The 72089-nt window shown below is 31.5% G+C and overlaps 4 protein-coding genes across 9 annotated transcripts in view; all 4 read left to right on the top strand.

The window, feature by feature from the left end:
• The first annotated feature begins 1913 nt into the window (after nt 1–1913).
• Nucleotides 1914–6720, top strand: LOC107946426 (alpha-xylosidase 1). The gene is made up of 3 exons (XM_016880747.2): nt 1914–2219; nt 2319–3001; nt 4650–6720. The coding sequence occupies exons 1-3, from the start codon at nt 1993–1995 to the stop codon at nt 6527–6529; spliced, it is 2790 nt and encodes a 929-aa protein (XP_016736236.2). The 5' UTR covers nt 1914–1992; the 3' UTR covers nt 6530–6720.
• Nucleotides 6721–29090: 22370 nt separating this feature from the next.
• LOC107946425 (ethylene-responsive transcription factor ERF119) lies at nt 29091–31641 on the top strand. 2 transcript variants are annotated; one of them, XM_041107024.1, is made up of 3 exons: nt 29091–29237; nt 29639–29912; nt 30030–31641. In XM_041107024.1, the coding sequence occupies exon 3, from the start codon at nt 30251–30253 to the stop codon at nt 31265–31267; it is 1017 nt and encodes a 338-aa protein (XP_040962958.1). In that variant the 5' UTR covers nt 29091–29237; nt 29639–29912; nt 30030–30250; the 3' UTR covers nt 31268–31641. The 2 variants fall into 2 exon arrangements, with proteins under 2 accessions (XP_040962958.1, XP_040962956.1); XM_041107022.1 differs by having other exon boundaries at nt 29106–29237; nt 29582–29912.
• Nucleotides 31642–39726: 8085 nt separating this feature from the next.
• LOC121224198 (serine/threonine-protein kinase STN7, chloroplastic) lies at nt 39727–51969 on the top strand. Of its 5 annotated transcripts, none has more exons than XM_041107017.1 (11): nt 39727–39801; nt 47465–47892; nt 47983–48072; nt 48392–48514; nt 48630–48728; nt 48996–49164; nt 49255–49348; nt 50248–50341; nt 50426–50482; nt 51150–51563; nt 51659–51969. In XM_041107017.1, the coding sequence occupies exons 1-11, from the start codon at nt 39756–39758 to the stop codon at nt 51818–51820; spliced, it is 1776 nt and encodes a 591-aa protein (XP_040962951.1). In that variant the 5' UTR covers nt 39727–39755; the 3' UTR covers nt 51821–51969. The 5 variants fall into 5 exon arrangements, with proteins under 5 accessions (XP_040962951.1, XP_040962955.1, XP_040962953.1 ...); XM_041107019.1 differs by lacking the exon at nt 39727–39801 and adding an exon at nt 42716–42822 and having other exon boundaries at nt 47396–47892; XM_041107018.1 differs by lacking the exon at nt 39727–39801 and adding an exon at nt 42718–42822.
• Nucleotides 51970–71675: 19706 nt separating this feature from the next.
• The window catches only part of LOC107946422 (protein NRT1/ PTR FAMILY 4.6), a 4231-nt gene continuing 3817 nt past the window's right edge, over nt 71676–72089 (top strand). Inside the window, exons 1-2 of the mRNA XM_016880740.2 lie at nt 71676–71881; nt 72062–72089. The exon at nt 72062–72089 is cut by the window's right edge and continues 84 nt beyond it. Coding sequence (XP_016736229.1) covers nt 71879–71881; nt 72062–72089 — 31 coding nt within the window. The 5' untranslated portion in view covers nt 71676–71878. The remainder of the gene's footprint in view (nt 71882–72061) is intronic.

Below are 72089 nucleotides of genomic sequence, written 5' to 3'. Positions count from 1 at the left end.
ATTGTGTTTATTTTTATTATTATTTCAATTTAAATTGTCTCTATTATTTGTACTTTTATCATATTTAAATTCCCCTTTATCTTAATAGGATCGACCTTACTTCTTATATTGTTATTTATTTACTATTTAGACATAAGAATTTATTGTTGGTGGATTTGACGAATATCAAGCATGTTTGTATTTGTAACCTTTATTAAAATCAGAAAATGTAACTTAAAAAATAAATAGAAATAAAATAAAAATAATAATTTCGTAACCTCAACAAAAAAGAAGAGCCGGAAAATAGAGCTTAAAAAACAAAAAAATGAAAATACAATAAATTAATTTACTTGTAACTCTATGAAAAATGAAAGTGAAATATAAATAGTTAGATTAATGGGGCAGTGCTGGGGCGGTAGCCCAGTTTAGGCCACAACTGACGTAATGTTGGGCTTCATTTTCACTGAAATCTAGGCCTTCCAAGATACGCCGCTTCAATCGCCTCACATATCCTTTGCTTCTTTTCAGTGCTTAGAGTTCCGAGGTGTGAGTCGAAAACGCCAGAGAACAAACTTAAGGAGATGAAGCAATGACAGTATCATAATCCAATTGGAAAGGGGCAGTGAAGTTAAAATTAAAGTTGGGGGTTATATTACAAATATTTTAATCATATATTAATTTCTCCATGTAATGACAGTGCCGTATATCTAATTTACGAGGCAAACAAGAGTGGGATCCCAAGATACTGGATTTAACTTCATTTTCCAGTGCTTTTCCCCCTACAATCTCTTAATCTTCTTACAAGATTCACCATGTTGTTCCCAATTCTCGATTATCATAAAATTAAAATGCTTGTTATCTTTATTCTAACGGATTATATAGTTAAGTATAGATGCAAAATGTCTAATATTTGAAAGACATACTAAATAATTAGAAAGAGAAAAAGCGTCCATTCATCCTTCATAAACCCATGCCCATGCCCTTGAAAAGACAAAATAGAATCAGATTACAGTGATAATGTGGACATACTTGGGGTACGTAATGACATGATTTAAGGGTCACGAGCCCTTATCGGTTACTACAATACCAATTTTTCTTCTTGCATCCTTACTCATTTGTCATCAAAGTACAATAACAAGAACAATATCAATGAATTTGTTGATTCAAGAAATTGGGACCACCTCCTTATAATTTAATCTTCCCAATATTTTTCTTGAGGATAACTTCTTCTAGGACTGAAATGATGCCTATTTTTCAATGGACATTTTAATATATAAATGCTTGAATTGTTTGACCCTTATGCTTAAGAAAACACTGCCACCGACTTCATAATCTTTATTAAAATAAAATTTAAGTTTAGCATATTAGCTATGGATAACTAATATACAAGCAAGAAAGCAGGGGTTTTTAACCCTCCTAACTTGTGGTTGTTTTAATTGTAAATTAGATGAAGATGTTTCTTCATCCTCATTTAATATTAGTAAATAGGTTTCAACAGCAAGATTCCTATCTATGAATACCTGATTTATGAGCGTAGAAGAAAAGGTGTTTCCTTTCCCCCTTCTTTTTATAAAATATATTTGATCTCTCAGGAACTGAACAAACTTGAAAGCCCATCTATGACCATGGATTGCATTGGATTCTAGCTACTCCAACTCTATCACCATTTCTCTACTAATTGTAACATATCATGATTTTGCTTGGGGGTGTTACTGAGACCAGTAAAGCAGAATATAACAAAGATATCTCCATGTCTTCATTTGATGAATCTACGACATTATCAACCAAAGTCGTTGATAGAAATGGGACCACTCTTGGTTGAAAAAAGATTTTATGATCAAAACAGGGAGAGGCATCTGGTCCACAGACCATCATCATCACGTGTCTAAGACCACCCTATTCATGCATCAAACGACTGCCACTTCTTTCATTCAGTGACTCCTATTCCTATGTAGTCCTTTTTAACACTCTTTGCTCCTCACTCTTCTCTTTGCTCTCTGCTTTGTTTGAGTAATGTTCTCTCCAACTTACCTACTTTCTTCGAGTTCCCTCTACGTTCTTCTGGTTTTATTATCATGTTTCTATGGAGGGTTTTCATCTGCCCCCACTAAGATTGGAAAAGGGTACCGTTTGATCTCAGCTGAAGAGACCCCTGATGGTGGCTTTCTGGGTCACCTTCAGGTCAAGCAAAAGAACAACATATATGGTCCTGATATTCCTCTCTTGCAACTCTATGTCAAGTAAGTTACCAGTCTAGTTTTACTCTTAATCTTTGCCTCTTTTGCATTTACATTCCTCTTAATAAAAAATTTCTTCCTTTTTTTTCCCTTCTTCTAAAGGCATGAGACGGAAGATCGTTTGAGGGTACACATAACAGATGCTGAGAAGCAGAGATGGGAAGTTCCGTACAATCTTTTACCAAGGGAACAACCACCCGCATTGAAGCAAACGATTGGGAGATCAAGAAAGAACCCTTTAACAGTGTCGGAGCTTGCAGGGTCTGAGCTCATATTCAGCTTCATAGCCGACCCTTTTAGCTTTGCGGTGAAAAGGAAATCAAATGGGCAGACCCTTTTCAATTCCAGCTCTGGAGGGTCGGACTCATTCGGAGAAATGGTGTTTAAGGATCAGTACTTGGAGATATCCACACAGTTGCCTAAAGATGCTTCACTGTATGGACTTGGAGAGAACACTCAACCGCATGGCATCAAGCTGTATCCCAATGACCCTTACACATTGTACACAACCGATGTGTCAGCTATTAACCTCAACACTGATTTGTACGGATCCCACCCTGTTTACATGGACTTGAGGAATGTGGGTGGTCAGCCATTTGCACATGCTGTTCTCTTGTTGAACAGCAATGGCATGGATGTGTTTTACAGAGGGAATTCATTGACGTATAAGATAATAGGTGGTGTTTTTGACTTTTACTTCTTTTCCGGGCCCACTCCCCTTGGCTTTGTTGATCAGTACACCTCTTTTATCGGCAGGCCCGCTCCCATGCCTTACTGGTCTCTAGGTATGCTTTCGTTTTCTCACTTGCATTGCATTACGTTTAACGTTTTCATATTTTGTTCAAGTATTTGTTTATGTTCTTCACTGTGGATATTATGTTGGGTTTAACACAAAAAGGTCTCAAGCTAAATCTAATGGCATTGACTCAAAAACAATCTTTTATGATATGACCAATATTTCCTTTTTTATATGGGAAAGGTTAGATTTTGATGATAAATGTAGCATTAAATAAATCCATAATTTTGAATCATAATACGGCAATATGTGGGTGTAAGACAACACGACAGATTTTAAACGTAATGAGGAGGGACGATTAAGAGATGTAGGGAAACTTGGGCCACTTGATTCATCTGTTGGCTAATGTAGATTAATCAGGTTGGGCGAAGGTAGAAAATATTGTTAAAGGTTTTGAAATTAAATTGTAATTTTTAATAATTTATATTTTTATAAATTTTAAAAGATTAAATTAAATTTTTATTATTTTTAGAGAGTAAAAATATAATATTATTTTTATTATTTTAAAATTTTTAAAATACCTAGCTACCCCTGCTTGGGCGTGGCAATGCATTAAGATGAATGATATTTTGTTCCCATTTTAATATGGTTAGGTGGATTGGTCCCATATCTAATTTTACTTTATTGTCTTTGTTTAAAGTCCCCATCAATATGTGTCTTGGTCTAATAATTCTCCAGAACCAACTTTCTAGATCTAAGAGATCTTTTTTCTTTAATCAATGATGATATGACTTTAGGCATTTTAGGTCTTTTAACTGTTAGATAAATAATTTAGTAAAAGCCCCCATGAGGCACTGTGTTTTTTTATCATATTTTACCAGTTTTCTCCTCTCGCTCTCTCTATATATTTCATCTTGACTACGTGAGTTAGAAATCAAATGGGCACTATGACATCTTATCATAACGCTTTGGCATTAATATGCCCTGACTTGATGCTAACCTTAGGTGCACCCTCAAGCATTGTTGTCTGGTGTCCACACATTGTCAGTTTATAGTCCTTTAACCTATGGGGTATCTAAAGTGAACTTTTGTGTGCTTCCTTCATGTTATAGCACCTTTTGTGTCGGTAGATGCATAATCAAAGTTAAAAACTAGTACTTTTCCCTCGACAAAGGTACCCTTTAACGTATAATGATGAACAGGTACGACTCACATGTGAGGCTTATGCTTTTTACAATGCCTGGGAAAACAGATCATACATGTGATATATTATATATCCCCATGATCTTGACTGATGTGTTTGTATTATGGCAATAGCATGTGGAGTTGTCACTGCTTGTCATGGATTATAGGTAGAATACTAATATATTTACTTAGAGTTATGGAGGAATCCTTGCATTTATGTCATGTCATTTCGATGCCATCGTGAACTCTTGCTGCACTGTTTCACCCCAATACTTGATACGGACTTGTTTCCTCAGTCTTGTTAAAATGGAACCAAGTTAAAGGAGAAGTGAACAACATATATACTATTGGTCATTAGATTTTGTTTTCGTGTTACGTTAAGCTTCCTCTCTCTGGTTTAGAGATACTCCTAATAGGACGATTCTTGAAGATTATCTTAGCATCTTACCATGACGTTGAGATGAATAAAATATATTCATTTTTCTCTTTGTTTCTATAAATTTGATTTACAGGGTTTCACCAATGCCGGTGGGGTTACCATAACCTCTCTGTAGTTGAAGATGTAGTTGAGAATTACAGGAAGGCCCAAATCCCACTTGATGTGATCTGGAATGATGATGATCATATGGATGGCCATAAGGACTTCACCCTCAACCCCGTAAACTACCCTCGTCCGAAGCTTCTTGCATTCCTGGACAAAATACATAGCAGAGGCATGAAATACATTGTCATCATTGATCCTGGAATTGGTGTTAATTCCAGTTATGGTGTATACCAAAGAGGCATCGCCAACGATGTATTTATCAAGTATGACGGTGAGCCTTACTTGGCCCAAGTGTGGCCCGGGGCTGTTAATTTCCCCGACTTCCTCAACCCTAATACTGTTGCATGGTGGGGTGATGAAGTCAGACGTTTCCATGAACTTGTCCCTGTTGATGGGCTCTGGATCGACATGAATGAAGCTTCGAACTTCTGTTCTGGGAAGTGCACGATACCGAAAGGCAAGCAGTGCCCAAGTGGGACTGGCCCTGGTTGGATTTGTTGCTTGGACTGCAAGAACATAACAAAGACAAGATGGGACGATCCACCATACAAGATCAATGCTTCTGGCTTGCAGATACCTATTGGGTTCAAAACTATTGCCACTAGCGCAGTTCACTACAACGGTGTTCTAGAGTATGATGCTCACAGTCTTTACGGCTTTTCACAAGCCATAGCAACACACAAGGCACTCCAAGGGCTTGAGGGAAAACGGCCGTTTATATTGTCACGATCTACATATGTTGGTTCAGGAAAATATGCTGCTCATTGGACAGGTGACAATAAGGGCACTTGGGAAGATTTGAAGTATTCTATAACTACAGTGTTGAACTTTGGTATGTTTGGGGTTCCAATGGTTGGCGCAGATATATGTGGGTTCTATCCTGCCCCAACTGAAGAGTTGTGTAACCGTTGGATCGAAGTCGGTGCTTTTTACCCTTTCTCTAGGGATCATGCAAATTACTATTCTCCAAGGCAGGAGCTTTATCAATGGAAGACTGTCACCAAATCTGCTCAAAATGCACTAGGCATGAGGTATAAACTTCTTCCTTACCTCTACACACTCAACTATTTGGCTCATACAAGTGGAGCACCAATAGCCAGGCCACTTTTCTTCTCATTTCCTGCTTACAAGGAGTGCTATGGGCTGAGCACCCAATTCTTGCTCGGAAGCAGTCTCATGGTATCTCCAGTGCTTGAGAAGGGGAAAACATCAGTCAAAGCACTCTTCCCACCGGGTTCTTGGTACAGTCTCTTTGATATGACACAAACCATAGTGTCGAAGGGACAGTACTTCACGCTCGATGCACCTTTGCATGTGATCAATGTACATTTGTATCAGAACACCATACTACCAATGCAGCAAGGAGGAATGATCTCCAAGGAAGCTAGAATGACACCATTTACTCTTATAGTAACCTTCCCTGCCGGGGCTAGCGAAGCACAAGCCAAAGGCAATCTTTATCTCGACAATGACGAGCTTCCAGAAATGAAACTCGGAAACGGGTATTCAACACATGTCGACTTATACGCCACATTGAAGCAGGGATTGGTGAAGATCTGGTCAGAAGTTCAGGAGGGTAAGTTTGCTTTAGACAAAGGTTGGAAAATTGAGAAAATAACAGTGTTGGGATTGAGTGGAAGTGTAGACACATCTGGCCTTGAGATTAATGGAAGTCCGGTAGCCAATGGTGCTTCCAACATAGAATTGACCTCAGTGGAACAGATGCATTTGCAGGATGTTGAAGATGGGGTTGGCAAGAAGAAGTCTTTGACAGTGTCACTTTCAGGCTTGAACTTATATGTTGGGCAGAAGTTTGACATGTCCATGAAAATGGGGATACAAGGTTGATGATTATGGTGTTTTTGTACTCTTTTTTTTTTTTCCATTTTCATTATTGATGATTTCCTCTTTCTCTTAATTGGGGGGTTCATGATCGTGAAGCGATGAGCTTTAAACTGCTGCAGTAATGCAAATTTGATGTTTATAATTTCAGTTGTTTGTAGTTAAGGAAATTGAAATCCAACTTTCCCTTGTTTTAATTTTGGACCGATCTTGGGTCTATTGGCTAAACAGCCCAATCCGCTGAACACAAATAAATCCCGTTATCATGAGTAATGAGCAAATATAATGCGCCTTTACAAAATATTAGGTTAAAATTTTAATTAGAATAATCTCAATTTCGTTTGAGAAAAGAATTACTATTCTTAATATTTTCAAAAGAATGTGGACTCGTAACTTTTTTGTAATGGGCAGAAAGCAATCTATCTACTAAGATTACCCAATTGGGCAGCATCAGGAGAGTGAAGAACATGAAGACCCAGATTTGTTTGTTTCGCAGTGGAAGCCATTATATCGGCTGCTGCTCTTTTTCTGTCTTTTGTATTTGTGTGCTGAATGAGCACCTCCCAATCCCAACCACCTATTTCCTCTGTTTCTTTACTAATCATATTCACAGCTTCTAAGTTCTCCGTCTCATCAACTTCTTATAATTTATGTTTGTGTACATTGCAATATGTTGAACGATTAAATTTTATATTTTTATTTTAATATATGATAGTAATTACTTTTTTTTTTCAAAAGTTATAGTTAATTTGTTTACCATACATTTTTTTAATATTTTATTATTAATTATTAAAAGTTTATATTAGACTTGACCATGGGTCGTGTCACCCGGTTCGGCCCAAAGACTTGTCCAAAAAGTGATAGGATTTTTGTAAAAATATAGACCAAAAAATAAAATCTGTTTAAAAAATGGGTTGAACATCAGGTAAGTTCTTTTGCCCGACTCAAATTTGAAAAAAAATATTGTTTTGCTACTGTTTTCACATTGTTTTGTTACTATTTTATTGTTATTATTTAGATATTGTATAACTTTTGTTTTATTATTAATTCTGCTACTATTTTAGAGGTATTTGTTTGCTAAGTTACACCTATTTGAGTGTTATTTTATGTATAAATTTTTTTAATTTATTTTTAATTTGTTGGGAAACATTTATTTTAATATTTTTAGTGTATTTGATGTATTATATATTTTTTAAATTTATTTTTATATAAAAATAATAATATAAAAAAATTAAAATGGACAAGCCGGGTTTAGGTTTTAGTATTTTTATCTGGGTCAAGCTTAGACAAAATTTTAGACTTATTTTTAAAATCAAACATAAAAAATAGACCTAAATTTTTATCTCGACCCAACTCATGGTCAAGCTCTAATTTTTATACATAAAAGATAAATTATAATTCGATAAATTTTAAAATAGCAAAAATTAAATCTCAATTCTTCTCTGTCGAAAGTGTCATCAACTTATTCCATTTGCTATTTATTTGAATTTTGTTTTAAATAGATTTTTTCTTAATTTTCACTATCTTTTTAGGTAAATATGATAAAATATTATGAATATAAATGTATATAAAAAAACTAAAAAATATATAATTAATTTATTAGTAATATTAATTAAAAACAACATATTAAAATTTACTATAATATGACTTTGTCAAAGCAAACATATGATTCAACACTTGCAACATTATATAAATATAATATTTTAAATATTTTTTAAGAACAATTATTTACATTTTTATATAAAAATAAAATTAGTTAAAAACATATATATATGTGTGTTCATTTTTAGTAATTTAAATATTAAACATAAAAAACTGAAGAAAGAAATGAAAATGTTATTTAAAAAGATGAGCATAAAAGTAGATTGATTTAATAAACTGTTAGCAGTTGAGAAAAAAATTCCAAAGTTTCAGAACTTGTTTTCTCCTATGGTTGAGTCAAGATCTTATGAGTATTATTTTTGCTTATAAAGGGTATCAACTCCTGCACGAACGTTAACTATCTAGTTTATGCACTTAATTAATAAAAGAGGGGGGAGGTCTGGCACGTGATCATTTGGCATCGAAATCTGCAGCAGTGAATGCCTACCCACACCCCCACTTATAAAATAACGCAAACAGCACTGGGATCTTGTCCCCAACTGCAACGCGCGTACTGTCCATTGCTAATTGTCATCGCAAGTCACGTGACCATGTTTATGATGCTGATCATCACATACATACATACATACATACATCTATGTTGACTAAAAGTAAAAGGTAAAAGGGCGGGCGGAGTGAGGTAGAGGACAAGTCGGGCACGCAAGTGGAGATGAGGAGAGAGGAGGTAGCTTCGTTTTCCCGCCAAGGGAGCCCACCGCCTCTCCATTCCCGCCAAAGAGAACAACTATGTTTTCGGTCTTATACAAGTCTAACATGGGTAGGACACGTGTGAAGAAAAAGGCAACAAGCGTCGATCATCTGTAGGGGTTGGTATTTGGTCGATGATGAGCAGGATGATTACCTATTTAATATATGACGTGGCTTTTCAGACCTATGTAACCACTGTTTATGTGGAAGGCGCTGTTTCGGATCCCCATTTTCTTGAATTTTATATCATAGAGACTATTTATTACAAATTCCATCCATATAAAAAATATAAATTACAATAAAACGCATTTGAAAGATAGATTTGCATCCAATAATCAAATTTATGTTTCCAATTTAACAATAATAGCAGAATGTAATATGTAATAAATATATCATAATATTATAATAAATACATTCTAATGGCTTATTAATGTATCCTCATTTTTCTACAACACATAAAAATGTTATTATATTGGTAAAAGAAAATTTTAATTATTGAATTGACTTATAACATCAACTTAATCATTAACATTATCTATATTAAATTATGTCACACCCGAGATGTGAGTGAAAAAACATCTCATATAAAAAAATTTATTTTATTTTGTTTTATTTTTATTTAATAATTATCATCAATAGATTAGTAAATAATGTGTTTAAATTTTATTATTAACACGAGTTTAATCCTTGAATATATATATATAAGTTTTAGTTGTTATATTTAAAGATGGTATAAAAACATGAAATACAAAAGTATCGTTATGGTGAGACTAATATTAATTGTCATTTAAAAAATATGATAAATAATTTTTTTCTGAACTAAATTTATATATAATAAATTCATAATATCAACTAAATCAAAAGATTTATAATAATAAATATAGATATATTAAATTTTATAAAAATTTTAACAATCTAGTCATAATTATTTAAATTTTATCGATTAAGTATCAAAAAATTAATTTAAATTTTTATTAAAGAATATAAATTTTATATTTATGACGATTTTTTATTTATAGTTTATGTAATATAAATTTTAAAATTTATTTACATTTTTGAAAAATTTGGTGTAGATTTTTATATTCATAAATGTTAAAATTAATGGTAAACTATTAGATAGTCGCCTAATTAAAAAAAATTCATTTTAAGCATCCAAACTAAAAAAATTGCAATTTAATAACCTACATTACATAGCTCGGTTATTTTATTCACTTTCGTTAAAATCACAAATGGGAATCTGCGTGGCAGTTAAAAATGATATAATAACAAATTTAGCCCTCAACTTTTACATATTATATCAATTTAGTCATATTTTTAAAAAGTGAACTCTTAAAATTTATAAATATTCTCAATTTGGTCCTAATTCTCAATTTAGAAATATTATATAAATTTAAATTTTATATTAAAATTAAATAAATATAAATATATTAATGTTAAATAAAATAAAAATCCATCACCTCCTCCCCATCCAAGACCAGCCCCACCACCTCCCCCCCGCCCCCCAAAAAAAAAACTGGTCATTTTTTACATGCTATGCTGCAAATAAAACGAAATTCAATCACCATATTTATAGCTTTTTCAAAACTATAATCCAACAATAGCCATGCCACCTTCCTCCTATAGATACCCTTCAATTTGTTACAATGCTTAACAGGACAATGATACCATTTAGCCAAACATAATTGGATTAGAGGAGAAAATATAGGACAAAGAGTAAGAAAAGATCTCGATTGCAATCTCTATTGGAGTAAGATCTGATACATCTCTATAACCTAGTTTGCTTGCAATTTCTGAATTTTTTGAAACACTAGTTTAAAGAAAAATCATCTAGAGATGAACATAAAGATCGTAGCAGGAAGTCAAGATACAAGGAGAATATGGCGGAAAAAAAAGTAAAACAGGAAAGACAATGACATCACATAATATCTCATATATTTGAAGAATGTAAACAAGTTGAAGGTAAACGAGCATTGATGCATTTACAAGCAACCAGCTAACAAAGGCTTCACGACAATCTCGTCTGAACATGACATAGAGCATAAAAAATATGAGACAGGTTTAACTACGCATACCTTTCAATGAAACCTCCGCATTTGCTTTTGCATAATTTTTATCCCTCTGTTCCAAAAGCGGAGGGGGTGAGGGATTTTTATTTTATTTAATATTAATATATTTTAAAAAAATATTTATGTATTTTTATATATAAGTTTAATTTCTTAGAATTGGGATAAAATTGAGAATATTTATAATTTTGAGGGTTAATTTTTTTTTTAATTTATGACTAAATCGTTATAATATGTAAGAGTTGATGGCTAAATTTGTTATTATATTCATTTACTTAATTGTCACGTCAAATTCTCGTTTGTGATTTTAATGGGAGTCATCAAAATTATTGAACTATGTAACGTAGGTGCTTAAATTGTAAACTTTTTATTTTGAATGCCAAAAATAATTTTTTTTATAATTGAGTGATTATTTGCATAATTTACCTTAAAAATAATAAATATAATATAATTGTTAGTATTTTATTCTTTCATTTGATTGAATTCTTCACATAATTAGTAGTAAGATATTCCTCTTGGCATAATGATTAAAAAAAATTCAATGTTTATATCTTTTGCAATTTTATTCATTTTTTTAGAGCATTTTAACTCTCAATCTTTAACTGTGAGTTAAAATGTTGTTTTTATAACGAAAAAGGTTGAATGGACTAATTAAATTTAACGGTAATAATGTGGAATGAAAATATGAAAAATTTTAAAATTAGGTAGATGAAACCAGTAGTTTCTGTTTGATTGAAGAAATTGATTTTCCGGAAAATCATTTCTAACTTTTCCAGCGTTTGATTGGCGGAAAACATTTTCCATTTGGAAAATGAACTCTAAAACAATGGAAAATGGGTTACATTTTAGGGAAAATGTCTTACCCTTTCAATTTCCGTAAGACATTTTCCGTGCTCTCCTCTCTATCGCCTCCTTCATTCCTTCCTTCATTTCCGGTAGAAAATTGCTTATCTTTAGCGATTTTCCAGTAACTTGTTTTTTTAATTATTCAATACTTTTTTTAACACAATTATAAATAATTTATTTGATATTAATTTTTTTCAATTTATAACGATTAATATTGTAGCTTAATAATTGAGTATTATTATAAATAAATCATTGCAATATATGTAAGAATAATTTAAAATATAAAAATTTATTAATACATATCATTGCAATATATGTAAAAATAATTTAAAATATAAAAATTTATTAATACATATCAATATATGTAAAAACAATTTTTTTGAAAAATATTTCCAGAAAATCTACCAAACAGCCGAAAATATTTTACACAGATTCAATCAAACACCAGAAAATATTTTTCAGTAAATCATTTTACAGAAAAGTAAAACATTTTCCCGAAATCATTTTACGGAAAATATTTTACTTGCAATCAAACAGACCCTTAAACAAAAAAGCAAAAACAAAACATTTAAATATCTTACATAAAATTATTTTAAAAAGTAATTTAATAAACAAAACACTAGGTTAAGACTAGCTCTAGTTCTTTTCCATTAATTAATATTCAATATAATGATCATCATAAGATACATGTAAAATCCACGTATTAAATATAAAAATCAACTAATAAGTGAGGATTAAATTCTGTATTAAATATAAATAATGAAAAAGTCAAGAGAAGAAAAGTCAACAAATCTTCAATTTGTTTATAGATTATCGCACCACCCATTTAAAACTTGAATTTTTACTTACACCACGTTTGGTTAGGGTGAATGGAATAGGGTTGGAATGGTCTGAATTTGCTTTGGATGGTTTGGAATTTTGCTCAACACACGATAGCGCTCATCCTTAGATAATCCTTCGATTTCACATGAGGCTAGATATAATTTTTTAGCACTTTCTTGAATGACCATTTCTGACTTCCCTTGAATTAACATGTTGGAGGCAATGCTCCTACTTAATTCAAGGCCAACCGTCCATATATTTTCCCCCAATTATGTGGCAACATCAGTAAGTGATGTAGAAATTTGTTCACTTCCATCAAAAATCTTTTTTTTCTTCTTTGAAAATGTGGAATCATCTTGGTTTGGCTTTGACGGTTGTGATTGTGTAGCAGAGAAATCAATCTCATATAAGGAAACATCATCTTTACATGTAACACTCATAACCCCTACTCGTCGCCAGATTAGGGTTACAGAGTATTATCATACAATTCAGAACAAACAATAACAGATAGCATCAAGTTTAACAAATTTAATTAACAAATTCATAAATCATCAAATTGGAGTAAAACATATAGTTATGGACCTTAAATCGAGTCTACGAGGCCTTAAAAATAGTTTAGAAACAATCATGGACCAATTCGAAGAAAATCAGAACATTTAGGGAAAATTTGAAAATTTTCAAAACAAGGGTCACACGACCGCGTGTCCAGGCAGTGTGACAAATCCCAAACCATGTAGCTCCAAAAAGGGCCATGTGGTTATCCTACATGCCCGTGTGGCTACTCCAAATGCTCGTGTGCTTACCCGTATGTCCAATCATGTAACTCACTGACTTGGGTCACACGACCATGTGCTAGTCCCTGTGAACCCTGCCTCTAACACGCTTGGGGCACTCGTCCGTGTGTGACATATAATCGTGTGATAGCCTGTAACACCCCTAACCTGTATCTGTCGCCGAAACAAGGTTTAAGAGCATTATCGGAGTTTACAAATCATATTTAGATATTTTATGTTATTTCACAATCGTACCAAAAATTAATTATAATTTAACCATATCGTCCCTTCTATGGGCCCTCGAGGCCCAAATATTACATTAGAAACGAGTCGGGACTGAACCGAGAACCTAGAGAATTTTTCACAAAATTTCAAAAATTTTCCTAGGTTCAGAGGTCACATGCCCGTGTGGTCAAGTTGTGTGGCTCACACGGCCAAGTAACATGCCCATGTCTCAGGCCGTGTGACATATAAGGTAGGGACGTATGCCCGTGTCCCTAACCCATGTAACTATCTGAATTGCAACGTAATTAAGTGCAGGGGTCACACGGCCAAGTCACACGCCCGTATGTCAGGCCGTGTGATCAATTCCAAGTACTCTGTTTTGAAATTTTAAGATGCAGGGGACACACGGCCAAAATACACGCCCATGTGCTAAGCCGTGTGTCACACACAACTGAGACACGCGTCCATGTCTCTGCCCGTGTGGACAAAATAAGGCTATTTCCAAGCCTTATTCCTCACCCAATTTCACATTTCACCTACATAAACACTTAAACATGTTCACCAACCAATTCAAGACTTTTAAATCAAGCCAAAACTAAGTCTTATACATGACAATTCATCGCAAGTATTCATGTATTTAATCTTACCTAATTAACCAAATTCACATATCCAACACATTAAAGCCATATTTTTATATATACATACATTTCAAAATATACCAAGTTCAAGCCATTTCAATGGCTAATTACAACCAAGATTTAGGTGCCAACAATGACCAAAATAGTCTATACATGTCATTATACCAAAGTCAAATTAATATTTATACCAAAAGGAAGCGGTTGATAGTTTAATGTAGCTCCGACCAGCTTCCAACCTTTACGAGCCTCCGAGTACTAAAAAAATAGAGAAAATAAAATATAGTAAACATTTAGTGCTTAGTAAGTTCGTATAACGGGAAATAAACTTACCATTTATTTGTACGTTAAGTAAACATTCACATACATTCCAAATAACTTGGTCATAGCCTAAGCACACAATCTCAACAAATACATTAGTTATTCATTTCATGTAAATATTAATAACAAAGATGAGCTCATCAAATACAAAATTCCATGTATGTCATATATTTTCAGATATTGATTTCATTTTGATTTTCACTTGTTTTCATGGAAAATTCTCACTCGTTGATTTATTTGAAATCTGGATGGATAGGAGGGTAGTACACATAAGTGTGCAAATTAAAAATCCGTCAATTCATGTATGGAGTACTCATTAGAGTGCTCAATCAGAAAGCACACTCTAAAGCCATATAACAAAATGCTCATATGAGCATGTAACGAGAAGCTCACAAAGAGCCTTTAACGGGTAGCTCCGAAGAGAACTTAACGGGAAGCTCCAAAAAGCCTTTAATGGGAGGTTCACAAAGAACCTATAAACAGAACGCTCATAAGAGCGTGGGTGTGTCTACAACATATGCAGATCACAACCATTCGGGATGCTCCGAAGAGCATATGACGGGAAGCTCGTAAGAACACTATAACAGGAAGCTTGAGAGGGCTTATAACGGGACGCTTTTTCGAGCTACGGTATGTCCGCAACATATGCATGAACATTACCATTTCGGGAAACAGAACTCTGTATCCAATCGAGTTTCATTCATTTTATCGAAACTTATTCATTTATCAAGAATTGTCGGATACGAGGTAAATTATATACACATACATGACATTTATACAATTTACATATTCAACATTCAATTTTAACATATAAATATACACAATTTAGTTACACGAACTTACGTCGACAATTGTTCGTAAGTTGAAATCTACTAATCCGATACTTTTTCTTTATCATGATCTAACTCCGTTTTTTATCTATCCGGATCTATACGAGTAAATTTAACTCAATTTAATTACAATTCATATTATATTCATCTCAATTCACACCTTACTTATTTACGATTTGATATCTAGGCTCGGAAAATGAAATTCATGCAACTTAAACCTTATTCCAAACCTAGTCGAATTTTATATGTAACTATAATAGCACATATTTTTCACAAAAATCAGAATTTTCCATGAATTTTGCATTTTCACAAATTAACCCCTAATTCATGATTTCATCCAAAATTCCTTAATAAAATACCTTTAAATATCCACCAAGATCTCAATTTCATTATCTAATAACTAAAATAATATGAATTCATCTATTGTAACTTCCAAAACTTTCAACAAAATCCAAAAACTAATGAAATAGTAAGTTGGACCTAATTGCAAAAGCCCCAAATTATAGAAATTTTAAGGAGAAAGCAAGAATTAAACTTACATGAAGCTAAAGTATGAAAAACCAGCTTAAACCCTCTTCAATGGCTATTTTTTAGCGGTAAAATTTACAATTTTTCCCTTATTTCACATAAAATCTCTAAGTTTTCTAAGCTTATGCCGCCTCAGCCATTTCATGTGGTCTATTTGCCCTTTTAGTCTTCTTTTATTTACTATTTAGGCTATTTAATCACTTTAGCAAGTTTTGCACCTTTTTCAATTTAGTCATTTTTAATTAACTGACTACCAAAACGTTAAAATTTCCTAACGAAACTTTAATACTACCTTATGAACACCCCGTAAATATTTATAAATATATTTACAGCTCGGTTTATAACAATAAGGTCTTGATACCTCTTTTTTCTCAATTTCTTGACCTAATAAATCTTTATAAAACACAAATTACTAATTCAAAAATCTCTTAAAAGTTACATTTGACTTTTAAATATTAAATAATGAAATCTATGAGATTTCTTGCCGGACTTAGTAGTCTCGAACCATTGTTTTCGACACCACTAAAAATAAGGCTATTACACAGCCCATGTCAAAAGTTGTGTGTGCCAAAAAATGTCCCAAAATGTGCTCATTTCATGTCCAAATGCTTAAATACCTAAACCAATTCTTAACACATGATTATATGACTTCAAAATTCAATTCAATAATATACAGCGCATGCCAAACAATCAACCTAAGGCCAAACCAATGTGTCATCAATAACACCACATTTCAAAAACTTAACATTTCACCTACTTAGAATTACATTACACAAGTCTCAACTCATTCAAAATAACTTGCATTCAATTCTAACATGCCTTGCTTAATTCATATCAAACTTAACTTTCCATACTTGACCACACATACTTAAACTTGGAACTTAACATGCATACCATATTAGTTACTTGTTCTAGAATATCAAAAGTACAACACATACACATTATAAAATACTTATGAACCAATACAACCATGACCAAATGGTCCTATTACATACCATATAAGTCAAGTTAAATTCAAAATCTACCAAAGAGGTCATCTGATAGTGTGATTTTTCAAGTTGATTTGATCACTCCATTTCTACAAAACGCAATCTAAAATGGAAAGACAAAGACACAAGTAAGCTTACATAAAGCTTAGTAAGTTTGTCGATCAAACGATAAAGCTTATCGAATTAAACATAATAATTTAAATACAAAATTATTAACAGAATTCCTGTCAGTCACAAGTCACAACAGGTGAGTAATGCTCAAACAATCATACAAATCAATTGTCTACATTTCGATAACATTCAATAATTCATAAACAATGTATGATGAACGATAAATGAATATGAGTACACAATTAACCTTCCAGAACACACACCAAACGCTTATATGAGTCGATCCAACCAACAACATACCTCGACACTAAGTGCCTATCCCGAAGGCTAACATTCACCTTCGTAACACATCAAAAAACACTATAATATAACACGATAGTCCGCAACAAATGCAGGACCTCATCATATTTAGTGAAAAGAGGATATACAAAAATCAACATCATATCTAATACAAATCCCATACCGCGCTCAAAATAACCTATTGGCATACCAATCGTATTCTATCCTATGTTCATCCGGCTCAAGACATTTCATCAGTGATCAATGTGATAATAACTCGTTAATTCAATCTCCATGTATAAACATTAATTCATTAACCAATATCTAATAACTAAGTTCATATAACAACCATTTAAATTGTACTGAAATTAAACCGGACGAACTTACTAGATTAAACAACAACGACTGAAAAAGTATAGGAACTATTCTGTAATTTTCTCTTTTCCTTGATTTTTCACTTTTTCTTGATCTAAAATAGTAATTTCATTCAATTAAATAATTCAAACAAAGAAATCAACTCATTTTATGTAATTAAGTCTTTTTTGACATTTTTACAAAATTACCTTCAATATTTTATTTTTATGCAAATTAGTCCCTAAGCCCAAAACATGCAATTTAACCATTTTTATTCAAATCCAAGCTTAGCCGAATATTCAAGGGCCTCACTATAGTCCATAATTGTAATTATTTCATATCAAGCCTTTTTAATTTTATCACTTTAACAATTTAGTCCTTAAACATTAAAATCATCAAAAGTACTTTACAAAAATAGTCATATCTAACAACCACACTCAATAATCTTCCATAAAGCTTCAAGAATAACTCAAAATCAACAATTAAACAATCTAAAACATTTTAAAATTTTACAAATTCGTCTCTGGGTTAGCTAGATTAAGCTAGTACGAGCTCAAAAACATAAAAATTATTAAAAACGAGTAAGATTTCACCTACCTATTGAGAGACCCAAGCTTGACCGAATGTTCTCCAAGCTTCCCTTAAGATTTCGGTTTTAATGTTGAAAGGAAGAAGATGATATGAATTTTTAACATGTTTCTTTTGTTTATATTACTTTTTTACATATTTGCCCTTTTAATAAACATTTATCATTCATAATTTTAGGTCTATTGTCGTCCACTATAAGTAGAGATGGCTTAATTACTAATAAATTCCTTTAATTAACCTTTCTCATGCTATTTTACAACCTCAATTAATAAAAGCTAACTTTTACAGCTTTTACGATTTAGTCCTTTTATTTAATTAACTATCTAAACGATAAAATTTCCTAACCAAATTTTAATACAACACTATTGAACTTGTAAATATTAATTAATTAATATTTACAGACTGACACATCAGAGTTATGGTTTTGGAACCACTATTTTCAACATTATTAAAAAAATGGGATGTTAGAGTATAGTGATGAATTTGTAATTGGATTGAAAATCAAAGCTTGAATTTGAAATGTATAATAGTTTCAAATTTAGGAACTAAATTGAATAAAATGAAAAACTTTAGAGAAATTATGCAAAATTAATAAAAATATTATATTCTTAACTTTAGATGGTTCAAGATGTTAAAAGTTTAGACCTATTTGATACTTAGTAAGTTGATGATGTTGGCTAAGATTTGAATAGCATTATATATATGTTTTGGTAATGGCATGACTTGGTAATGAATGTTGGTTATGATGGTAAATGTTTATGTTTGATGTGATTGACTTGAATTGTATGAAATGGGTAAAGGCATTGGTAAATAAGGTATGATTTGCTTGTTAAAATAGGTCACTTGTTGAACTTTGCTTATGATACCTTAGTTAAAGAAATAATGGTTGTATATATATGTTTGGGTTGAGTGTCTTGACATGAATGGTGATGAATGTTTATTATTTAATGTTTGAATTGTGGTGCCAAATGTGAAATTCAGTTAGGCACTTAGGTTGAATGAATTATGTTAGTTTTGGTATATTTTGGTGTATTGAAACAGGTTGATCAAGGGTTTATTCTATTGACTTAAGGCTTAATGGATTTTGGGTCTTTTTTTTGTAAAAGGCATTATAGGTACACACGGCCTACCACACAGTCGTGTTCCATACACGAGTGCAAGACACAACTGTGTGGTCTATTTAATTTAGGTAAAGGACAATTCACATGGCCACAGTTTGTTATAAGGCCTAGCGACACGGCTATGTAACCTTGGCTTACATGCCAAACAAGTTGTTCATGGTTTGGAGATACAGTTGTGTTATACCACCACACAGCCTCAGCCTGCTCACACAGTCTGGCCAGACGACCGTGTAACCTTTATTTTGTATTTTTATCATGTTTTTTTCTACAATATTTCAAATTAGTCTCTTATTTGTTCTGAATTATTCTTGAAATTCCGTAAGTTTGATTTAACCCCGATAATGTATGAATATTATGTTTTTGATTACATGTTTGCCTACCTGACTTGCTATCTGAACCAAACTAATTTTTTATTTTGTCCTCGCTCAACAGATGACATTTCACATCGTTGAACGAGAGATTATCTCTGTCATAAATTAATGTCTCCTTGAAAAACTTATATGAATGGGGTAAAGAGCATAATAACAGCTTAGCCTGAGATTCATCGTCATCCTGAACCTTAACATTCCTTCATTCAGAAGATTAATAAATTGGCTGACGTGACCTCTAAGGTGCTCACATTCGTTAATGCAAAACGTATGGAATCGCTATTTCAACACCAATCGGTTAGCCAGAGGCTTTGTCACGTAAAGGGTTTCTAACCATTTCCACAAAATGAATTTCGTTTTCTCCATAAAAACTTCATGCAACATATTATTTGTTAAATATAATTGAATTGTGGATAAAGCCTTTTTATCTAACTTATCTCATTGCGATTGATCAATGTCTGCAGGCTTCTTGTAACACCCCTAACCTCTGTCCGTCGCCGGATTTAGGGTTATTAGGTATTACCGGACATAACATAACTCATTAAACAAAAAATTTTAATTAAATTTATGTACCATAGCTGAACACATATTAAAACCAAACAAATAAATTTAATCTATTTATTATCTAAAATTCTTAGTAGAATTATTCCTTAACATAGTAAGATTTTTTTATTTAATATTTAAATCTTTGTGCACATAATATGCCATAACCAAAATATTATAATTCTAACATAATGAGCACATGATTAAATTTAATATTACATACAACTTCTATACACATGTACAATTACTCATAAATATTAACCTCAAATGGACCTATGCATATACCATCATAACATAGCTAATTGATTTTTCATATATAAGTCATATCTATCAGTTCCAACTTATACATAATCAACTTAACCTCATTCAATACTCTCACATATAGCATGTGATTTATTTTATAATTAAGTCAAATATCCCTATATCACATATTATATCCTAAATCCAAATGATTAAGTCAAACATACAATTTACTTAATCATCTCAATCCAATATGCCAAAAACAATAAATCAAAATATAACCTTTTAAATATCATACCATAGCCGATTATATGTCATACCAAAATCCAACAAACCATGCACAAAATAATATGAACATATACTACATCTTAGTCCATAAAAGCTAATGCATTAATAAAATTTCAAAACAAAAGAGATAAGCCATTTTCGCATGGCTAATAATCTCATCTATATACATTGATTCCAAATCAACATTTCAACTATGCTATACATGCCATAAGATCGGATTCAAACTTAACAAAATACCAAAAGGCGAGTCGATAGTGTGATAGACTATGCTGACGATCCTTGAGCTCGTAACGCGTCTCCAAAATCTATAAAACATAAAAACAAATTGAACACACCCAAAGTAATCGATTAAAACTTAGTAGGTCATAAGCAAAAATTTATAGATATATTTATATCGATACTTATTTAATCATTAAGTTAAATAAACAAATCATATGACCAAATATACATAAATATTTAGCAAAGTCAAATATTCAATAAATCATTATGCCGAAAGATGGGTATACTCAAATAGATAACTCATACTTTATATTACATTTGAAATTATTAACAATTTAATACAATCAACTTACCTTATCACTAATTAAACAAATGGTTAATACATACCTAAATCATTTAACTCTCTTAGCACATTTATTTTCTTTTACCATTTCTCACGTAAAACTTGTTAAACATAGAGCCTTATATAAAACACCGGCATAAAGCCTTCTAGACACAAAGCCCGATACATTTCACCGGCACAGAGCTTGCTAGGCATAAAGCCTGATACATTTCACCGACACAGAGCCTGCTAGGCATAAAGCCCAATACATTTCACCGGCACAGAGCCTGCTAGGCATAAAGCCCGAACTTACAAAATGGTTCTTCACCTAATTCACATCTAAATAAATCGTTCTCTGAATATAAACAATTCACTATATTACATTCGGCCATAGCTTATGTAACTTCAAATAATTTATTTCAATGCATAACAAATATATATATACATTCGGCCATAGTTTAATTCATTTCTCTGCATAACAATTACATATACATTTAGCTATAGATTAACTCATTTTCATGCATAACAAATATATTTATATATATACATTCGTAGTTAATTTAACATTTAAACGCTTATTGACTTACCTCAGATGTCGTCGACTGTTAATTCGGCTATTGGACCACTTTTGTCTTTCCTGGATCCAAATTCGACTTCTTTAATTCTTGATCTAAATAAATTCAAATTAAACTTATTTAAACATTATTCCATCAAATTTAGCCTAAATTCACATAAATGGGAAAATTACAATTTTGCCCCTAACATTTTACATTTTTTCACAATTTAGTCCATTTTTGCACAAAACACAAAATATTCCAAATAAATTTTACTATAGTATGGCCGAATACTCATAATCTCATATAGGTCCTTGCATGTCATTTATTTCACATTCTAGTCCCTCAATTTAATATTTTCTTAATTTAGTCCTTAACACACATTTTTATCAAAAATTACTAATTATAACATGAAAATCTAACAACACATATTTATTTTCCACCTATTAACATCATAAAACTCAAGCATTCATCAATGGCACATTTCAAAATTATCCACGATTTACAAAATTAAGACATGGGTTTTAAAGCATACAAAGCAACGATCTCAAAAACGTAAAAATTATCAAAAGCCAAGCAAAATACATACCAAATTTTAGCTTCCAAACTGCCGAATGTTTAAAACATCAAAGGTGTTCTTTGTTCTTCAATTTTCGGCAAAACAAAGCCAAATGCATGGCCACTTTCATGTTTTATTTTATTTAATATATATAAATACCTAATTTACTATTTTAACCTTTATTTATTCATTTAAAATCCACTAACATTTGTCTATAATAGTCCACTCATAATTTATTTGGTACAATATCAACATAATAACCCCACAATATAAAAACCATAGCAATAAAGTACTTTAACAATTAACTAGCCACTTTTGCATTTTTCGCGATTAAGTTCTTTTATCAAATTAAAAAAACAAATGGTCAAATTAATTTACGAAAATTTCACACAATCAAATTCAAATATCACAGACACAGAAAATAATACTAAAATATTTTTTCAGACTCGAATTTGTGGTCCCGAAACCACTATTCCGATTAGGGTCAAAATCGGGTTGTTACACTTCTTCTCTATAAGGACCTTCTCAAGATCGCTCTGAATCAGAATTGCCACAGATTGAAATTTATGATGTCATCGAACCTATAAATATCAAACCTTGTTTGTTTCTATATGTGAATGGGTCAAATGCAAAAATTGAACTAGCTCTGATAGTTGTTTATTGGGGACAAACCCGATTAAGCAATGAAAAATTAAAATAAATAAGAAATTAAAAAGACCGAACACAAATATTTTATGAGGAAAACCTCATCCGAAGAGGATAAAAACCACGGGTAAAGATAATTTCACTAAAATGGAAAAAACTGTAACATTCCGTTTTCAGTTACATGGGAACAGTGGTTTTGAGACCACAAATCTGAGTCCGAAAGAAAATTTGTTTTAATATTATTTTATGATTTGCATTATGATTGAAATATTTCATGAAAATTTTGTAAAGAAATCTTACTGATTTTATGTCTAATCTGATAAAAAGGACCAAATTGCATAAAATACAAAAGTTGAGCTCTAGTAGCTAAAAGTATCAAATAGCTATGGAATTCAAAATTTGAGGTCCTTATATGACAATTAGACCATTAAGTGGAGTTAGTAGATAAGTATGATGATTCATACATGGAAATTTAATTAAAGAAAATGATGAAATTGGAAAATAAAATATGAAAAGATGATAAATTAATAAAATAAGAAAATATCATCATTTTCATCATCTTTCCCAAAATTAAATCCATGGAAACCTTAGCTAAGAGAAAAGAGCTCAAGCAAGCTTATTTAGCTTAAGTGGGTAAGTATTCTTATCCCGTTTTTAGTAATTTTCATATTTTTGAGATCGTAATAGCTTAATCTAGCTATCTTAGGATTAATTTGTAAAGTTATCAAAGTATTAGGGTTTTTACATGGATGAGTATGCATGAATTATGAAATTTTGATGAAATTGTGATTTAGGGACTAAATGAAAAAGCTATAAAATTCATGGAAAAATTCTAATTTTTATGAAATACATGTGCTGTAAATGTTATATGTAAAAATTGTCTAAGCTTGAAATCATGATTAAATTACATGAATATCATTTTTCGAGCATAGGGATGAAATCATAATTCATCAAAAGTATAAGGGCAAAATGTTAATTTTGCCTAAGATGTGAATTGGATGGAATTGAATGTGAATTTTATTAAATTGAGTTAAATTTACTCGTATAGATTTGAATAGACCTAGTTCAAAATTGGATCGGAGAAAACAAAAAGCATCGAAATAATAGTCTACGAACACGAACATTGTTGAGGTAAGTTCGTGTAACTAAATTGAGAATTTATATGTGTTAATTGAACTGTATGTATGTGTTTGTATTGTTGTCATGTATATGAAATTAACTACATATCTCACAAAGCCCGATAAAAGTCAAGTCTCGTTTGAATAAATAAAATTCGATAGATACAAGGTTCCCGAATTGGTTGTGGTCCTGCATGTGTTACAAACACACCACAGCTTGAAAGAGCATCCCGTTATTAGCTCTTATGAGCATCCCGATATTTCGCCCTCTCAAGCTTCTCGTTATATGGTTCTTGCAAGCTTCCCGTTAATAGCTCTTCAGACCATTCCGATCGGTTGTGATCCTGTATGTGTTGTGGGCACACCGCAGCTCTTATGAGCGTCCTGATATATGGCTCTTCGTGAGCTTCCCGATTAAATACTCTTTGTGAGCTTCCCTATATTGGCTCGCATGAATTTCCTGATATATAGCTATCTAGAGCTCCTAATTATTGGCTCTTCGAAGCTACTCGTTATAGGCTCTCATGAGCTTCCCGATTATGACTATTATAAGCTTCCCGTTACATGGCTCACATGAGCTTCCCGTTAAATGACTCAAGAGAGGACTTCCTGATTATATGCTCTAAAGAGCATTCCTGAATATGAATTAACGGATTACAGATTTGTACACTTCGAGTGTACTACCCGTGTATCCATCGATATTTAATGATTCAACGGGCAAAATCCTGACATGAGAAAACATGAGTTTTAAATGAATTGTTTTCCGTATATCATTGAAATACATGGAATTGATATATGTGATTTTAAGATATGGAAAGCTTATGAATATGGAAATTTTGTTACATGATGAGCTCATCCTTGTTTCTTAGAATTCATGTGAATTACATGACTAACAAGTTTGATGAGAATATGTGTTTAGGCTATTGGCTAAATTGTTTTGGATGTATTATGTATGCGTACCTTAAATGCAATTGAATGGTAAGTTAATTTCTTATTGTACAAACTTACTAAGCTTTAAAAGCTTACTCTGTTTTATTTTCTTCTACTCTATAGTAATTCGGAGGCTCGTTGGGTTGGAAGCTTGGCGGAGATATCATTATACTATCCATCAACTCATTTCGGTATATTTAGTAAATTAACTTTGGTTATAATGGCATGTATAGGATAATTTGGCCAAAGTTGGCATACACATGTTTTGGTTTTAACTAGCTATTGGAATGGCTTGTAATGGTCGTGTTTTGATATATATGGTATTATCATGTTTGAGGTATGAATTTGATTATGCATATATGCATTTGGTATCTAGGTAAGTATAAGTTTTGGAATGACATAAAAATAAATTGTCTATTGGGGTGCCTAAGAGCACATTGGTTGTATGTGTAATGTGTTAAATTTAAGACTTGGTTTTGACATAGTTTAAATGTCTTGAATTGGTTCGTAAATGTGTTAAAATGTTGGTGTAGGTGGAAGACAAGTTTGGGTGAGAAATAAGGCTTGGAAATGGCCTTATTTTATCAACACAAGTAGAGACACGAGAGTGTGCCTTAGCCGTGTGTGACACACGACCTAGCACATGGTCGCGTGTTTCGGTCGTGTATCCCCTGCATTTTTAAAATTTCAAAACAGAATGCTCATGTATTTTCACACGGGCAGAGACACGGGCGTATGTCTCAGCCGTGTGTGGCACACGGCCTGGCACACAGGCGTGTAACTTGGCCGTGTGAACTATGTACCTTAATTATGCAGGTCAGTATGCTCACACGGCCTAGCACACAGACGTGTGTCTTGGCTGTGTGACCCAAGTCAGTAACCACCCTAATTTGGACACGAGCTGGGATACTACCATGTATCCCTACTTCAAATACCCACATGGCCTGAGACACGGGCGTGTCTTTCAACCGTGTGAGACACACGGCCTAGCCACACGGGCGTGTGTCCCATACACCTTAGAAAATTTTTAAAATTTTGTGAAAAATTCTCTGAGTTTTCGATTTAGTCCCGACTCGATTCTAATATGCATTTTGGGCCTCGAAGGCTCTTATAAGGGACTTTATGATTAAATTCTGATATGAACACTATATGTTGTGAAATGTCTGTTATCTGTTCTGTAATCTTTGGTAATGCTCTGTAACCTAGTTTCGGCAACGAAATCGGGTTAGAGGTGTTACAAAAACGAAGAGTACAAAAGATAGAGGTAAAACTAAATCGTGAAACCCGAAATAAGAACCCTTAAAACTTAAACACAAAATTCCTTGAAAGCTTATAAAAAGCTAATACCTAAATGTGTAATATGAATTATCTTTTTAGGGTGGAAAATGACCTATTTATAATCTAAATTCGTAGGTCAAATAATATTAAAATAACCTACACTAATTAGACTTCGACTGAGACAAATAATCAGAATTTGACTATAAGAAGAAAAACCAAGAAAATTGCATAAGACATCACCTTATCGTAACATGGCTACTACCTCTTCGGGACACCCTTCATCGCGTAGTAGGGACAAGATGTCTCTTCTCATTGGGATGTCAACTCTATTTCGACAAAAAAATGCGAGGAATACTCCACACAGGACCATTAGTCCAAAAGTCTAAAGGTATAAAGCCAGCGGGGTATAGATGAGTAAGTTTTGTGAAAACGAAATAAGAAAACTGAAGTTTTACACTGAGTCCTAGCATTGGTTATGAAAATATATAATATTTTTTTAGTAGATGCAATAACATTTAGATATATTATTAAGTGTCAGTTTGTGAAAGATTTGGCATGTGTCTTATGATTATTATTACAATTTTTAGATGAATCACTATATAGTGGAAATTTATATTAAAATCCTTAAAAAATTTAAAATGCTAAAAGCATATAGAAATTGCATGAAAATTGTTTAATATATGAATTGATTTGATTTAAACATATACATCTTTATAGAATGGTAATGATAAAAGTTTATTGTGATTATTGTTAGAACTCTTGAAGAGATTAAAATATATTTCCCCAAAATTCTTCCTATTTCCAAAAGAATGATAATATAAATGTTTATCAAAATTTTTTAAGTTATTGTATGAAAAGTTAGTATTAAAAAATGGAATATGTAGAATATGAGATATCATGTGATGTTGTCGTGAAGAGGGTAAATACGCGCTGTACTCTTTTTCCTTTAACCGAGCTTTTGTCCCATCAAGTTTTCCTAATAAGATTTTTAATGATGTAATATGTTATGCGTATTATAGACATGTGTACTATATTTTGTTCACTAGGAATTTTTCCTCCATAAGGTTGTTTTATCTCAGTAAAGTTTTATTAAGACACATAATCTACCAATAGATGTCAAAGGAGAAGTGTTATAAATATTTTATTATTAAGTGGATGTGCATTAAGATCAATATAAATTTGATGCAATTTAGAACTCGAATATTAATCATAAATAAAGTTTTATTTCATCTATACTTGTATCTATAAATATAGAGTTTAAAGAAGCATAGTGCACACTATGTTAATCAATAAAATACGTTTTATTTGGCTCTCCTAATTTTTTGTTCTTTTACTCTTTATTTCATAACAAGTTAATAACTATTAACTATACATCCGAAAAGAAAAAGATATAAGCAAAAATATAATAATATATATATGAGAAGGGATTGTTTGAAACTGTGATTTTTCTTAAGGGATAGGGATGATGTGGAATCACAGTTTCATACAATATCTCTTTGTATATATACACTAGAATTTAAGCACAAAATGAATATAAATATCATATTTATAAAAAAAATTATGCACAATATACAGTAAATACCACATTTATGTTGATTTTAAAATTTTAGAGTCGGAAATTTTACAATTACATAAAGGCATGATGATTAGTTGGATATGTAATTGAATGGTTTTCTATATAGTGGTTATGATGAGTTATGGTGTTTTAAATCGCATCCAATCAAAATCATTTTAATTGTGTAAATAAATGAAGAATATTTTATTGAATTTACGGTGTTTGTAATTGCTGCAGTTAAATGTTTATATAAAAATAAATGCATTGTTAAATGGTGTTGGATTTTTTGCACTTTACGTTATATGGTTGCATTGCCATGTCTGGGTAGCTGTCGTTTAATTTCACTTAACTATACAAAACGTGTTGTCTTAATCCTTGTAACTTTTAACGTGTTTCATTTTGTCCAAACATAAAATCGAGTTTAAATATTTTATTTTTTATGTGAGCCAAAATATAATTATGCATGAGAATAAATTGGAGGTACTATGATTGGTCAAATTCATAATTTACATATTGATGAGGTTATTTAAGATCACGCTTTGCACCTATGGGCTGTTTATTATTTTCAAACAGAATCATTTAAGAATAAAAATAAAATAGCAGAAAAATACGGAGATTTCCCCTAAAAATCTTCTCAAGTGATAATAAGGGGAATCCTAGACCGTAGAAGAAATGAAACCCCGTCACTTCCTCAGTGGTTATATCGTAATTTGGTAGAGTCCTAGACCCAAATGTTACGCGAATCCTGTTGTAAACGCCAAAAAAACTCCTTCACCAATACGTTGCCGAATCGCGGCGCTTCGTCCATACCAAAATACAGATGCGGACATCAGAAGCTCTATCCCCACTCTCTCACTTAAGGCGTGTGTTCAACTCGCCGTCAACTGGACCAATCCGTGATGGTCGATGCGAGCGTGGATACACAATAACGAGTGCCAAGTGTTAGTTAAAAACCCCGTGCCAGGTGAAACATGATACGCATGAGATGGTAAGATTGGTCATGCATGATGATACGATATGCATGACAGCTCATATTGATTTTTTATTTCCATAAATAAATTCAATTTAACTTTTTCTTTTAATTAATTTAATAATATATTTATTCACATATATAGTTCGCTTTAATGCCGGTGGTAAAAGGTGAATGGCCTTAGGGAAAGAAGAAGAAAAACAGAGCAGAAGAAAAAGAGAAAGCGACGTCAAGATTTGAATAAAAATAGTAGAAAATCCAGAGTCAGTCCATACCCACTAGAGAGAGAAGGTAATGGTAACTAATAAATATTAATTTTCCTGAATTTTTAGGGAAATGGAATTGGTTTTTTGGGTTTTTTATTATTTTATTTAATTGTTGATATTTTTAAATAATTTTTTTATGATGTTTTTGCTTCCATTGAGATTTGTGTCTCTCTGTTAACCTCGTTGGTCGGTCTTATTTTTTACACTGTTTTTCACGGTGGTGGTGTGGTCTATATTACTGTTCGAAACAAAGCGATAAGAGGCTATTTTTGCTGGGTTTTTGTTAGGGGTATAGTGTTTGAGAGAGAAAAATCAGAGCCATAGATTTCTAATCCTTTCTCTCTTTTCCTCTTTTCTTTTTTCCGCTAGATCTAGCAGTATCTAAGTCGATTTTCTTTTCTTCTCGTTTTGGGTTCTCTGGAAAAGGCAAAACGGCAGAGAGGAGGCTTTGTTGAGCGTTGTTTTCGGTTGCGCTTTGGAAGAGCTAAGGGAGGTTGATTAGTGAATTTATGTCGGCTGAGTTTGATTTGGCTTTGATTGGGGCTCAGTTGCAGCTCTGTTTTTCATCTTCTACAACAACTGTCTGTGCTCGCTTGTTCATCACCGCTTTGTTGGCTGTTTCTTGCATGATTCTCTGCTTCTATAGGCAGAGACTGAATATCGTGTTCTCGACTGTTTCGATGCGTTTGAGACCCAAAAAGTATGGCAACAGATAAACCCCCTGTTTTAGTTTTTTATATGAATCTGTCTTTTGTTGTGCTTTCTTTTGGGTATTTTCAGTGTTTTGATGTCGGATTGCTTTGTTTTTGGTTTGCAGGAGTTGTTCTGGAGTTGAGTCCTTTGGAGGTTTTCACATAAAACAACGATTTTTCTATCTTTTCTTGTTTTTAAGAGGGGCTCATACTTGATACAGCTTTCATAGTTTTCGACTTTGTCACCCTTTTTTGTCATTCGATTTTGTTTAAATAGTTGTCTACAGTTTTTCCGGGTATTTTGAGGGGGGGTTTAGTTGAGTTTTACCCAGTTTTGCTTCCAAAAATGTTAGAGTATCGAAAACAAACCATGAATCTGAGTAAGTCCTGCAAAAAGCCTAAAAAACCCCAATCAACGATGAGTGAAGAAGAAACCCAAATGACTAGGAAAGTTCGAGTCATCTTCCATGATCCATATGCAACCGATTCATCTTCAAGTGAAGATGAATCCGAGGGAAGTGCTGCTAGAAAGGCCCCAAGGGGAAGGCGTTTTGTTCGTGAAATGAGAGTTCCTGTTTTAGGGTTGGCTCCTCAGGTAAAGCCTCTTGAGTCCGAGACATCTTCGCAAGACAGTAACTCTAAAACCCCTACTAGCAGGAAAAGGGTTTTGAGTAGAACCCTTGAAGACAAACCTCTGGTGGCTAAAACCAAAAAACCTGTTGGGGTTCGTCAAAGGAAGTGGGGCAAATGGGCTGCTGAGATCAGGCATCCACTCAAGAAAACCAGGATTTGGCTGGGAACTTACGATACCCTTGAAGAAGCAGCCAAGGCTTATGAAGCTAAGAAGCTCGAGTTTGAGGCTCTCACTGTTGCTGCCTCCGCCTCTGCTTCATCTGATAAAACCAATGACCTTTCATGTTCTGCAGCTGCTTCTCACAACAACACTGTTCCCTCTGCTTCAGAAGAGTCTGAGAGCCTTGTATCGCATACTTCACCATCCTCGGTGCATGAATTGGATACTTCCGCATCTGTATCAGTCTCTAATAACAATGATGATTGCAGTGATGCCAACAAAGAGGTGTTCGATGCGAACTTTGCTGATATACCGATACCTGACCTCTGTTTCATTGATGATCCATTGCTATCTGGCTCAGTTGGACAAGAGCTGAACATAGATGCTGAAGCTGCTGACTACCTGTTTGTCAACGATTTTGGTATGATGTTGGAAGATTATTGCAGCATTGAGGACCTGAGTATTTGCGGGATCGGAGCCGATGAGCCAAGCGATCTACCAGATTGTGATTTCAGCACTGATGATTTTGTTTTCGATGAAGTAGCCCCCCTCAACATTGCGTGCCCATAAATTTTGCAGTTAGGAGAAGTTAATATTATAAAGCGTTATTAGCTAAGTTTTGGGTCAAATCATGAAAGTAGAAAGTGATCACAGGGACTCTCCAAGACGAGTTGTTAGTGATGTGCTTTATTTTTGTGAGTGCAAAGTCTAGTATGTGTTTTGCTGGTGAATTGAAAAGGAGAAATGAGCGGTCTTGATTCCCTTGGGTTTTCTTGTGCTATAGAGCCGTCCCAAGGGACTCATCTATCTGGAAAGTGTTTTGATGTTTGGAGCACCATTGATACTGGTTTTTTTTTTGGCTCATTCTCACATGCGTAAGATACTCTTATGTTTTTTGTCGTTGGAATGAAGTTTTTATTTAATTAAATTACAACATTGATTCATGGTCATGGTTGCTACAAATTGATATGATAAGGGTAGTTGGATGAATCAGCGTGCTTTAATGAAACGAGGTTGAGTAGCGGTATATATTCTGAGCTCCATTCATTGTTGTTAAAAGGGGGAAAAGAAGGGGTTTGGGATCTTCTAGTTGAGGTTTGAAAACAACATCTACCTAATGCTTTGATTCTAAGGGAACGGCTGCTTTTCATTATGTCTTTTCTGCGCTATGCCTCCAGTTGGAATGCAAAGTTGGACTTTTTTTCAACTCTTTCATAGTAACACATTTTTAATTGGTCGAATAAAATAAAAACTATTTTTGCATTTTTAGAAGTTAATTTTTAATAATTTCGAGTTCCATATTATATTAATAACTAAATAAATAGTTAAAATTTTTAAATATTTATATTGTACTTGACATTTGATGAGCTTGATGTGTTAAATATTCAATGATGGTTGTGAGTTTGGTAGACGTCTCTTTAATGTTCTTGGCTATTAGCTATTCGTATAATGTTTTATCTTGAAAACGCTTTTTACTTGGGGATTGAATAGCTTTTTATTTTCTTCTGATAATATCCCTACAATTTTCATTATTTAAACACCAATCAATAATAAAAATAGAAAAACAAGAGAGGAAATATCTCTCAAACTAAAAACTTTATATTGGAACAGTACAAGTTGTAGTTAAAAAAACATGCTTTCATTTAAATAGGAGATTGATTAGGACGTGAACATATATGATTTGATTATTTTCTGAGATGGCACAAAACCAATGGTTGGATAGGTGGTGCGCAATTTGCTCCACTCTTACCATCTTTCTAAGTCAATGCCTCCCATTTCCTTCTCTTATTTTTACTTGATTAATATATTTGTATTCATATATACATTTTTAATACAAAATTAAGCAAAAAAAATTATCCATTTTTAAACATAACACCTAATAATATCTAATCATATTAGGGTGTAGATGGGTACACCTAGAGGCTAGAATGAAAAAATATGCCAACTTTTGGCTTCAAATACTTGGTAAGCTAATGGGGGTATGGCATCATTAAGATTAATTAACGACTTTGGCTGACTTCAACTTTTAATGGTTCATTGTATGTGTATATATAATGTATTGGTTTTCAATATTTAATAATCAACTTTCTTCGTTGGTTTTTTCACTTTCCCACAATAATTTTTTCTCTAAATTATTTTATCCCTTCATATTTTTAATTTTTAATTTTTAAATTGTATTTTTTTGTCCTTTTATCTTAAAATAATTGAAAAAGTTAAAAACTTTTTTAACTTTGTTGACATGACATACAAGTGGATAACCATGTGGATAGTACATCAACATTTAATTAATTTTCAAAAATATATAAAAACATTTTTAAAATTAAAAAGCATTAAAATTATAAAAAAAATTAACATTTTTAAATATTTTACTCATATTCATCCAAGTGGTAATCCACATATATGCTACATCAATAAAATTAAAAAGAAAGTTAACTTTATGGTTACCCATTCTAATAATGTCATTTTCATGGTTTGAACTTAAATTTTATTCTTCAGAACACAATATGCCTTACTATTACGCTAAACATTTATTGCTAATTTGTTATTTTCTTATATCATTCTTTTATTTAGGGACAAAGTCAAAAATTTATTTTAAATTATATTTTTAAAGAGTCAAAATATAATTTTATCATTGTATTAAAATATTATTTAATAATTTTTAATGAGACTAAACTAAAATCTTACCATCTCGAGGGTCGAACTACATTTTAACCATTATATCAATTTTAAAGGGATTACAAATAAAGTTTAGCATTTTAGGGGGCTAAGGCCTTGCCAACCCTCTTGTGTGTCCTTGCCTTGGTCATCCTTTAATCATTGTTTTTGGAACCGAATTGGTTGATTGGATCAATTGAATCGAAGATATTGGTCTGGAATAAGGGATTTGACTGGTTGATCGGTAAATCGGTTGAACTGACTGGTCAAACGAGTTCAACCGACCAATTGATTAGATTGATTGAACCGATTTTCTCTATTTTTAATTTTTTTAAAAATATTTTTTAATAATTTATTCAATTAAATTAAACCACCATTTTAAGTGAAATTGATGATATAACCGGTGCTTTTTTACCTCCTCACTTTCACTGTATTTTCTCACCTTTCAAACATCATTTATATTCTCAAATCATGGATTTTGCACAGATAATATAATTTGATATGAAATTGAAGGTGGTTTATATTTATATAATTAAATAGGATGGGCATTGACCAAATTTACGTGAAAAAAGAAAAGTCAATTCTTGCCTTGAGAAAAAAGAAAAATCTATGTCGTGTTTAAACAGGGCTACGAACACTTGGAATTTGGAAACCAATGTCTTCATTGACTATTCCTTCTCCACTTGAAAAGTTTGGTTAGTGGGATTAAAGTACTACTCTCTTAATTAACTCAAAACCATTTCTATCAAGGGAAATAAAATGTTGAGTACCTTGTAAGCAACGGCACACAAGGAGAATTAGCTTTTAACCTAGTTCCCTATCCTTTATTTAAAATTTAATTGTTTATTTTTTAAAATAAGAGTAGAGTTGTTGATGGCCGGGCTGGGTCAAGTAAAAAATTTAAGCTCAAGTTTAAAATTTTTCCCAAGCCTGGTCCGAATAATATTTTTATATAAAAATAAATTTAAAAAATATAATACATCAAATACACTAAAAATATTAAAATAAATGTTTCCCAACAAATGGAAAAAATATACTTAAATAACATTAAGATAAGTGCAATTTAGCAATTAAATACCTCTAAAATTAGTAGCAAACTTAATAATAAAACAATAATTATATAATATCCAAATAATAACAACAAATAATAGCGATATAATAACGAAATGATAGCAAAATAATGAAATACAATAAAAAAGCAGCAACAATATTTCTTTTCTACAAATTCGGGTCGGGCCAAAAAAAGTTTACTCGAGACCTGACTTATTTAGAAAACGGATATTATTTTTTGCCCTAACCCATTTTTTGAGCCTATATTTTTGTCTAAACCCTTTATTTTTTGAACGGATCTTCGAGTTGGCCACAAGTCTAAATAAAATGTCAATTTTAAATAAGAGATTGTAAACTAAAAATATATAAATTAAATGATATTTAATTACATTTAAGGTTTAGAGTTTTAAATGATATACATTTAAATTTGTTACAATAAATTTTGATTACGTTTCCATAAACATGAATTTAATACTTAAGAAAGTATAATATTAAAATTAAAAAGAAATATGCAATAGATTTTGATCATATTTAAGTAGTTTTTGAATCTACAAATAATATTTAGTTAAAAACCTTTAAAAATATAATAAATGAGTTATTTTCGTTAGCAATAAAAACATAATTTATAAATGGTAATCATATTATTTGTTATGTTAAACTATTGTTTAAGTCCTTATACTCTTTTTATATTTAAAAATTAGCCTCTCTACTTTAATTTAACAGATTTTAGTTCATTTACTTTTCAGATTTGAAAATTCGTATCCAATTATTAACACTATTTATTTTTTTATTAACTTCTGATGTATGATATTTGAAAAAAAAAACATTCTCCCTTGTAGGCTTAACATCATAATGGACTTGTATTTAATGGAAGTTTCTTAACGAGATTAACAATTGAAGTTGCATTGTAAATCTTTAAAGTAGAGATATTAAATTCTTTAAAAAAGTAAAATAATTGAGTTTCAAATGTACAAAAAGTAACTTTAAACATATTTATCCTACTTGCTCAATCTTATAAATTTAATATCAAAATTTTAAAAACTAAATATAATATTTTTTAATTTATATATATAATCAAATCTGGGAATGACACGGGATAATAAACTAGTATATAAATATAAAATAAAAGTATGAATTGTTTTATTAATCAAGAGATTGACGGTAGCTTAAGAAAGAAGAGAAAAAGACATTGACGGTAGGTTATGGAAATAGTTTTTTTATTATTATTTGGGTTCCTGACTTTGGTATGTTTTCTCATATTAGTCCCTAATTTCTTTTATCATATTGTTCCTATAGTTGTCAACCGTTACACAACTAAGGACTTGCTACAAATAATGCTTGTTTTTATTTTTATAAAACTGCTGGTACAATGGGCTAATAGGATTGTAACATGTGTAAAAATTCTAAGATTATTTAAAGTTAAATTATATTTGTAACTAAAGTAAATAATTATTTGATAAAATGAATTAAATATGTATTTTTAATTGAATAAAAGAAAAAAAAATCTTACTTCCTCCATCATGACCCCCTGTTAACAGCATACTTTAAAATTAAATGCAGCCATTAAAGCCACCGGGAGTGAAAGGATTGCATGCTTTAAATACAACCCTATTCAAGTATATTTAAGCCTAATCCGAAAAGATGAAGAAGGACCTAATAATTTGGGTCTTATGAATGAATGCGTTGAAACCCAAACAACCCCATTTGAAGGTCAGTCAAACACTTAAAAAGACCCAAACTAAAGCCCAAGTCTGGATTTCCCTTTTCATATTTGGTTCACAATTTTCAAAATTGAAGTGTGGGTTAGATGCACCATGTTAACCTATATAGTACAATTGTCCAATGATGAATGTTAAAGGAAATTTGGTGTTGAAAACTAACGTTTGGGGTTCACTAATTTCTAAGTGGTTGGTTCTCTTTAAATTGATGTTGGAATCCCATATGATACGATCTAAAGTTGATTTTGTGTAGTGGGGTAAAGAAAAGTAAGATTCTTTGGGGGAAGAATATCAGAATGACATTGCAATTGTGCAGATGTTATTTGCTTTGTGGTCCTATTTAATCCTTTAAAAGGAAAGCACCACACTTTTGACTTTGCCCTCTTTGGGCATTTAACTTCTCAACTACATAGATTTTATTCATCAACGTCTTCAATGATAATATTTTAGCCCGTTTGTGAATGTTCAAAAACACTAGGCGAAGAAATTGGTAAAAGAAAGGTTCATTTCCAAGGGAAGGACCATTTGAAAAACACACCTTAGAGGCAAAAACCAAAAGAAGATTAATATAGGGAATGCTAATTTCATCTATAGATACTGCTAACCTTCCTTTGATTCACTAGTCTTCTTCCTCCAATAAACCTGAGAATCAAAGCAGTTTCTACCAAATTCTTCTCCTTTTTTTTTTTTTTTGAGTTGAATTAAACCCGAATTAAGCCTTACAATGGGTTCCTTTTGTCATCCATACTAATTGAGGCATTGCTGGTTCATTAGGGTTTTCTATTTTCATGCCATTTACCAATAATATCATCGACTAATATACTTTTTAAACAAACCCTTATATTATTTTTGTAGTTAAAAAGGATTGTTTAAATAAAGTGTAATAATTTAAGGGGTTTTTACCATATTAAGCCAATAACATTCCTAGCTTGATTCTTACTTGTTGCTACCTTTTTCAAAAGAGTTATCAAAATTGACATTTATTAATTAAAAAACTATTTTATTTAATTAATAGTAAATATTTGAAATTAATTTTGTGTTAAGTTTTATTAAATCATAAATATTCATTTAATTTTTTAATGAAAATTAAATTTGCTATAATGATTTTTGCAAGTGAATTAGAGATGATATTTAAACCGACTTGCAGATTAATGTACCAAAAACTTTGTAAATACATAATTTTAAATTAAAAAAATAATTATTTAAATGCTTTTATTTTTAACTTTTTTTTTCTTAATTGGTCAAATTTAATCTTAAATTTATTCATGACTCAACTTTTGGATAAACTAATTTAAATATATCATTCAAAAACAAAATAATTTTCACTAAATTGGATCACCTTAACAGTTTATTTCAGAAAAATAAAGAAAAGATATGAATCGAGTGATGACATAAAAATAACATAAAATAAATTATTAATGTGTAAAAATGATTTTCTCTCCTCTCTTCTTACTTTCTTCACAGCCACCCAACCAGAAACAAATAAATAAGGGACAGTTGTAGGTTGCTGAGCTGCAGTGCTAAGGAATCATCTTATATCAACCTTTAAGAAATTACATTTGGCCCATATCTTAAATCGAATTACAGAAAGATCACTATGAACCAACACTTTCTCTTTCAGGAAGAGCAAGCAAGCATTAAATAGCGGAACTTTGCTCCTACATCTACTTCACATCTTTCAACAACAAATATAGAAGGGCAAAATTGGAAGAGGTAGGGAGTTTAATTGTTGATTGAATAAAAGGTGTTAGTTTGGTGTCTTAACAATTAATTATTTAATTTAGGTTTTTCTTTTTAATTGTACCCCTCAAGTCTCCACAAAATTCTTCTTTGCCCCTGCAAATACCAGTGATGGATCAAGTCAATCATCATTATATGATTTTTAAATAATTTTAAAACCTGTTTAAACAAATCTTCCAAAAATAATATCATGAATGAAATAAAGTAGGAATTCTATTACATTCTTTGTTGGTTGAAAAGATAAATTTACGAATAATGTTTATAGTTATAATTATATTAATGTAAATAAAATACCATTAATATTTTATCCTATCATTCTTCTTTCTATCTAAAAACAAAAAAGAATGGTTGATAAAAATTCTTTCAAAAAAAGGAAAAAGTAATGGATATTTATTTTCAATTTCCATACTAAATCATTTCTCCTCTCGTCTCTTTGTATCACCTTTTCTCTCTCACCAACACCATTCTCTAGAACTCATCTGAAAAATTCTAAATTTTAAAAAAGTTAGAACAATGCTCCCACCCCAAATATCTCTATGAATACCTAATTATAAGAGGGGTTTTTTTTTCTTTAGATGTTATGTTATTGGAGAGAAAGAAAAGATCTCATTTAATTAAACTATGGCCATTTCTTTTGCCAAAATATCTTCTTCCACTATTTTGTCCATATTAAAATTTTATTAGATAAGAAGTAGAATGAAAATTATAATAGAATCATGAGTTATGTTTGTAATCCATGATTAAAAATGGTTACTTCTTTTTTTGCCTAATTAACCCTTAATTATATATACATAACAACCAGATTAGATCGCTAAGCAACACAAAGTAAAACAATGAAAGAATGATAAACAGAAATTCATTCATAACATTGAAATCCCCACATTTGAAAAATCTCAAACTATGCCTAACCTAAGATTGAAAATAAGCCACGTCGCACATCTAAAACTTTTGCTTAATTACTTTCAATATTGAATGTCAGATGATTAAAATTTCAGCATAAAATAATTACACTTTTATCAGCTGTTGTTATACTGTCCACAAGCTTCACGATTGAAATTTTGTTTTTTTTTTTAAATAAAATTTAAAAGTTTTTCTTTCTCATCCCACTTAATATATATATATATTGTGCTTCCCTTGCTAATCAACCCAAGGTTAAAACTACTCATTTGTTAGTCTCTCCTTTTCCAAAAATTCTAGCGTACACTTCCTAATATAAGCTTTTTATAAGTTTTCATATAAACCAAAATTTGTAACCCATTATTCCCATAAGCTTCTAAAATTTCGTTAGATATTTTTATATACCAAACATTTTTAGTTATTGATTAGAAATTTTGATTTACCAAATTCTAGAATAAAACAACTATTGCCAAGAAGGTTGCCGTCCGCCACCATCGGTCGCCTCTCTTTGATGGCTAACTGATACCAAAAATAATCTACCCTAACATTTAAGAAGGTTTTGCCAAAATAAGTATAACAGCCCGATTTTAAGCCTAGTTGGAACCGTGGTTTCGGAACCACAAATCCGATAAAAAAAATTTATTTATTATATTATTTTTATGGTCTACAATTTCACGGAAAGATTTTGTAAAAATTTCGTTCGAAAATTTCGACGTTTGAGCACTCAATTTAGTCAAAAGGGCTAAATTGTAAAAAGTGCAAAAGTTGAGTTCTAGAAGCTAGAGGTGTCAAATTGCTATGAAATTTTAAATTGGAGGTCCTTAAATGGTAATTAGACCATTGGTTTTATGGACAAAAAGAGACATGAAATAGGTGAAATAGGATATTTTTAAGTTAAGGGCATTTTGGTAACTTGATAATTAAAACAAATTAAAAAGAAAATAAGGCCAAAATCATCTTCTTATCATCTTCTTCTCCAGGAGTGCTGGCCGAATATTATGTGGACTCCATGGTTAGGGTTTGTTCATTCTTTCAAGCTTCATGGTAAGTCCGTTTTAGCCCCGTTTTTCTTGTTCTTTATATTTTTAGAATCCCGGTAACTTGCTTAAGCTATTTCTATCATTAATTCGAGCTAGAAATTATGTTTGAAAAATTACCCATAGATGAAAGTGTGAATTTTGATGTTTCATGATAGAATATGAATCTTAGAATTATGTTAAATGATTTTTGCTAAACGATTTTCAGCGAAAACGAGTGAAACGGTATAATTGTTAAAAATTATTATTGTTCATAAGTGCGCTTTAGAGAAAGAATTTGATGTTGCTATAGAAGGAAATATTGTTCAGCATGTCATAAAACATAAGAAAAAGAAATAAAATTTAATTTTCGAGCCTAGGGGAAAATCGTAATTTTGTGAAACTTTAGGGGTAAAAATATAATTTTTTCAGAATGTGATTTTTGGACTGGATTGAATAATGTGAGTGTAAAATAAGTTAAATGTGTTATTATAAGTCAAGAAAGACAAGGAATTGACTTTGATTAGTGAAAAAGAAAAAAATGGGAAAAAGTGAGAAATTTCTCGATTGAATATTCGGAATAAAAAGGGATACGAATGAAGTGACAGAAATGATCACATGTGTGACATGTACTGTGTGTAGGTCACTATGTGAAAGTGAAAGTGATGGTCACGTGTGTAGTACTATGTGTAGGCTACTACGTGTACCGGAATGAAAGGTCACATGTATAGTACTATGTGAAGGCTGCTACGTGTATCGAATGATAATAGTTAAATGAGTGGTACTATGTGCAAACCACCGAATGTTCGCTATTATACTGACATGTTTAACGGGATATGAGAAATTGCAAACCAATAAGAATATGCGATTGAGATGCGATGAGTTGCAAAAAAGTCACTGGAGTGATGAAGTTTTGTACCGTGCTTACAAAATAAATTGTTATAGTGTTATGTGAATGAGTGAATTTGAAACAGAACAGATTTGGACAGTGACAGTGACGTTACTTTGAAAAATCACCAAAAATAATAGGAATTAAGTTAGTGGTTGAGTGAGATATGGAATTAAATCTTAATGAGTCTATTTTTACATAAAAGAAACAAAGCAAGCAAAAGAGTTATACATTTTGAGATATTTGAATTTTAGTGGGGAAGGGTCGGATTGATTTTAGAATCCCCTATTCTGACTTTGGAAAATAATTAAAAATTGTACAAAAATAATTATGAGTTATGATTTATATGCTTAGAATTCTTAATGAGTCTATTTTCAAAAGAAACAAACAAAAATATCATCTGAAATCTGTACAATGAGATAATTTATTTTTAGTGAAGTGAGGTCAGAGATGTTGAGCAGTGAAATAGGGGAATCTTTAAAGAATAAACTGTACAATTGGCCAAGTAAAAAATTCTGAAAATTTTATGGTAAGAAGGAATGTGAGTCTAGTTTCGGGGAAAATTAACAGAACTTAATTTGGAGCTCTTTATCTTCGGATAAAAATGTTTTAGTGACTCTGACTCAAATAGACAGTTTTGAATTTAAAAATAAGTGAATAGTGAAATTATGTATAATGCTAATTAAGCATGTTTTATACATAAAGGATGTGAAATGGAGAGGAGGAGGAGGATAATAAAATGTATGAATGAATTGTGTATAAATGGTCATATGCCCGATTATAATCGGTAAATGTTAAATTGAATGTTTTATATGTATTGATACTAAAGGACTATTGCGGTATTGAAAAGCAATTGATCAAATGTTTAAGAAATTTAGTCATGATATTTATATGTGTGAAAATAATGATATATGGATGATTATATCATTGAGGTTGCATTGATTAATTCGGTTTATGTGATAGAAATGTCAAGAACATTTGTCTTTGATATGTGATGATCATGTAATGCCATGAAAATTTGCTTATTTGTGTGGTTTAAAATATATCTATATTTTGTTATATAACTTATTTTGTAATCTCTTTGACAAATGATAAAAATTAATTCAGTTACTATGTGAGGTGAATTATGATTTGTGAAGCATATATATATTTGGCAATAATGGATAAAATATATTTATGTCATGGGTGAATGGTTAAACACTTGGGTTAGTATAAAGTGTATATTTAGTAAGGTTTGTTGGAAAAGAAATAACAGGTTTTGATTTATATCGAATAGAGAAAATTTGTACTATCTTTGTGGCTAATTTTGTTAGCTTTGTGAGAGATTAATGGATAATGTATATATATGTGACAATTAGCTTACTAGATAGTGAGTAATTGATATATTACATTAGTTAAAAAGGAAAATTTGACGATATTAGAATATGTAATGATACGGATAAGTTCAGGTACTCAGGACGAATTCAACAAGTAAGTGAAAATTTATAAATTCATACGACGATGAAGTGAAAGATTGTGAGTATATTTAGCCAAGAAAACCCTAATTAACGACTCGAGAATAACAACTTGAAAGTTTTAATTTAGATGAAATTTTACAACTTGGTTTACTACGGTTAAAAGTGTATATGTTCTAGTAATACCTTGTACCCTATTCCAGCATCGAATACGGGTAAGGGGTGTTACAAATGTAATAGCCCGATTTTAGGCCTAGTCGGAACAGTGGTTTCGGGACCACAAATTCGATGAAAAAAAATTTATGTTCATTATATTTTTATGGTCTATGATTTCACGAAATGATTTTTTAAAAATTTCGTTTGGAAATTTCGACGTTTGGGCACTCAATTTAGTCAAAAGGACTAAATCATAATAAGTGCAAAACTTGATTTCTAGAAGCTAGAGGTATTAAATAGCTATGAAATTTTTAGTGGGAGTTCTTATGTGACAATTAGTCCATTAATAAGTTAGTGGAAGATATTTGTTTGGTATTTTTGAAATTAGTTTGAAAAGAAAAGGGCAAGTTGGTAATTGAGTTAATAAAGGTATAATAAGACAAAATTTAAAAGCTATCATCTTTTTTTTCTTTCTTCTTCAACCGTTTATGAAGAAAATTGGCAGCCATGGATGAGCAAACATTCGGCCAAGCTTCTATGGTCCATCTAGGTACAATTTTTATCCCGTTTTTAATGTTTTTTTACATTTTTAGAGTCTTGGTAACTTAATTTAGCTAATTTTACCATTAATTCGAGCTAGGATTTATGTTTGGAAAAGTACCAATAGTTGAAAAGTGTGTATTTTGATGTTTCATGATAGAATATAAAGCTTAGAATTATGTTAAACGATCTTTGCTAAGCGATTTTAAGTGAAAACGTATAAAATGATATAATCGGAAAAAAAATTTTATTGTTCATAAATGCACGTTAGAGCAAGAATTTGATGTTGCCATAGAAGGAAAAAATGTTTAGCATGTCATAAAATATAAGAAAAAGGAATAAAATTTGATTTCCGAGCCTAGGAGCAAAAATGAATTTTGTGAAATTTTAGGGGCAAAAATGTGATTTTGCTAAAATATGATTTTTGGACTAGATTGAATAATGTGACTGTTAAATAAGTCAAATGTGTTATTATATGTGTGAAATTGAATTGAATAATGATTGAAAGTGAAAAAGTGAAATTATGAAAAAGTAAAATGTGCAACAAAATAGTTTTGGATAGTAACAATAGTGTGACTTTGAAAAATCACCAAAAATGGTGGAAATTGAATTAGAGAGTGAATAAGATATGAAATGAAAGATTAATGAGTCTAGTTTTACATAAAAGAAACAGAGCAAGCATAAAAGTTATAGGTTTTGAGATATTTGAATTTTAGTGAGGCAGGGTCGGATTGATTTCGGAATCTCCTGTTCTGACTTTGGAAAATAATTAAAAATTTTAAAAAAATAATTACAAGTTATAATTTATATGCTTAGAATCCTTAATGAGTCTATTTTCAAATAAAACAATCAAAAATATCATCCAAATTCTGTACAATGAGATAATTCATTTTTAGTAAAGAGAGATCAGAGATGTTGAGTAGTGAAACAAGGGTGAATTTAAAGAATAAACTGTATTAATTGGACAAGTAAAAAATTTTTAAAATTTTTTGGTAACAATACATGTGAGTCTAGTTTCGAGGAAAATTAACGGATCTTAATTTGGAGCTCTGTAGCTTCGGATAAAAATGATTTAGTGACTCTGACTCAAATAGACAGCTTTGAATTTAAAAATAAGTGAATAGTGAAATTATGTATAATGCTATTTAAGCATGTTTTATACATAAAGGATGTGAAATGGAGAGGAAGAGGAGAAAAATAAAATATATGAATGAATTGTGTATAAATAGATGTGTTAATTTGCTTAGAATGAACTATGTGGTTATGATGGTACTACATTGATGATGAAAACTGAGTTATATATATGTATTTATGAGAATAAGTTAGAGGCTTTACGGCCTCATTATCACTCCCTCATCAGTATTGTTTTATGATGAAAATTATTTTTATGAGACAGATATGTTTTTCAACTGAATTAATTCTGAAAGTATAGAAGTAAACACTTAAATGTTTGAGTGAAAATGTATTGATTATGAGTTGAAACTCATAAAGGTATGAATCAAAGAGTATAACATTTTGTTATTGATAAATGCTATAATTATATGAGCACATGAGTTATGATATTTGGATTATGATGCTATATAGAAATTTCGATTGTGAATTAGTGATTTGAGTTGGCATATGAATTATGTGTTGAGAATAAAAGTGATTAAAAACAAATGTTTATTAAATGCTTTGAGAATGTGAAATTAGTAATGAATTGGCTATTTTGTGATAGTATGTGTCACGTGCATTTATGTGTAGGATAAATTTGAGGTTTACTAGACTCACCCCCCATATCAGTAAAATGTTACAATGAAATTTGTAAAATTTTGGTTGAATAAGCTTATGAGTGCAGTGTTACAGAAGTTTGTGTACGGAAGATTAATAATGTGGTCGGAAAAGTGAATGAATTAGCAAATGAAGACAATATAAAAAGAGAGAGAGATATTGGATAGTTTTGAAAAATACTCAGATTATGTAAAGTTGCTTTCACAAAAGAAGTTAAATCTGATTAAATGATTTATTCAGGTGTGATATTTAAAGAAAGAATTAATCGGAAGTTTGTCTGGATCGATTTCTGTTAGTAAAAAGATAATGTGAAAATTTTGATGACAGAATTAGACAATTGAGTAATGTTTGTATTGTATTAATAGCTGAGTACAGTAGCTATAATGGGCTAATTACTATGATTCCTTTTAGACATTCTGTGTGTACAATTATCCTCAGAAGTATATGTGACCGTTTAGTTTCAAAAAGAATTCTTATCGTATAAGAACATTAGCTAAATATATTAATAGATGAAAGAATTACTGGTTTGTTTGGGTTATGTTTGACATTGCCATGTCTTTTTCTGGTATTTATTCCCTTGTGTGAATATGAAAATCGACTATAAAGTCTGAGTGAGGCTAATATTTTGTTTCTACTAGCTATTGTTCTGTTGAATATACGTGAAGATTATATTGCCTCTTTTACTTTAGATTCCAGTATTTATGTGTCACGTGCATTTATGTGTAGGATAAATTTGAGGTTTACTATACTCACCCCCCATATCATTAAAATGTTACAATGAAATTTGTAAAATTTTGGTTGAATAAGCTTATAAGTGCAGTGTTACAGAAGTTTGTGTACGGAAGATTAATAATGTGGTCGGAAAAGTGAATGAATTAGCAAATGAAGACAATATAAAAAGAGAGAGAGATATTGGATAGTTTTGAAAAATACTCAGATTATGTAAAGTTGCTTTCACAAAAGAAGTTAAATCTGATTAAATGATTTATTCAGGTGTGATATTTAAAGAAAGAATTAATTGGAAGTTTGTCTGGATCGATTTCTGTTAGTAAAAAGATAATGTGAAAATTTTGATGACAGAATTAGACAATTGAGTAATGTTTGTATTGTATTAATAGCTGAGTACAATAGCTATAATGGGCTAATTACTATGATTCCTTTTAGACATTCTGTGTGTACAATTAACCTCAGAAGTATATGTGACTGTTTAGTTTCAAAAAGAATTCTTATCGTATAAGAACATTAGCTAAATATATTAATAGATGAAAGAATTACTGGTTTGTTTGGGTTATGTTCGACATTGCCATGTCTTTTTCTGGTATTTATTCCCTTGTGTGAATATGAAAATCGACTATAAAGTCTGAGTGAGGCTAATATTTTGTTTCTACTAGCTATTGTTCTGTTGAATATACGTGAAGATTATATTGCCTCTTTTACTTTAGATTCCAGTATTTATGTGTCACGTGCATTTATGTGTAGGATAAATTTGAGGTTTACTATACTCACCCCCCATATCATTAAAATGTTACAATGAAATTTGTAAAATTTTGGTTGAATAAGCTTATAAGTGCAGTGTTACAGAAGTTTGTGTACGGAAGATTAATAATGTGGTCGGAAAAGTGAATGAATTAGCAAATGAAGACAATATAAAAAGAGAGAGAGATATTGGATAGTTTTGAAAAATACTCAGATTATGTAAAGTTGCTTTCACAAAAGAAGTTAAATCTGATTAAATGATTTATTCAGGTGTGATATTTAAAGAAAGAATTAATTGGAAGTTTGTCTGGATCGATTTCTGTTAGTAAAAAGATAATGTGAAAATTTTGATGACAGAATTAGACAATTGAGTAATGTTTGTATTGTATTAATAGCTGAGTACAGTAGCTATAATGGGCTAATTACTATGATTCCTTTTAGACATTCTGTGTGTACAATTAACCTCAGAAGTATATGTGACTGTTTAGTTTCAAAAAGAATTCTTATCGTATAAGAACATTAGCTAAATATATTAATAGATGAAAGAATTACTGGTTTGTTTGGGTTATGTTCGACATTGCCATGTCTTTTTCTGGTATTTATTCCCTTGTGTGAATATGAAAATCGACTATAAAGTCTGAGTGAGGCTAATATTTTGTTTCTACTAGCTATTGTTCTGTTGAATATACGTGAAGATTATATTGCCTCTTTTACTTTAGATTCCAGTATTTATGAGTGACATTGATCTTTCTAAACATTTTCTGGGATATTATCAGAATACATATCATTCTACATGGGTTGTAATTTTCTGATTTTTGTATAGCTTCAGATGTTGAAATATCGCTACCCTGGTTTTCTTATGATTCTATGTGATTATCTGTAAGAGATATCTATTTGACGGAAATTACTATATCTATTATAATTATAATTTATGTTCTGAAATTTGGGAGTACTACAGTACCGTTACCAGGGTTATATAAGTTTTGCTTCTACATCGATTGTTGATCAAATTATATTTGATTTACTCCATGTTAAAATACTTTATTAATAGCGGGACACTGATTAGAATCTTAGTTGTGAGTATATTTAGCCACGTAAACCCTAATTAACGACTTAAGAATAACAATTTAAAAGTTTTAATTTAGATAAAATTTTACAACTCGGTTTACTACGGTTAAAATTGTATATGTTCTGGTAATACCTCGTACCCTATTCCGGCATCGAATACGGGTAAAGGGTGTTACAACAAAAATTGAAATCAAATATAAAAAAAATCGTAAACTAAAAGACAAAGCAACTAATGGTCTAAATTTGAAGCCGGTTCATGTAAATTGCAGTGTCTCTTTCTGAGTTTCTGCTCATTCGGTAAGGCTTCCCAAATTAGCCTACTTCTCTCTCTTCTATAGGCATGGCCACAATTGCATCCGGTGGAGCTTCCATCGGCCTTATCAATCCTTGCAACTCCCAGCAACTTATAAAACACCCATCTCCGTTTCTTGGCACCAAGTTCAAACTCAAGCTCTCTTCCAAAGCCAGCCCCTCAATTCCTAAGACGCTTGGAGTTTTGTCCTTGAAAGCTCAACTCATTGATGCAGTTCGTGATCTCTTTGTGGGAGTAGGGGTGGGGTTGCCATGCACCGTCATGGAGTGTGGTGATATCATATATAGAAGCACTTTGCCCAAGCCTGATGGGCTAACCTTAACTGTGCCGGGTGTTATTTTGGCTGTGGGTGCTTTGTCTTATCTCTGGGCCACTCCAGGTGTCGCTCCTGGGTTTTTCGACATGTTTGTTCTTGCTTTCCTTGAGAGGTTATTTAGACCAACTTTCAAGAATGTGAGTTAATTCATATCTAGTTTTTGCGGGTTCATATTTCTCAATGAGGATTTGTTTTATGGTTAAAAAGCTTTGTTTCTGGTTTTGCAGGATGATTTTGTTTTGGGAAAGAAGCTGGGCGAGGGTGCTTTTGGTGTCGTCTATAAAGTTTCATTGGCTAATAAGAAGACTAATTCAAAGGTTAGGCTGCGTGTTTGAGAAATCCACTGTGTAAACAACTGTGTTCCTTTCATAATTCCTTTACCTTTACTTGCATGCGACAATTAATTATCAATCTACTATTTGAATTGGGATGTTAAGCTGTTGAATTTAGTTGCGTTAATTAGAAAGTACTTTCAGATATTTGATTTTGCAAACAAAAGGAATTGGTGTATGTTTACTTAGGCTTTCATGGCCACTACTCAGAGGCAATTGAATAGACTCTTTGCATGTTTAAAATAGTGGAATTGAATATGGGATGTCAATAGTTAACAAATTTAAGGGTTTTATTCATTGTCAGAAAGATAGTGACTTGGTGGTGAAAAAAGCTACGGAATATGGTGCGGTGGAGATCTGGATGAATGAGCGTGTTCGAAGAGCTTGTGCAAACAGTTGTGCTGATTTTCTATACGGCTTTCTTGAGGTCTTAATACTTATGACTACTCTCAATAGATAAAGTTTAGTTTGATTTCTGAGGGTAATATCATTTAAGCCTTTTTCTCTTCATACTGAAGCTGTTACCCTTAAACCTCTTGTAGGGTTCCTCAAAGAAGGGAGAAGAATATTGGCTTGTATGGCGATATGAGGGGGAGGCCACACTTTCAGATTTGATGCTGAGCAAAGAGTTCCCTTACAATGTTCCTACTTTCTCTCATTAGCTTTTTTTCCTTAGGAAACTTGTTTATCAAATAACATGTTAATCCTCAGTGAATTTTGCCCCTTTTCTGCCTTTGTGGTGTAATGCTATAGGTGGATAGTTAGATTATTAGATGCCATTGAATGTTAACTGCTTTTCTTGCTAAGGACTAGCTAAGGGATTTAGTACTTTTGACTTTCATAAATCAGCACTTTATCTTAGTTCAGTTTAAGCTTTTTAATTGCCAACTCCTTTTGTATAATATCAGGTAGAAACAATGATACTTGGGGAGGTTCAGAACTTGCCCAAGGGCTTGGAAAGGGAAAATCAAATCATCCAGACTATCATGAGACAGATCTTATTTGCCTTGGATGGTCTTCATTCAATTGGAATTGTGCACAGAGATATTAAGCCACAAAATATTATTTTCTCTGAAGGTAATAGTAGTAAGCTTGACTTGGTTGATGAAGATTTTTCTAATGCAAGAATTCCTAGATTAATTCTTTGCTGTTTTGGAACTTGAGTAGGGTCTCGTACATTTAAAATCATTGATCTAGGAGCTGCAGCAGATTTGAGAGTGGGTATCAACTACATTCCAAAGGAATTTCTTTTGGATCCAAGGTAAATTCCCTATCTATAAGCTACATAGATATTATCTAGAATGGTTGTCGTTGTAATGCAAGGCAGTTAGGGCTTTAACCTAAGAATAGGATTTGATCCATGTCATGCTGCAAAAGATATTGTGGAATACAAACTTATGAAGTTCATCCTTTATAAGCTTCCCTCCCTATTACACTACTTCAACATTTCATGCTTTAACCCTTGTTTCATTTACTATATATATAGGCGGGTTATTCAACAGTACAGAGAACTCAACAGCTCAAGAACTTCATTCTTTAAAAGTCTACATGTTTTAGGCTCAAAATCTAAAACATTTCAAAGTAACGAAGTAAAAAAAATCAATTATAACCATCACATAATGCACAAACCCTCCATAGTTTCATTTTTTGTTCTTGTTTATCGGTATAACACTATTGTAAAGCATTTGTTTTCATTTGATATTGATTGATTTGCCCTGGCTCCAGTAAACCAACACCCAAATGATATGTGAATACAAATCAAACAATGCGATATTGCACTATTATCAGATCATGGACCTTAAGTTACAGGATTACTCCTCTATTTCGTATTTGCATAGAAAGATTAACAACTCTAATGACAATTTCTCTCGATAGCTCTTTCTCAGTAACAATTAATTATCTGTATTACTTGGTTCTAAAGCAATGGTTGATCAACACTTGAGCAGAAATTAACTGCAGATAGGTGCAATGGGGGTGAAAGGGCAAAGAGTCGTTTATGGTTTTGTGTTTGGAATGAGTGAGCTGAGACCAATTTCTGTTGGAGTATTGCAGTTTTCTACAAGAAACTCTTTAAATTGACATCTGATTGATACTTCAAAACATAGTATCCAATTCCATATAATTTCTTCTTTAGGGATTCAATTTTCTGTGTTTTCTTAGATATGCTGCACCAGAGCAATATATCATGAGTACACAAACTCCTTCTGCACCTTCTGCTCCAGTGGCAACTGCACTTTCCCCTGTTTTATGGCAGGTTTGTCCCAGTAGATTCTTCCATGTCTATTTTCACCTTTTTCTTTCATTGACACAGATTTCTGTTGTTGTTATTTGCTAACAGATGAATCTGCCGGATCGATTTGACATCTACAGTGCTGGTCTCATTTTCCTTCAAATGGTGAGTGGTAGATAATGCTCAAGTAGTCATATTTATTATTATTATTATTTTCTTCTTGAAAACCTTTTTAAGGTTTTTTGCTAAATTGATGCAAAAGATGATGCTGAAAGCAGTTAGAAGTTAATCTTATCTAAATTAACATCACTTTTGATATTAAATTTTTAAGTAACAAATCAAAGAGATAGTTTGCAAAAAGCAGCATTGGTGGATTTGTGCTGGTAAACTTCAAGAAATGAATGGATTTCCCAAGTCAAGTTCTGTACTACGATTGTAGTCTGGTTTTAAGTTGATTTCTGCTGTATCAATGGGAAACATGGTCAAAATTTAAACAAAAAAGGAAATCTCAAAATTTCATTAGTGAATGAAAATCACATACAGAACATGTGAGAAGTGTGAAGATGATATGCTAAAATTATGCTTACTTGAGAAAAAAAATCTTTTATAGGAAGTAGTTATGCACCATCAACAATCTATAGCTTCAAATGTATATGGTTAAACTTTTTAATATCTTTGGTTTAGTAACCTTCTAAAGTAGAAGAATCCATAATGCATGCTACTTCTGGCAAATGTATAATTTCTAGTTGTGACATTTGTAAATAGTAAGACTGTTGTGTTATAAGACACCGAGGTTGCAATCAAAATACATTTAATAGTTTTCTTGAAACAGGCATTTCCATCTTTAAGGACGGACAGCGCATTGATTCAATTCAACCGTCAGCTAAAGAGGTGTGATTACGACTTGGTTGCATGGAGGAACACCGTCGAGCCTCGTGCAAGCCCTGACCTCCGCAAGGGGTTTGAGCTGCTGGATTTAGATAATGGGATAGGATGGGAACTTCTGACATCAATGGTCCGCTATAAAGCAAGACAAAGAATCAGTGCAAAAGCAGCACTGGCTTACCCTTACTTTGACAGGGAAGGGCTATTAGCTTTATCCTTCGTACAAAATCTGAAGTTGCAAGTCTTTAGGGCTACACAGCAAGATTATGGGGAAACTGCCAAGTGGATAATAAATTTAATGGCAAAATCTGGAACAGAGAAAGAGGGTGGTTTCACAGAAGCACAGCTTCAGGATCTCAGAGTCTGTATCAAACTATAGTTAATTAGAAAAGCATTTTTTTTCAAACATCATTAACTAGATAACCTTTTAAACTGATTTTTCTCATCATGGTGTAGGATATAGAGCCTAAGAAGAAGGCGAGTCCACAAAGAAATGCTCTTGCTTCAGCTCTTAAACTTCAAAGGAAGATTATTAGAACATTGAATGAGAGCATGGATGAGCTTAGCAGACGCAGTAAAAGCCTATGGTGGAGCAGGTGGATCCCCAAAGAGGAATAGAGTTTGTATATGTACATAATTTTTTTCCCTTTCTGTTAACTGACCATTCTCATGATAAGAAACGTAGCTGGAATATTATAGGAGTATTTTGTGAATGATATAATTAGTTGAAGTCTATATAGTTCTAAATCAACCGAAATTGCTATGAAGCTTGCTGTGTCCTTTGCATTAAATTCTGAAGATAATAAGCCAATTGCCAAGAGTTTTTCGAAGTAGTCAGTGAAACATCCTACTCTCACACTTATTATTCAAGAAACCTAGATTTGAATGATTTTTCCATGTATATCAAAAAGACCCATTTGCATTGAATCGAAAATGGTCATACGGGAAATTAATTCAGGTGATGTGCTAAAACCTACCATTGTACAATGACCAGCAATAACACCCACGATCATCTAAAACACATCCAAGCCTTGCCCGAATAATATTTTTATATAAAAATAAATTTAAAAAATATAATACATCAAATACACTAAAAACATTAAAATAAATGTTTCCCAACAAATAGAAAAAATATACTTAAATAACATTAAGATAAGAGTAATTTAGCAATTAAATACCTCTAAAATAGTAGCAAACTTAATAATAAAACAAGAATTATATAATATCTAAATAATAACAACAAATAATAGCGATATAATAACGAAATGATAGCAAAACAATTAAATACAATAAAAAAGCTGCAACAATATTTCTTTTCTACAAATTCGGGTCGGGCCAAAAAAAGCTTACTCGAGGCCTGACTTATTTAGAAAACGTACCTTATTTTGTACCCAAACTCATTTTTTGAGCCTATATTTTTGTCTAAACTCTTTCATTTTTTGAACGGATCTTCGAGTTGGCCACAAATCTAAATAATACTATTTATTTTTGCCTATACTTTTTAGATTTGAAAATTCGTATCCAATTATTAATACTATTTATTTTTTTATTAACTTCTATTGTATGATATTTGAAAAAAAAAACATTCTCCCTTGTAGGCTAAACATCATAATGGACTTCTATTTAATGGAAGTTTCTTAGCGAGATTAACGATTGAAGTTGCATTGTAAATCTTTAAAGTAGAGAGATTAAATTCCTTAAAAAAGTAAAATAATTAAGTTTCAAATGTACAAAAAGTAACTTTAAACATATTTATCCTACTTGCTCAATCTTATAAATTTAATATCAAAATTTTAAAAACTAAATATAATATTTTTTAATTTATATATATAATCAAATCTGGGAATGACACGGGATAATAAACTAGTATATAAATATAAAATAAAAGTATGAATTGTTTTATTAATCAAGAGATTGACGGTAGCTTAAGAAAGAAGAGAAAAAGACATTGACGGTAGGTTATGGAAATAGTTTTTTTATTATTATTTGGGTTCCTGACTTTGGTATGTTTTCTCATATTAGTCCCTAATTTCTTTTATCATATTGTTCCTATAGTTGTCAACCGTTACACAACTAAGGACTTGCTACAAATAATGTTTGTTTTTATTTTTTATAAAATTGCTGGCACAATGGGCTAATAGGATTGTAACATGTGTAAAAATTCTAAGATTATTTAAAGTTAAATTATATTTGTAACTAAAGTAAATAATTATTTGATAAAATGAATTAAATATGTATATTTAATTGAATAAAAAAAAAGATCTTACTTCCTCCATCGTGACCCCCTGTTAACAGTATACTTTAAAATTAAATGCAGCCATTAAAGCCCCTGGGAGTGAATGGATTGCATGCTTTAAATACAACCTTATTCAAGTATATTTAAGCCTAATCCGAAAAGATGAAGAAGGACCTAATAATTTGGGTCTTATGAATGAATGTGTTGAAACCCAAACAACCCCATTTGAAGGCCAAACACTTAAAAAGACCCAAACTAAAGCCCAAGTTTGGATTTCCCTTTTCATATTTTGTTCACAATTTTCAAATTTGAAGTGTGGGTTAGATGCATGTAGAAGTAAGGTGACTTGAATTCACCATGTTAACCTATATAGTACAATTGTCCAATGATGAATGTTAAAAGAAATTTGGTGTTGAAATCTAATGTTTTAGGGTTCACTAATTTCTAAGTGGTTGTTTCTCTTTAAATTGATGTTGGAATCCCATATGATATGATCTAAAGTTGATTTTGTGTAGTGGGGTAAAGAAAAGTAAGATTCTTTGGGGGAAGAATATCAGAATGGCATTGCAATTGTGCAGATGTTATTTGCTTTGTGGTCCTATTTCACACTATTACAGGTTATATAATGACATGTATTTCCTGACTTCACATATGCTACGTTTGTTCCGAGAACCGACTAAATCGTAGCTCTGATACCAATAACTGTAACACCCCTAACCCGAATCCGTCGTCGAAATAGGGTTACGGAGCATCACCAAAATTTACAAATTAATTTTCAGACATCTCATTTCATCTAGCATTCATATTTGAAACCAACCAAAATCAAAATATTAATGAACCAACGTTGGCTAAATTAACTTATACATGTCATTATAACTAGAATCAAATCATCCAAAATTACCGATAAAACCAATGTATAGTGTGATATATCTCCAACAAGTTTTCAACTCAATTGAGCTTCCGATAATCTGTAGGGTAAATAAAAAAAACAAATGCGTAAGCAATGAATGCTTAATAAGCTCGTGTAGTCTTTAATCATATTAGTTCCTTTAAAATATGAAATCTATACATATCATGGATAACCCAATGTTGATACCACAATACCCATGAAGTTATATTCATCAACTTACAAGGTAAATAAATCCACAGTATCACTTAACCACATTATTCCAAGCTTAGTAGGATTTTATATAACTTTAACTCTTCATAATTTCTTTATTTTCATTTTCATTTCTTTACTTTCCACGCTTATTCTATATGCGTGACACACAAGTCATAAACATTTCATTCAACCACAGTCACAAGCTAATGCATTTCCAAAGTCTTTTTCGAATTGATCACATGATAAGTTATTTCATAAGAAATAGTATAATCTAAACCTTACCACTTTTTAGTGAGCGCGAGCATATTTTCACTTAAATACTTTCCAATTCAATGCATTATATAAATAATCATAATACCATTCAACCAATAGCTTGAAACTTGCCTAAGCATCAAGCAAGAATATTAGTTAGTGCACTTGCACACATTACATATAAACTCATCATTCATAATTTTCTTATATCAACATATTAAAGTTAATCATACATTTACATGTCATGATACATATCATTCTCTTGTCGTTTCGTCATAGACATATATCATTCATTTCATTATTTCGATATTTCATGTACCATCATTTTTATGAATTTCGTACATACCAGTAATAGTTCATTTCAAATTCATGTTATCTCACTTCAGGATTTTACTCGTTATATCATTTAAATATCAATGGTTATATTTATTTCAGATCAATACCAATAATAATCTATAAATCTTTCAATTCAATCACATAAGTCTTTTACCATTTCTTTCTGAATCGAAGAACGACTTACGGATATGAGGACATCATTCTTTGGTGCCATATTCCAACTATGGTCTTACACATATAAACACTGCCATAGTCTGACCATGGTCTTACATTCATAGTGCCATAACCCAGTTATGGTTTTATCAGTCAATTCATCATTTGCCACAAAACGATTGTACTTAATCCCGCGTTCAATCCAAATTGAGTATTGAATTCGATATTATATTTCCAATAATAATTTAATTTCATGTTTTCATTGCCCTTATTATTTTCCCATATTTATCCCGTTGAATTTCTTGGAAATTCGATGGATTTTCAGATGTACACTTTTAGTGTACAATTTTGGGTCTGTCAATTCATATTCATGTGCGCACATTTCCATTTCAGAGAGCACACTCCCACGAACCTCATCCTTATATAGGGATTACCAGTCCAGGCTAAATCCCCTGCAAGAGAGCACACTCCTGCGAGCCTCATTCCTTACAGTGGGATTACCAGTCCAGGCTAAATCCCCTGTAATATAAACTTATAGAGTATTGTCGGGATTATCAGTCTAGGCTAAATCCCCTGCAACGACAATTACTTTAATGAGCTTGGATCTGAATTACCAGTCCAGGCTAAATTTAGACCCTAATTCAGATTACCCGTCCGGGCTAAATCCATTTTCCACATATTCTTCGGGAGGGCTATATCAAGATCACCCATCCGGGCTAGATATTTTTCACACATATTCTTCGGGAGGGCTATATCAGGATAGGATCACCCGTCCGAGCTAGATCCTTTTTACTGTCAATTCCTTTTCAGAAATCCATCGAATTTTCCATTCATTCAACCGGGATTTCTTCCCCTTTTTATCAAATATATCAATGTTTCATAAATTTTCATACAATGAACATTCAAATCATATTCACATCAATAACAAACATTTCAAGCATTTAAGAATATAATTCAAGTTACATGAACTTACCTCGTTACTTGTTCGTGTTTACAATTTCACTAATCCAATGTCTTTTTCTTTTTCACGTTCAAGTCTTGTATTTGAGTCATTCGGATCTTTCTAAACAAATTTGATCATCATTTTCATTCATTTCATATTCTGATATATTCAATTAATGCTCTAGGCAAGATTACTATTTTGCCCCTAAGCTTTTAATTAATGACGATTTTAATCCTTGGGCTTAGAAAAATAAATTCTTGTAATTTTAATCCTTATTTTAAGCCTAATTATTCCCATACATATTGATAACAGCCCATGAATTCTATAAAATATTAGAATTTTTCATAATTTCAACACTTTTCAATTTAATCCCTAAAACATGTTTTCACCCGATCTTGTTTTAAATTTCATTCAACTTTGTAATTTAAATAAATAAACAATCCATTTCATGCAATTTGGTCATTTTTGATATTTTTTACAAATTACCCATAAAGTTTTACTTTTATTCAATTTAGTCCCTGAGTCTAAAACGTGCAAATTATCCATGCTAACTGAATATTCATATATATATTCCTCGTCCTCATATCCATTCCACATCCTTAATTTATATAACATGCTTATAAGTAAAATTATCTATGATTTCACAATTTACTTGTAAATTTATTCAAAGCTGTCTATTTGAGTCATAGTCACTAAATTATTTTTATCTTGAGATACGGAACTAAAAATTAGGATCCGCTAAATTTCCTTGAAACTAGACTCACATATATTATTACCATAAAATTTTTAGAATTTTTGGTTAAGCCAATAAGTACAGTTTATTCTTTAAAGTCACCTCGTTCTGCTTTTTGACAATTCCGACCCTTCTTCACTAAAAATTAATTGTTGACACCATTTTTTGGATGAAAAACAGAGTCGACTTGGGTTTTGGAAAATGAAAACGAAAATGGGAGTCGCCACCGATCCTTTTTGATGAGGTGTGATCGGATCACCTTGCAAAGCGGTTGTTTTTAATAAACGATTTAATTTTATTAAAACAACGATTTTGGTCCACGAAATTCAGAAAAATGGGTTCGGGAGTCGGTTACGCACGAGGAAGGATTAGCACCCTCGATACACCCAAAATTGGTACCTAGTTGATTACTTAATGTCTTAGTGTCGAAAAACTGAAAACTTTAAAGAAATTTAAAATACGATCCTTAAAAAAAACTCGAATGGCATGGATTAAAATTCAAAAGGATATTTGGTAATTTGGATAAATGAGAAATCGAAACCCAGCACCTTAGGGCACGTTCCTCGAATTTCCAAACGCAAAACATTGCCTTATTTTGAAATTTTTGAAGGGGTATTTAGCTATTTGGTTGAATGAGAAAAATCGACACCCAGCACCTTAGGGCATGTTTTCTCAAATTTCCAAACGCAAAACATTGCCTTATTTTGAAATTTTTAAGAAGGATATTAAGCCATTTGGTTGAACGAGAAAAATCGACACCCAGCACCTTAGGGCACGTTTTCTCGAATTTCCCAAACGCAAAACATTGCCTTATTTTAAAATTTTTAATTTTGAAGTATAGTGTTAATATGCACAATGGGATAATAAATATGATAATATGAACAATGATAACAAAAACGAATAATGGAATAAATCAATCATGCATATACCATAGCAAATAAATAAATAAATAAACTAAAGTATAAGGAAAAAATGGGCATATAAATAAATGCATAAATGATCACACAAAACAATAAAGGAAAACATATGAAAATTATAAAATATGAACATGTATATGTACATTTAAGGGAAATATATATATGTAAATATATACGTAAAATTATAAAAAATATGAAAAAATATATATGAATTATAAGATATAAAAATATAAGTATTTATACATATATATGTATATAGATTATAAAATGCAAAAATATATACAATATAAGTATGTTTGTTATATAAACATGTGTACACACATAAATTTATAAAAATATGAAAAATATATGTATATGTATATTTTAAAATTATTAAAATAAAATAAAATAAATATATGAGTATGTATACATATATAAATAAATAAATTATAAAAAAATATGTACGTATAATATAAAAATGCACGCATGTACATATATGTATAGCAAAATTGGAAATTTGCAAATATATGTATATATATAAATGAGGAAATAAAATAATAATAATAATAATAATGATGATCATAATAGATTTATTAATAAAATAACCAAAATAATGAAAAGAGGACCGAATTGAAATTTTAAAACAAAATTTGGGGTTAAATCATAAATAAATTAAAAGGGAAGGACCGTTCTGAACGCGCATGTAACATGCAGGGACTAAAAAGGAAATTTAACCTTTCCTCAAAAATGACGTCGTTCCAACGGGGACCAAATCGAAATAAAAGAAAAATAATTGGGTCAAAATTGCAAATAAAAATAAACTACATTAGAAAATATAAAATGCGGAAGGACCAAAGCGAAAAATATCCCAAAAGTCGAAAACGCGCGGATCCTGTAGCGGGTCGGGTCTCGCGCACGGGTCTGGGAGTGAAACGACGTCGTTTTGGGTGTTTTGGAGCTGAGCCAAAACGGCGCCGTTTAACAAGGGTATAAAAATCAATGTTTTGAGAAAAAAAATCATTTGAGCATTGAAAAGAAAAAAAAAAGAAGAAAGAAAAAGAATTCTCTCTGGACTAAGTCCAGATTCCGGCCAAGGCCCACCGTTCCGGCGTCTCGCCGGCCACCGTGTGCGGTGGCCGGAAATTTCAGAAAAAGGTATTTTTTATTTTTTTCGCACTTTTCTCTTTATTTTATATATGTATATAAGGAAATAAACAAAAAAAGAAAAAAATATATCTGAGAAGAAATCGAAAATAAGATAGAACACTGGCAATCACCTTTAAACTTTTTTTTGTTTTTTTATTTCTGTAAATGCTACCAAAAAAAAGAAAAGAAAAGCCCCCTGTTACAAGAATGAAGTTCGGCCCCCCCTTTTACCAACACAAAGATCCGTCCCTTTTTCTATTTGAATGGCTTTATATAGAGCCATTTTACAATTTTTTCTATTTTTCTTTGCTTGTTGTTGATGTTTTCTTTATTTGTTTGCAGGTGAGCAGTTGGGCGATGGCAGAGAGCAGGTGCGGCGCTGGTCAGAGGCGGTGGCAGGGGGTAGGTGGACGAAGGCCCTAGGTGCGGCGCACCTAGGGTGGCTGCTGTTTCTTTTTTTTTTCTGCAAATTGGCTAGGGTTAGGTAGATTGGGCTGAATTGGGTTGCTAATTTGGGCTTTGGTTTTGGTGGGTTAGGCTAGTTGGGTATTGAAAGTTTGGGCTAGGGCAAAATGGGTCCGGTATTTGGGCCCGTTATTTGTGTTTGCTGTTTGTTTTTTTGCTTTGCCTCTGCTTGTTGGGCCCTGGCATAAATTGGGCTGTACATTAATTATCTCTTTGTACTGAATTCGGATGATGTCCCTGTTTGTTTCTCTTGAAAATATACTCATTAAGGATTTAAAAAATATAAATTATAACTCATAATTATTTTTTTAAAATTTTTAATGATTTTTCCAAGTCAGAACAGGGGAACCCGAATTCATTCTGACCTTGTCTCACAAATTTTTTTATATCTCATAATTTACAATTCCATTACTTACAACGTTTCTTTTATGAGAAACTAGAGTCAATAAGCTTTAATTCCATATTTTATTCATACTCTAATTAGATTTTCATAATTTATGGTGATTTTTCAAAGTGAGCCTACTGTTGCTGTCCAAAACTGTTTTAGTACAAGATGTTTATTAGCATGTTTGTAACACCCTTATTTTCTTTCTCTACACTATTTCTCATCACTTTCTCTTATTTTCCCTTGACTAACATATCAAGAACATAGGACCATATATACAAAAACTTTACATTAACATCATTTCCATACTTTTTCAATAATATCAAACTTAAAAATATATTAAAATCTTGATGTACTTACCTTGTCATATTGATTTCAATCTTTAACTTGATTTTCTCTCCCCTCCAGCTTTTATTTCTTGAATCTAACTTGATATTCTAGCTCCCCATAGTCTCCTTGTTATCTTTCTCTCTTGATGAATATGGAAATTCTTTTGATTTCTAGATGAAAATGGTGAATTTTTGTGGAAGGACTAAATTGTAAAGAAAGTAAAACTTTCTTTCTTTCTCTCTTTTCCTCACGTTAGTGCATGAAAAAAATGGTGGGTTGTATGATTCTTCATCTTCCTTTTCTTATGTATATACTAAATAAAATAATAATAAAATAATAAAATATCATTTAAAAATCAAATTAAAATACTAATAAACTAATATTTATTTATTTAATCTAAAATATCTACAACATCATCATTATCTTCTAGATTTCTCTCTCTTTTAATTCACCATTTTTCCCTTTATGATCTATTTAAATTCCATCCTTGAGTTATCACTTAATTTGGTTAAATTGTAATTTAGTCCCTCAAAATTCTTCACCTTTTTCAATTTGGTCCTAATCCATCCATTTTCCTTATTTTCTAGATCATTCCACCCTTAAAATATTTACACCATTGGTCCTTCAACTTTTTCATATTTACACTTTAACTCATCAATTTTTGAGTATTTACTCTTGGGCAACAAAACTTTTCTCACTTTTACGATTTAATCCTTTCCTGAACCAATATGTCATAATATACTTCACAATGTTGACATAACTCAAAAATTTCCCCTTTTTATCGCTTTATTTCCTTACTTTATTATATCAAAGATAATATCTTACTGTAAAAAAATTTTGGGGTATTACACAATCGTTCTATGGCAAAGGATGAATTGACGGATGAAACCATAACTGGGTTATGGCACTATGAATGTAAGACCATGGTCGGACTATGGCAGTGTTTATATGTGCAAGACCATAGTTGGAATATGGCACCAAAGAACGATGTACTCATATCCGTAAGTCTTTCTCCGATTCAGAAAGAAATGGTAAAAGACTTATGTGATTGAATTGAAAGATTTATAGATTATTATTGATATTGATCTGAAATAAATATAACCATTGATATTTAAATGATATAACGTGTAAAATCCTGAAGTGAGATAACATGAATTTGAAATGAACTATTACTGGTATGTACGAAATTCATGAAAATGATGGTACATGAAATATCAAAATAATGAAACGAATGATATATGTCTATGAAGAAACGACAAGAGAATGATATGTATCATGACATGTAAATGTATGATTATCTTTAATATGTTGATACAAGAAAATTATGCATGATGAGTTTATATGTAATGTGTGCAAGTACACTAACTAGTATTCTTGCTTGATGCTTAGGCAAGTGTCAAGCTATTGATTGAATGGTATTATGATTATTTATATAATGCATTGAATTGGAAAGTATTTAAGTGAAAATATGCTAGCGCTCACTAAGAAGTGGTAAGGTTTAGATTATACAATTTCTTATGAAATAACTTATCATGTGATCAATTCGAAAAAGACTTTGGAAATGCATTAGCTTGTGACTGTGGTTGGAATAAGCGTGGAAAGTAAAGAAATGAAAATGAAAATAAAGAAATTATGAAGAGTTAAAGTTATATAAAATCCTACTAAGCTTGGGATAATGTGTTTAAGTGATACTGTTGATTTATTTACCTTGTAAGTTGATGAATATAGGTTCATGGTGTAATGGCTCAAATTCAAGGCTATCGGAATAGTGGTTTCGTAACCACAAATCCGATTTAAAGAGAAATTTATTTTAATATTTTTGCATGAATATTGATATGATAGGAAAATCGTATGAAAATATCGATAGAAAAATTTTACCGATTTAGTGGTTAGTTAGAAAAAGAAATTATTGAAGAAATTGGGTAAAAATAAGGTATCGAGACTTTGATCTCGTAAAACCAAGTCAAAAATAATTTTATAAATAATTATGAAATATTAGTAATATGGTATAAAAATTTCGTTAGAAAATTTTAATGTCTGGATAGTCAATTACGTAAAAAAGACTATATTGAAAAGGTGTAAAAGTTACTAGAAAGATTAAATAGCTCAATTGTTAAATGAGGAGGGACATAAATTGCAAATAATCCCAAAAGAAGATATTTTGGGCGGCATACGTTGAGAAAAATCAGGAGAATTGAAGAATTAAGGGTAAATTTGGAATATTGCAAAAATTGCTTTAAAGTGGAATATCTAGAATTCTCTTCATATTTTCTGCATTCTCATCAGCCAAAAACGTCCCAAGGGTTTCTTCAAGATGGTTTTTCATAATTTTTTCACCAAGTGAGTTAATACTTGCCTTTTTCTTGTAATCTTTGTGTTTCTAAGACTTTTACAACTAGGTCCTATTACTAAATTCATTAGCTTTTGATTTTATGAATGAAATGGAAAGTTGCTATGAATATGTTCTGGAAGTTTATGATGAAATAGAATGAAAGTGAAGCTTTAATTTGTTTATGAGATGATTTTATTAGGTGATTTCAATAGAAATTGATTTGTAGGACCTAATTGTGAAAAAGTTTGGAATTAAAGTCTAATGCTAAAATTCTGATTTCCAAAGGTTATAAAGTAGTTTAAAGTGATGGAATAATGTGTTTAGTTTAGGAAAAATCAGCTCAATTGAGAGGTTAATTGAGCAAGGATGAAATTATCATTTATTGAAAGTTTAGGGAAAAATGGTAATTAACCTCATGCACTAAAACAGTTTGGACAACAGCAGTAGGTTAAATTTGAAAAATCACCAAAAATTTTAGAAATTGAATTATAGGATGAGTAAAATATTAAATTAAATCTTATTGAGTCTAGTTTCTTATAAAAGAAATGGTGTAAGCAATGGAATTGTAAATCATGAGATATAATAGGTTTTGTGAGACAAGGTCAGAATGAATTCGGGTTCCCTTGTTCTGACTTTTGAAAAATCATTAAAAATTGTACAAAAATTATTATGAGTTATACTTTATATGGTTAGAATACTTAATGAGTCTATTTTCAGAAGAAACAAACGGAAACATCATCCGAATTCTGTACAATGAGATAATTAATTTTTAGTGAAGAGGGGTTGGAACTGTCAACAAGTGAAATATGAGAAATTTAAAGAATAAACTATACTTATTGGCTAGGAAAAAAATTCTGAAATTTTTATGGTAAGAATATATGCGAGTATAGTTTCAGGGAAAATTAACGGATCTTAATTTTGAGTTCCGTAGCTCAAGATATAAATAATTTAGTGACTGTGACTCAGTAAGACAGTTTTGAATGCACTATAAATAATAATGGAATTTTAGAGAATGTTACATATGAACATGAAATGTATTAGATTAATGATTAAATTTATTTATTTAGATCCAGAAAATTCAAATACGAAAGCTAGATTGAGGAAAATAAAAAGTTCGGGATTAGTAGATTTTTATTTACGAACAAGTATCGAGGTAAGTTTGTGTAACTTGAATTATATTCTTAAATGCTTGAAATGTTTGTTATTGATGTGAATATGATTTGGATGTTTATTGTATGATAATTGATGAAGTATTGATATTCTTGATGAAAAGAGGAAATAAATCCCGGTTGAATGGAAGGAAAATTCGATGGATCTCTGAAAAGGAATTGACGGTAAAAATGATCTAGCCCGGACAGGTGATCCTATCCTGATATAGCCCTCCCGAAGAATATGTGGAAAATGGATTTAGCCCAGACGGGTAATCCAAATTAGGGTCTGAATTTAGCCTGGACTGGTAATTCAGATCCAAGCTCATTAGAGTAATTGTCGTTGCAGGGGATTTAGCCTGGACTGGTAATCCCGACAATACTCTATGAGTTTATATTACAGGGGATTTAGCCTGGACTGGTAATCCTGCTGTAAGGATGAGGTTCGCGGGAGTGTGCTCTCTGAAATGGAAATATGCGCACATGAATATGAATTGACGGACTCGGATTTGTACACTTAGGTGTACCCCTAAAAATCCATCGAAATTCCAAGTAGTTCAACGGGATAAATATGGAAAAATAACAAGGAAATGGAAATCATGGAATTGATGAGCTCATCAATCATGGTATAAATTATTGATACATGGAAATTATTGGACTAATTTGAATGTTGAGTTTGTGCATGATAGGGGAATAATGTATTGAATGGATGTATGAATGTTTATTGCACTGTATAAAAAAAATATTAGGTAAGTATAATTCCTGTTACATGAGCTTACTAAGCACAAAGTGCTTACCCGGTTTCTTTTTCCCCTATTTGTAGAGTTAAGAGCTCGGAGGTCGGATTTGGTCAGAGACACATCACACTATCAACCTCAAGATCTCGGTACATAAAGAAACTTATTTTGGAAATCAATGGCATGTATAAGCTAGTAAAGTAGATGTTAATGTGGAATGAATGTATGGTTAGCCATTGGTATGGCTAACAAATTTTGGTTTTGGCATGTGAAGAGATTATCTTATGAATACAATAAATCTATCTTGAAAATATGTTGAAATGGATTGGTTGTGTTGGCTTGGTCTCGGTTTAAAATTTGCAGGGAGGATTAGATATTTATAAAGGGGTTATATTGAGTTTAAAAAAATCAGTAAAATCTGGTAATACCTCGTATCCTATTCCGGCGACGAATACGGGTAAGGGGTGTTACACATGGGTATTGTGGGATCAACATTGGGTTATCCATGATGTGTATAGATTTTATATTTTAAAGGAACTAATATGATTAAAGACTACACGAGCTCACTAAGCATTCATTGCTTACGCATTTGTTTTTTTTATTTACCCTACAGATTATCGGAAGCTCGATTGGGTTGGAAACTTGTCGAAGATATATCATACTATCCATTGGTTTTATCGGTAATTTTGGATGATTAAATTCTAGTTATAATGGCATGTATAAGTTAATTTAGCCAACGTCGGCTGATTAATATTTTGATTTTGGTTGGTTTCAAATATGAATGCTAGATGAAATAATATGTCTGAAAATTAATTTGTAAATTTCGGTGATGCTCTGTAACCCTGTTCCGATGACGGATTCGGATTAGGGGTGTTACACACGCCCCTGTAGCCAGGCTGTGTGGGCATTCGAAATAGGGACACACAGCCGTGTCCCAACCTATGTCCAAATTAGGGTGCTCACTGAATTGGGTCACACAGCCAAGCCACACGCCCGTGTTCTAGGCCGTGTGAACATACTGACTTGCATTAAATAGGTGCAAGGGTCACACGGCCAAGTCACACGTTCGTGTGCTAGGCCATGTGAAAATACCTAGGCATTCTGTTTTGAAATTTTAAACTTGCAGGGGATACACGGCCAAACCACACACCCATGCGTGAGGCCTGTGTCACACAAGACTGAGGCACACGTCCGTGTCTCTGTCCGTGTGGACAAAATAGGTCATTTTCAAGCCTTATTTCTCACCCTATTTTAGTATCAACCTAAACACAACAATTTGCACAATCACAAGTCACAATAAAATCTTCAATTCAAGCCAAACTTAAGTTCAATACATGTCAATACACCCCATATGTCCAAGTATTCAATCTTACCTAATTGACCATATAACATAAATGCATATTTTACCAACGATGTTATCTCAAACCATTCATCAACATATCCATAATTTATTCATCACTCATCCATATCAAAAACAACAACATGATAAAGCCACACATATATATATCAAAATATGTTCAACTCAAGCCATTACAATGGCTATTTACAACAAAATGCTATTAAGCCAACATTGACCAATTTACCCTATACATGCCATTATAACCAAAATTAGTTTTCTATATGTACTAAAATGAGCCGATGGATAGTGTGATGATATCTCCGCCAAGCTTCCAACCCAACAAGCTTCTGAATTACTATAGAACAGAGGAAAATAAAACAGAGTAAGCTTTAAAGCCTAGTAAGTTCGTATAACGGGAAATTAACTTACCATTCATTTACATTTAAGTTAAGCATACAAAATACATCCAAAGCAATTTGGCCAATAGCTTATACACATATCCTCATCAAAAATGTTAGTCATGTATTTCACATGAATTTCAAGAAACATATATGAGCTCATCAAATATCAAATTTCCATTTTCATAAACTTTCCACATCTTGTGTTCAAACATCAATTCCATCTATTTCGGGTATATACTGGTATAATTCATTTCAATTTCATGTTATCTAATGTCAAAGCTTTGTCTATTGAATCATTTAAAATATCGATGGATACACATGTAGTACACATGAAGTGTATAAATCTATAATCTGTCAATTCATATTCGGGAATACTCATACGAGCACTTAAACGTGAAGCTCTCTTTCGAGCCATATAACAGGAAGCTCATGTGAGCCATGTAACGGTAAGCTCATAAGAGCTGTAATCGAGAAGTTCAAGCGAGTTAATATTAGGAAGCTCCGGAGAGTCATTAATCGGGAAGCTCATAAGAGCTGTGGTGTGTCCACAACACATGCAGGATCATAACCAATCGGGATGCTCCGAAGAGCTATTAACGGGAAGCTCGTGAGAGCCAAATATCAGGATGCTTATGAGAGCTAATAACGAGACACTCTTTCGAGCTGTGGTATGTCCGCAACACATGCAGGACCACAACCAATTCAGAAACCCCGTATCCATCGAATTTCATTTATTCAAACAGGACTTAATATTTGTCGAACATTGTCAGATATGTGATTGATTTTCATATACATGGAAATTACACAATTCACATACATAACATTCAATTTAAACATATAATTATACAATTTAGTTACACGAATTTACCTTGACAAGTGTTCGCGTACGCAAAATCTACTAATTTGACACTTTTTCTTTTCCACAATCTATCTCCGTATTTGGTCTATCCATATCTATACGAGTAAATTTAGCTCAATTTAATACAATTCATATTCAATTCAATCCAATTCACATCTTAGACAAAATTACCATTTTTCCCTACACTTTTGATTAATTATAATTTCGTCCCTAGGCTCGAAAAATGAAATTCATACAATTTAATCCTTATTCCAAGCCTAGCCAATTTTCACATGTAACAATAGCAGCCCATGTATTTCATAAAATTTAGAATTTTTCCATGAATTTTACATCTTTTTGATTTTGCCCCTAAATCATAATTTCATCAAAATTCACTTTACAAAAGTTGTTTATCTATCAACAACCTTTCATTTTATACCATAAAACTTCATAATTCATACATATTCATCCATGGCAAAATCATAATACTTTGATAAATTTACAAATTAATCCTCGAGATAGCTAGATTAAGTTATTACGATCTCAGAAATATAAAAATTATTAAAAACGGGACAAGAATGTTTACCTAATTAAGCCAAATAAGCTTGCTTGAATTTAGGTTTTCATGGCTAGGGTTTCCATCTTTTTATTTGGGAAAGATGATAATATGATGATATTTTCATTAATTAATCATTTATCATCAGTTATTATTTTTACTTTCCAATTTAGTCCTTTTCTTTAATAAATTTTCCAAAGATGAATCATTATACTTATCTACTAAGTCCTCTTAATGGTCTATTTACCATATAAGGACCTCAAATTTTGAATTCCATAGCTATTTGATCCCTTTAACTACTAGATTCAACTTTTTGATTTTATGCAATTTAGTCATTTCCATCTAATTAGACATGTAACCGATAAAATTTATTTATGAAATTTTCATATGGTATTTCAAGCATAAAGCAGAACATAAAATAATTTAAAAATAAATTTTCTCCCGGACTCGAATTTGTGGTCCTAAAACCACTGTTCTGATTTCACTGAAAACGGGCTGTTACATTCGCGTTCATCCTTCTCATCCTTTATCACTTCAAATCATAAATAATAAAAATAACTAGAAGTGTTACAAATCACACCCATTCTATAGAAATATTCAAACCAACAATAAGAGAATAAAACAAATCAGTAGGTTCTTCTATTTCTTCATAAGATTTGGATAGTATAGAAAATGAACAACATCCTTCACTCTCAAATTCGAATGGAACTTTTTCTTCTTTAAATCTCTTAATTGCTACAAATGCATCTCTCAAAAACCAACGACTTATATGGGTTTTTCTTAACTCCTATAACTAGATAAACACACTCTTGCGATGAAAGGTAGATGTCAGGTTTCTTCCCTAGAAAAACAACATAGAACTTCTCCATCTTTTTCTTCTATTTTTTTTACTATATTCCCAGGGAATGATTAGTGTAGGGTTGAAATAAAACCAGAGAAAAAGAAAAGAAGAAATGAAAGCTATACAGTTTAACATCGCAATGGTGGAAAAGTGATAAAGTTGGGTTACGAGATAGAGAAATATGGTGTTGGGAAGGGATTAATAATAAATATAGATTTAAATAAGAGAATTGTCTTCAAATGAGAGAAAACATCAAATTTAATTTGAAGAGAGAAAAATTTCAATATTTTTCTTTTGGTGAAAAACGTAGAAAAGTAGAAGTAAAAAAGAGATTTCGAGTTTTCAAAATCCAATTAGGACATTAATTTGGATGCAAAACTTTTAAACAAAAATGGCTTTCCTATTTTATAACACGATAATGGTATCAATAAATGGTAAAGTACATGCAGTACTCTTAAAGAAAATAATTTAAGTTGGAGCATTTGAGATGATGCTGTAAAAAAACAAATTACAAAATTTTAGAAAAACAATCTTCATGCACTATGAAACAAATAAGAAAGAAGTCTTAATCATACTAAAAAATTCTTTTAAAATTTTATGTGGACGAATTCAATTATGAATATTTACTACAAATCTTTTTCCTAAATCGTACGCTATAATTGGCGCAACAAACAAATAGCCGTTTTGGCCGGTTTCATCAGTTGCCCACCACCTTTATATATTCCGCCTCTTAAATTAATTCACATCTTTTTAATGAAAATACTGATCATGGTTTCCATTTTATGAATTTCTGAACTTGACAAGCATGTGCATGGAATCAACTCATTAGCGTCATCATGGTTCGTTTATGAAAAGCATTTTTCGACTACATATATAACAACAATCGCATTCAGATTAACAGAAAAAAAAAATGTCCAAAGACACAATTTCATTGGTGTTCATAACTCCTGTCTTTCATGAAACAGTGACCTTCACACATCATATTCATTAATTAGGTGTCGTACTCTGATTGGATACAAGTTGAACAACGCATTGCTACATCAAAATTTATGTTTGACAGATTATTACAGGTCGATAAAACAGTATGTGGCAAGATTTAATTGGAGAAATTAAGGTGTAAAAAGAAAGAAAAAACAAAAGAATTTTGGGTAAAACAAAGAATACCTTGATTTTATATATACAGAAATATGGGACGAACTAAGTTTGTGGATCATGTTAAAATTAATGGTTTATGATGGTCTCAAAGTATTGTCATAATCTGATGGGAAATGTGTGAACCTTCTTATATGATGCCTTATTAACTATCTGCAACTTGCATGCATTCTTCCGTTGGTTTTCAATGAATCTTAAATTTTTGTGGTGATTGATGAAATGCTTCTTTTATAGCATGGATGCTTTGATTTGGCCCTATGCTTTTCACCAATTTTCATTACACATCAAAGCACCATATTGTAGAATGTTTAAAAAATTCTCACGATAAATTGAAGCAATTAGCCATGGGTTCAATTGGCTATTCCAAGCAGTCAACGAATAGTTGAACTTCAATTTCCCAAACAAATGCGGTAGGAATCCTTTGGTCTACCTCCACAATTGCAAAAGGCTAAAAAGTATTACACCAAACTCCTAACTAATGCCTTTACAAATTTTATTAACAGAAAAAGGTCAAAGGATGTTACATCTTTCCTCTATAAATAATTTAGGTCAGGGCTAGCTTAGAACCCATAGATAGTGAACAAGGCAATAATACAATATAGCTCCTCTTTTGCTGCCGGCCAAAATAATTAGTATCCTAACACTCAACTGTTTTAATTGTTTTGATATCAATATGTATGTATAAATATAAATTTTAAAATTATTAATTAAATTAATTGATTATATTATATTTTTAAATGTAATTATAAAAAGTAAATATGGTTAAAGGATAAATATATAAAAATTAGTTTAAACTATTAAAATCTAATACTAATAACTATAGGTTAAAACGTACCAATATCCTGAAACTTCAATTAGAATAGAACACAAATTATATAATACTGGTTTAAAACTGAAACATATCGATCGATATAAAAATGATACCGAAAATCATGTTGCCAGCATAAATTCTATCATGTCAGTTAACTTTAACTAAACCAAAGAATTAAATCTTCTTCTAAGGTATCTTTATTTTTACATATAGTTTTAGAAAGATCACCATCAATGGTCGTACCACTAGGCATGTTAAGTGGACGATGGTGGGTATGTCCTTAAAAAAGCTATAATTTGACTCACTTTTTCTCCATTATTTCTTGGTCAAGATTTTTACAAGAGACCGTCAAAACTCAATTTAAATAAACAAAATAGATGATAGCAAATCTACAAAGAGTCCATTCGTTCGTGTGAAACTTTGATTTAGGGTTTTGGAAAACAAATAGAGTCAGGCAGAAATGCACTTGTATAAAAGCTGCTATGCATGTACATGTTATCGTCATCCAGGAGACAAAATTCTTGAATTGATCAGTCAGGAGCAAAGCTTAAAGGATCATGTTGGAACACGTATACGGGGAGGATTAGCGAATCAATTCTTTCATCTTAATCATATATTTTATTATTATAGTAGTGGTACTGGAAACATGGAAAATAATTAAAAAATCCCAAAGATTAAAGATTTGCTTCCCTTTTAACATTGTTGCTATTTACCGAAAGCTAACATACTATAATTAGGAGGCTGAGGCTTTAACAACTTTACATTTAATAATTGAATATCAATATACTCAGTATGTGGTTATGTTGAGAGTCAAATATACACCTTATTCCTCTCTTTTACTTTGGGTTGGGAGGATTTCATAGTTCTATCCTAATCTTCCTCTCCTCTTTTTGGATGGTATATAATTTATTTTGATTATTATTGAGTGATATAATTAATTTTTATATTCCCGAAAACAAATGTGTAAAAAGTATTTTTGTTTGTCCAAAATTTATTAGCTAGTTTCATATTTAAAACATATAAAAATTTAATTTATATATTTTTTGAATATGTGATCACTCAAAGGACTTGTTATTATATTTTTACAAAAATGAAACATACAATCATATCCATCGATAATAATAAAGGCAAAGGTATTAGATTGGAATCATAACAGACAGATTTAAATAACTCTAACTACAAATTAGAAAGCACAAATAGAACATAGTCTAATTAGATTAAACAACACATAATAGGATTAATCAATATAAAACGATTTATGCAATATGTGCCAATATCTCATTAGTTATCACAGAAGAATCCTACTTATAAAAAATCATAATCTTAGTTGAAGATTAGAACCATTTGAGTTAAATAACATAGGGGATGGATCGAAGTCATTTTCTAAGGTGTCTAGACATTTCTCTCCTCCAAAGTTCCCTTCCCCACTCTTTAAATACATCCACCACTCACCACCCAGCTTTTCCAATCTAAGTTTCCTCTCTCACCTGAGATCCAATCCAACTTAACCAAGTTGGAAACTTAAGAGAGAGAAACAGCTAGCAATGGTGGGTTCCTCTTTCCTCCCCTAATTTTCTCTCCTTTTTTTTTTTTTTTATGTTCTCCTCCTCTCTTTCACTCCTCCCCCTGGCTTAATTTGCTTTGTTCAAGCTAACATACAAGAAAGCTGTGTATTGCTTTCTTATTTTTCTAATAACGCTTCGTTTTTATTTGAGTTTTGGCCGCAGGAACATGGGGTGAACCTACAGGATACCA

Source organism: Gossypium hirsutum, chromosome D12 (assembly GCF_007990345.1).
Source record: "Gossypium hirsutum isolate 1008001.06 chromosome D12, Gossypium_hirsutum_v2.1, whole genome shotgun sequence".
Taxonomy (NCBI): Eukaryota; Viridiplantae; Streptophyta; class Magnoliopsida; order Malvales; family Malvaceae; genus Gossypium; species Gossypium hirsutum.
Note: the sequence above shows the minus strand (reverse complement) of the source record. Positions and strands in the feature narration are given on the sequence as shown.

Coding starts and splice junctions, on each gene's coding strand:
- LOC107946426 (XM_016880747.2), top strand. CDS start 1,993: ATGTTCTCTCCAACTTACCTACTTTCTTCGAGTTCCCTCTACGTTCTT. Junction 2,220..2,318: donor CTCTTGCAACTCTATGTCAA/GTAAGTTACCAG, acceptor CTTCTTCTAAAG/GCATGAGACGGAAGATCGTT. Junction 3,002..4,649: donor CATGCCTTACTGGTCTCTAG/GTATGCTTTCGT, acceptor TTTGATTTACAG/GGTTTCACCAATGCCGGTGG.
- LOC107946425 (XM_041107024.1), top strand. CDS start 30,251: ATGTTAGAGTATCGAAAACAAACCATGAATCTGAGTAAGTCCTGCAAA.
- LOC121224198 (XM_041107017.1), top strand. CDS start 39,756: ATGTGGACTCCATGGTTAGGGTTTGTTCATTCTTTCAAGCTTCATG. Junction 50,342..50,425: donor TTTCCCCTGTTTTATGGCAG/GTTTGTCCCAGT, acceptor ATTTGCTAACAG/ATGAATCTGCCGGATCGATT. Junction 51,564..51,658: donor CACAGCTTCAGGATCTCAGA/GTCTGTATCAAA, acceptor ATCATGGTGTAG/GATATAGAGCCTAAGAAGAA.